This window comes from Protopterus annectens, chromosome 12.part0, assembly GCF_019279795.1.
Source record: "Protopterus annectens isolate FY-2018-M chromosome 12.part0, PAN1.0, whole genome shotgun sequence".
NCBI classification, from domain to species: domain Eukaryota; kingdom Metazoa; phylum Chordata; order Ceratodontiformes; family Protopteridae; genus Protopterus; species Protopterus annectens.
In genome coordinates, this window is record NC_056746.1 from 1,384,310,772 (window position 1) to 1,384,382,860 (window position 72,089).

Here is a 72,089-nt window from a genome sequence, read left to right on the forward strand (position 1 = left end):
ACCCCTCAACCAAGGCTATGTGGCACAAAATTAAAAAAATGAACGAATATAATAAAACATTTCCATAGCAAAGCATGTGACAGTACATGCTTAAGCTATAGCATAGCATATATAAGCCTATACAAATGAAAAGGAAATTTGAATGGCAAATTGCATAGAATGAGAAAGGAACTGTAAGAGAATACTTCACGTTTACAATATGTAGAGTTGTCCTTTGGAAAAATCAACAATGTAATCTTTGCAGTTAAGTCGAAGGTCTAATAAGTTTCAACTATATTAGCAGAATGGCAACAAAATAATTGCAAACTGTTCAACAGTGTTGTGTATGGCACACAAGGATTTTTCTAATAAATACGTTTTTCAAACCACATGTGAGGTTGTAGAGGTTAGATTGACTAACGTCTTTTTGATGAAGGTAAAGTTACGTTTTACTAATGTTGAGCCATAGGATAAAAACTGTATATTTACCACAATGCATAGTTATGCAATAGTTAGCATTATTGCATGACCCCTGTTTGATTCCTGGCTAAGATGACTTCTGTGTCGAATCTGCATGTCCAGTTCCCGGGTTCTCTGGTTTCCGGTTTCCTTCCCATGAAAAGACATGCTAGTATATGGGTTGGTGATCCTCTGTATTACCCATGGATGCATGTGGGTGTGTGTGTGGGGGTCTTTTTCTCTCTCTGGTGTATGTTAGTGTGTGTGTGTGTGTGTGTGTGTGTGTGTGTGTGTGTGTGTGTGTGTGTGTGTGTGTGTGTGTGTATGCTCACTGCTCCTGAGATACTGACATTCTGATGTGTGTTTGTGTGTGTCTGTATGCACACAGTCTGTCTAGTGCTCAATGCTCCTGAGACACTGACATTCTGGCGTGTGTGTGTGTGTGTGTGTGTGTGTGTGTGTGTGTGTGCGTGTGTGTGCGTGTGTGTGTGTGTGTGTGTGTGTGTGTGTGTGTGTGTGTGTGTGCGCGTGTGCGTGTGTGTGTATGCTCACTGCTCCTGAGATACTGACATTCTGATGTGTGTGTGTCTGTATACACACAGTCTGTCTAGCGCTCAATGCTCCTGAGACACTGACATTCTGGCGTGTGTGTGTGTGTGTGTGTGTGTGTGTGTGTGTGTGTGTGTGTGTGTGTGTGTGTGTGTGTGTGTGTGTGTGTGTGTATGTATGTGTGTCTGTATACACACAGTCTGTCTAGCGCTCAATGCTCCTGAGACACTGACATTCTGGCGTGTATGTGTGTGTGTGTGTGTGTGTGTGTGTGTGTGTGTGTGTGTGTGTGTGTGTGTGTGTGTGTGTGTGTGTGTGTGTGTGTGTGTGGGCGCGTGAGTGTGTGTGCGTGAGTGTATATATATATATATATATATATATATATATATATATATATATATATATATATATATATACAATCTGTCTATGTCATGCATCCTGCACTCTCCATTTACTGTAAGAACCCTGCCCTGCATTACCTCACTGTCTGCAGTGTGGCCCTTTCAGTAGTGCAGTCCACCACACCAAAAACCTAACACACATTGTGCTGTGCCCCTCTGAGTTCTGTCTGCAGTGTATTCAGCAAGAAACATTGGATGAGTGAAGCTGTTTATCAACTGTACACCCACTGTTTCTATGACCAAGATGCTCTCTCCACTGAATCTAGCTTGCAGTGAATACAGCATCTGTGACTCTGGCTGGTCATAGCTTTGTTTGACTAGATTAAAACTGCATATAACTGTATCAAGCTATATAATGTCTTGTAGTGTTTATAATTACATTATCTTGAAGTGAGTCTTACATTGACAAAGCAGCAAAACAAGTTGTTCTGCATTTCAGTCCTAAATAGAGGCACTGCTTTCCTAAAGTCCACTCTGATCTTGTCCAGTTCTTATTATTTCCAGTAATCTACTAATTGCTACGTTCCACTAATCTACTAATTACTATGCAAAGTTAAGATACAATTATTTTAGTGGTTGTGATCCATGTTAATTAACAAAATATCCTTAAAAATAATTCTAAAAGCTAGAGAACGTTAATATTACCAAAGACTAGCCAGAGCAGTGGTACAGAGAGAGATAAAGCCCAGGTTCGATTAACAGTTTAGGTGTCTGAAGCCGTGGTAGTAGAGGATAGGTATACTCATCCTGTGGGGTGGAGTTTGTGAGCATGAGCACAGAAAGTGGGTGCAGCTTCCTGACAGAGGCTGGGAAGCTAACCTTGGAGTGTTCTCTTTCAGGTGGGTGGGGTGGATTGCCAACTTATCTCCTTGCAGAGGTAAGAAGCATGTAGTGTTGTTTACCCATTACACACACAAACACAATTTTGTGTGCATACCAGGGACAATGATTAGGGTTAAACAGTAAAACCTCCCCAGGGCAAGCAATGTTATACGTGGTCCCAGGATGTCTTAGGTTCCACATCAGCACCAAACCAGTCGGAATGACTCTAGGAGAGTTTAGGATGGGCAAAGACACGGGAATGGACTGGTGGTTGACTGCATTGGTAGAAAAACAGAGATAAAAAAAATTAGCATAGGCAGACAGTTATTAAAGAGTATCAATGTTATAAACTGTTAACAAGCTGTAAGCAGGAGTGAGGCTATGAGCTGCTAACAAGCTGCTTCCTGTACTTCAAAGGCTGGATTCCCTCCTCTACTAAGTGACTCTGAGCAAGACATTTAACCAGACTCTGGAATAACTGAAAACTGGGCTAGATTCATTACTGGTCTTCTGAACTATATACCTCATAACGACTGATGAACCTAAACATTTCTAAAACTGCATGCTCATAGAACTGGGAATGTTGTCATGCATCAATGTATACTCTTATTATGAACTTAAGTCTCCCAACAATACAATTCTGAGATATACGTGTGGCTTCCCCAAGCTTAGAATAATATGAAAAATCAGCATAAAAAACAGATGCTCTGAAAATGCTGACTCTGTGCAAGGCATTTAACCAAACAGTGCTTAAGGGGTGTCCCTAAAAAGATTCATGCCTAATGGGTTTAAATGATGACTAAATGAATAATGTAAAAAATAATGCTAACATGAAAAGATCTGAAGAAATATGTCAGCAAAGAAAGCACAGATAAACCCATATATGCAGCCAAAAATGGACTATGAGAGTCAGTTTAAGGAGGGGAATACATAAAAAACAGATATTTTATGAGAGGGAGTCAAAGAGATGAGCAATTCATTTCCATTGAGGAACAACACACAGTAGCGTTATATAAGGTTTTAGAATTTGAATGCATGCCAATCCCATCTGCTGTGGGTAACCACTCACAAAAATGGTAAGTTTCTCTGTTTCCTAGATATGATGATATAGATATCCTTGATTTTATGTCTGGGAATGTTATATGCCATGTAATATAAATCTCAGCCATATGTCATAAAGATTCCAGTGAAGAGATTTACTCGGCACTGTGACACAATGTTGCTACATTTACTTTCATATGAAACAATATATTACTTCCACCCTCAGATGAAAAAGAACATCCCTGTTTCATTTCATACTGCTAACCTCACCAACAGTCTTCTGCCAGAATAGCAAACACACGTATACCCAATGACTGAAGCCATAAAACCACTACAAAATCAGCACAGCATTTATCACGTTTGCAAACACATTTATAAACTGAACAGGCAAAACAAACTACTGAAAAACAAAATAGAGAAGAAACCACACAGTAGCACAGAACGAAATGATAAAGCGCTTTTCGTTTATTCCAATAAACAAACTTCTTCAGATCAAGAAAAACAAAAAGTCACAGCTTAAATACTCTCTGGGCTAATACTTACAAAGTCAATTAACTACTTAAAGTAAAAGCTGACTTACAAGACACGCCCTGTTTGCAAACACAACTAGATTAAAAACTGCTTTTAAAGTAAAAGCTAAAAATCCAAATAGTCAGACTAAAAGTACAACTAGCGTTGTCTATAAAAATGTGTAAATCTAGCCTACTACTAAGCTAGTGAGGCAAAGAAATAATAATTACAAGTGCATAAAAACTCCGCTGGTGTTTGTAAAACTGAGTTAATACAAATACCTATGTTAGTGCACTAAACTGTGTATGTTGAAGCACATCAAGTGTGCTGAACATAATTGGTAATAAGTAAAGTATCAAAATAAAACTACAAATTCTCAGCAAAAAATACACATAAGGTCACTGAACCAAGGTGCTCAAGAGCATTAGAATAACTGTGTCGTGCTCGTGTGGAAGGTAACCTGACACAGCCTACCTATTAAGGCTCCTAAGTTTAAGAACACTACTTAAAGAACAGTTCTCGTTCAGACCTGGTGAACTGTATGCGTTGAGTCTAATTTGCCAAAACAGCTCTCGCTCTTCTAACTTAAGTGGGAGAGGAGCACCCCTGAAGTCCTGTGTGATCTGGTCAATAATCAAAAATGTAAACATATGGTTGGGATAAACTGAAATGCGTTTTGCTAGTGCATTATCAAGTTTCTGCTTCCTGATCGCATAAGTATGTTCATAAATGCGGTCACGTAGGCGTCGTTCTGTTTTGCCCACGTAGAAAGCTGTACAGGTTTGGCACATCGCTAAGTAGATCACCATTCTTGAATTACAGTTAGCTCTTAGGTTCAACTTGTATTCGTAATCGTGAACTTTAAATCTATTGGATTCCAAGATGTATTGACAAAAATTACACATTTAAACATGCCAGCTGTCATTGGTTTTTTAATATTATGTCGTTCAAGGAGGGCTTTGAGGTTTTTTGCCTTTCTATAAACAACCAATGGGTAATTACCAAGTTTTTGGTGTACTGTGTTGTCCTTTTTGAGTAAGTCCCAATTTTTACATAGTGCCTGAACACAGTCACTACTATTGAGACTGTATGTTGTTATGAATGTGACACCAAAACATTCAGAAGGATGCCTACTTGTGTGGACATTTACTAAGTCTGTGTTCGAGGATTCAGTGTCATTCATAAGAACCAATTCTCTATTCAAGATTGGTTTATAAAAATGACACTGATGCTTAGACGACACTTCTTCTATAATAGTGTCTAACATTTCATGTGGGTAACCCCGGTGTAAAAACATATTCCTTAGGTCTCCACATTCATTGGCAAAATCACTATCCAATGTGATAATGCAGGCTGCCCTCACTCGCTGACCTTTGACGATCGCCCGCTTCTGATGAAAAGGATGACAACTTGTGTAGTGCAGGAATGAGTTGGAGTACGTTACTTTCCTATATATATTCAGGAATGAGTTGGAGTACGTTACTTTCCTATATATATTCAGGAATGAGTTGGAGTACGTTACTTTCCTATATATATTCAGGAATGAGTTGGAGTGCGTTACTTTCCTATATATATTCAGGAATGAGTTGGAGCACGTTACTTTCCTATATATATTCAGGAATGAGTTGGAGTGCGTTACTTTCCTATATATATTCAGGAATGAGTTGGAGTACGTTACTTTCCTATATATATTCAGGAATGAGTTGGAGATGCGTTACTTTCCTATGTATATTCAGGAATGAGTTGGAGCGTTACTTTCCTATATATATTCAGGAATGAGTTGGAGCACGTTACTTTCCTATATATATTCAGGAATGAGTTGAGATGCGTTACTTTCCTATATATATTCAGGAATGAGTTGGAGTCGTTACTTTCCTATATATATTCAGGAATGAGTTGAGATGCGTTACTTTCCTATATATATTCAGGAATGAGTTGGAGTACGTTACTTTCCTATATATATTCAGGAATGAGTTGGAGTCGTTACTTTCCTATATATATTCAGGAATGAGTTGGAGTACGTTACTTTCCTATATATATTCAGGAATGAGTTGGAGTACGTTACTTTCCTATATATATTCAGGAATGAGTTGGAGTACGTTACTTTCCTATATATATTCAGGAATGAGTTGAGACGTTACTTTCCTATATATATTCAGGAATGAGTTGGAGCACGTTACTTTCCTATATATATTCAGGAATGAGTTGAGACGTTACTTTCCTATATATATTCAGGAATGAGTTGGAGTACGTTACTTTCCTATATATATTCAGGAATGAGTTGGAGTACGTTACTTTCCTATGTATATTAGCTGTATATTTGTGAAAGCTAGTGTCTTTAGAAAGTAAAATATCCAAGCACGGGATGGCTTCAGTATGGAAACTAGCAGTGAATTTCAAAAACTGCGTAGTTGAATTAAAGTAGTCCACTAACGCTTCACTCGTGGGCAAGTCACCATCCAGGAGGATAAAAATATCGTCCAAGTAATGGGTGTAAAAAATCACCTGGTCTTTAAATGGGCAGTTAGTGGACACGTGATCGTGTTCCCATTGTGCCATGACTAGATTGGCAACACTGGCCCCACAAGGGGAGCCCATGGCTACTCCAGTTTTTTGCAAATAAAAGTTGTTGTCAAATGTGAAAAAATTGTTAGACAAGACTAGGTCCAACAATTCGTGGACCAGAACCAACTCATTCCCACTACTACCATTAGATCTAAGCACTTGTTCTACCCAGTCCACTGCTATGTCTTGGGGAATGCAGGTGTACAAATCTTTAACATCAATAGTAAGAAAATTGTACCTTGCGTTGAAATCTAACTTGTTAATTTTACCAAGGAATGACCAAGAATCTTTGCAGATCTGTGGAAAGTTGACCAAGTATTTCTGTAAAATGTTGTCAATGATTTTAGCACATGGATAGGTAGGAGAACCACGGCCATCTACAAGTGGTCTCATGGGTGGGTTGTGGACATCCTTGTGGATTTTAGGGATACCAAACAAGCACGGGAAATGAGGGTAAGTTGTTGATAAGTAATTGTATGTGTGTTGTGTTACCCTACCCTCGATGAACATGTCCTCAATGTGGTCTTTGATTGTGGTGTACGCTTTATTTATTTCAGAACGCGAGCTGGTAGAATATGAAGGACTGTCCAACAGGCTAAACATCCTATCTTGATAGTCAACTTCATCAAACACAACAAGACCCCCTCCCTTGTCCGGTTTACAAAATCTAATATTCTGAAATTTAATCCAGTCAAGGCATTCCATTTCTTTTTTATTATTAAAATAAGCACTCGATGTTGAATGGTGTGGTGTTTTGTTGAAGTTTTGATGAATGTCTAATTCGCAAACCAGTTCAAAAATTTGTAAAAGGGGATGGAGTGGGGGGTTGTAGGTACTAGGAATCCTAAAATTATTGTCGTCAAGGGGGTAAGAGCCTCCAAACAGCAAGTTCAAGTTAAGCTTCCTAACGATAATTTTAGGTCTATAATTGATTTGACCAGATCTGCTTTCTGAGCTGGTACGTAAGTGTACCCTTTGGACAATAACTCGACTAGTTCAGGTGTAATATTTGCAGTAGAAAAGTTGTATACATTAAAATCACCTTGTTTGTTCATGAGCATAACAGGAGTGTTAGCAGTACTTTCATTACAAACAGCAGACATGTTATGTGTATTTGTCTCAGTTGTTAAACAAGGGTCACATTGCCCATCAGTAAACCCTGGTGTAGTAACAATGTCAACTTCAAGGCAGTCTCTCAATGGACTGTTGGCGATGGCTTGATGGATCGCTACTGTCTCTGCTTCTACTTGTTCCTCTGGTGGGAAAAAGCCGCCTGTTGTTTTGGCTTTGCCCCTAAAAAATTAGCGTCGTTGGACCTAAGATTGTAATGTCCAGTTTTTTTATTGTTGTTGTTACAAGAGTGATCTAATAGGTCATAATCTGAGTCAGATGGAGCATTAGAACAGCCAACGGATGGACCCAGAGGACGACCTGCCTGAGCAGAGTTCACATTTGTAGATGGTTCCCCATTATTGGGTTGAACGGGTTTGACATTCCTTTTTGGGGGCTGCCAAACTTGTGCTGATGGAGGTTTAGGATAAGCTGTCTCATCCTTGTAAGCCTTCAAGTCTCTGTCAATTTTCCTAGTTTTATTGTTTTTCAGTTTACCAAGGTACTGCTCAATACTAGAAAAAAATCCTGTTATATTCATATTTATAGCGAACAAACTCTGAGTCCAATTTAATAGTTTCATCGAGTTCTGACACTTGTCTGCTCAGAGCTTCAACCAGTATTGCATAATGTTTGATCATTAAGTTAAGTAACTCAAAGCCTTGCCGATCAAAAAGTACAAGAAGGTCCTTATGGAACTGTGAATTGACTACCAGACCAGTTGGGTATTGATGGTGGCGAAGGCCTTTGGGAACTATCTTGAGTTTTAAACATTCTTGAAAGTACGATATCTCTAATTGAGTCTTTTTTAATTTCACTAAAATGTTGTCAAGATTAGTAAAAATGTTGACCTGCTCACCTTGGTACACTCCAGTCGTTGAAGGTAATTGATCTAATGCTGTAGAAAAGGTGAAGTTGTCAGTCAACCAGTTGTTAATGTCCGGGATTCGGGTAACCCTGTGTAAACTACGCGAATCACAGACTCCAAACGAAAGTTAGAAGATGTATCACGCTGCTGGTTAAGAACTATAGGTAGTTCCAAGTCTGGAATACTCCTCTGCCCACAGTCAATGTTGAACTGGTCTGTAGACTGTAAATTATCAGACCCAATGACTCCACTCGCTAATAGTCGTGCCTCATCACTGAAAGGCCGCAGGTTACTAGACACTGCAGCCAAAGGTTGAAGCACTTCTCCATTCGGAGCTAATGGTACCGCTGTACCAGTTAAAGTAGATGTATTTAGAGGGGGAGTCTTAGTAGTATTAATTTGCCGTTCAAGATTCTCCATACGGCCAAAAAGCGAGTCTAGTCGTGCCATCAAAGTGGTCAGGACTTGGTTGTTGTTACTGGATTCGGTAACACCTCCAGCTGGTTGGTCATTGCTGATAGCAGCATTCCTAAAAGCTTCAGGAATATCATCCAAAGATGTGCTTAAACTGTGGGAAACTTTCTCCGACACCATAAAACAAACTTGTAAACTGAACAGGCAAAACAGACTACTGAAAAACAAAATAGAGAAGAAACCACACAGTAGCACAGAACGAAATGATAAAGCGCTTTTCGTTTATTCCAAACACAAACACCAGCGGAGTTTTTATGCACTTGTAATTATTATTTCTTTGCCTCACTAGCTTAGTACTAGGCTAGATTTACACATTTTCGTAGACAACGCTACTTGTACTTTTAGTCTGACTATTTGGATTTTTAGCTTTTACTTTAAAAGCAGTTTTTAATCTAGTTGTGTTTGCAAACAGGGCATGTCTTGTAAGTCAGCTTTCACTTTAAGTAGTTAATTGACTTTGTAAGTATTAGCCCAGAGAGTATTTAAGCTGTGACTTTTTGTTTTTCTTGATCTGAAGAAGTTTGTTTATTGGAATAAACGAAAAGCGCTTTATCATTTCGTTCTGTGCTACTGTGTGGTTTCTTCTCTATTTTGTTTTTCTGCAAACACATTTAAACAGTCACTGTAACATAGTCATTTTTCTTGACTAACAGCAGCAACAACACTGCATTTGCATCCCTTCATTAAAACACAGTGCCACGGCGGATGGCATTGCCACCTCACAGCAAGAAATTCCCTGGTTTGATTCTTGACTGGATTGCCTTCTGTGCAGAGTCTGCATGTCCTCTCGGTGTTCAAGTAGGTTTCCTCTGGGGGCGCTGGTTTCCTGCCATATTCTATAGACATGCAGTAGGTGGATTGGATACTCTAAACTGGCCATAGGTATGATTGTACGTGCAAGTGTGTGGTGTGAAAGAACTATCATGGCAGGGCTAGCCACCTGGTGGTGTAAACCTTAGCTCTAGATGATTGTAACTGATGAAGTGACACCCTGGCCCCATGTGGAAAAAAGGGGCTGTTGGGGGGTGGATGGATTAAAACTATTATTTGTTATCACAGAACCCAGCTAAGCCTGCATTCAGATATACTACTGACAGACTAATGTACTAGAAGAAATGACAGACTAATGTACACCCTTCTCAGACTTGAGTACCTTCGTAAATCTTGTGAAGTGTGGAATGACTATTCCTTTTGACCAGTTTGCATATAATATAGCCTTACCTCTTAACACACATTGTTTTTTTTTTTGTTTATAGATAATAAGATGTGAATTTAGTTAGGAGAAACATTTCTGTTATCAGAAGTTGCAAACTACTATCCCTGCCATGGTATTTTTGTCTTGGACAGATTAAATCTATAAACTGCATTTCAAGGCACAATGGACAAACGACAGCTGCAACCTGTGGCAAAAATTTATTTCATTAAGTAGATATACATGTAGAATTGCACCAGCTGATGTCAGTGTGCTCCATAACTCTTTGTTCACAGTGCAAAGCTGGTGAAAGGAGGCAAACGTTATTGAGGTAAGGTGCTTCCTGTTAAAGAGATGTACCCCTGTCCAGCATCAGACTAGCTCAGTTAACAGGAACTTAAGGCTAAAGATATTAACATAAAGTCAAAGTAAACTTTATTGTCATTTAGAGCTACACACATGTAACCTAAATGAAATTTTGTTCATCAGCTCAATTCTTGAGATTACAAAGGAAAGTGAAACAACACATACAAGTAGAGGAATAAAAAAAGCTACGGTGGTGCAGCGGTAGCATTGTCACCTCACAGAAAAAGGTTCTCCCGTTTGATTCTCGGCTGGAGCGCCTTCTGTGTGGAGTCTGCATGTCTTCCCCGCGGTCGAGTAGAGTTCTAAAGACATGCGTGAATGGGCATGCCATCATTGAAGGTTGGGCGTCGAGCTGGCACCTCGGCACCGTAAAAATCTACTGCCAATCATTAGCAGATCGGAGTTCCACTGTGATGACCCCTAACCAGGAAAAGGCAAAAGAAAAAACAAGAAAAACAACAACAACAAATACAATACTACTCCCAATACACACAAGAAAGAGCAGAGACATTTACCAATGCTCATATATGAAAAGAATACCCTCCCCTGAGTTAAATTAACTACTCTATTTAAAGTAATATAAAACACTACAGATTGAAATGCATAAGTTATTTGTCTAATATTGCACTTGAGTGAGTTAAATAATACTGACTATGGATATAATAAATAAATATTGCACTTGTTTGGAAAATATGTAAGTATATATTGCACAAATATAAATACAAATTTACTTATTATGTGTTCAGATCCCTGAGACTAGTGCCTGAGTTCAGAAGTCTAATCACTGTAGGGTAGAAACTGTTATTGAATCTTGTAGTCCTGCAGTGGATGCTGCGATATTTCCAGCCCGATGCCAGATGCTTAAACAGTCCGTATGCGGGATGTGTGCTGTCCTGTATTATTTTGGTGGCATTTCGGATGCTTCTTGCAGAATAAAGATGTTGTATCGATAGAAGACTAGAACCTGTTACCTTCTCTGCAGCCCTCACCACTCTGTAGTGCCTTCCTTTCTGTAACTGTGTAGCTTACAAACCGCACTGTGAAGTTGCAGGTGAGGATACTCTCTATAGTACCTCTATGGAAGGTGAAGAGAATATGAGGAGGAAGCTTAGCTTTTTTCAGCCTTCTTAAAAAGTGCTTTCTTGACCAGTTGGCTGGTGTCTCCCAACCATAAGAGATCCTTTGATATATGTACACCCACAAATTTCATACTCTTAACCCTCTCCAACTCTCACCATTGATCCTGAGCACTGGGTGGTTTATAATAAAATAAAATAAAATTTAAAATAAGATTCTTAACTAAGACAAATATATTTATAAAAGGAAACATTGTCAGTTAAACTGCTTTAGCTAGAAAGAATGTTGTAAGGACAAATCTACTTTTTGTTATGGTTACTTCCAACAGTATACATTATTTTTATAGCTGATAAAGAGGCAATTGGAAGTGAGTAGTTGTTCAAAAGGCATGAAATATCTACCTATCTAGTTAGCTATCTACCCAACTACCTACCTATCTGTCTATCTAGCTGTCTTTTTCTCCATCTTTCTAGTTAACTAGTCATCTAGCTATAACTTTGTAAATGTTTGTTAACTGTATTGTATCAAATGATCACCAAAGTTGTCCCTTTTCAGGATAGACATGACGTGTAAAGACAAATTGCAGACAATTGTAGTTCAGCAAGGCTTGTCAACACATATATGCAGATACAACAAGCAACAAAATATTGTATGTACAGTACTGTATAGGGCATCAGAACAGCTTGACTGGCTTAAGTGAATTACACAGGACCCAAGGCAGCCATATTACACAATCTGTCTGTCTGTCTATCCATCTGCTTGTCTATCTACTTCTTTTTCTTTGTTAACTGGGGTAGATAATTGATCCAAATGTATTTTCCGTCTCAGCCCAAGAGAGTAAAAGAAGTACAATAAACATAAAAGCAGTGAAAAATGATAAATGCAAAGCAACATTCAACAGCAGTACTGATATATGTCATTAGAAGAGCAACATGATATACAAAAATGAATAACGATATACAAAAATTAATAACGATATACAAAAATTAATAATGCATATAAAGTTCACTGTATATTTAAACCTTGTACAACTATTTTCTATTAACAAGGAAAAGATTTTGGGGGGTGGTAGAAGGGGAAATAAGAGGAGGGAGGGTGAAACAGGGGGTAATGGGGTTAAATGGGGTACTTGGGAGGATGGAAGAGGGGTTGATGTTGGTGCAAGGGAAGATGGTGACATTTTATGGTGGGAGTGTTTCTTCCTAGTCCGTATTTCAATTTTGCAACACAGAGAAACTCTAAAGATGTATTCTGTTGAAAAGTACACTGTGCAAAGATTGTAATTTTAAACATATGCTGTAGTAAGTAAAAACTCTAAAAGGACTCTGTAAAGCAAATGCATCTGATTTAGTGGAAAAACTTCCTACTGTATTTGTAGCACTCTTCTAAAAGTGTCTGTTTCAAATTAAGTTGCATTTGCTTGCTAATAAATTGATTGTTTTGTGAGTTCATTAAAATAAAGACACCATTCATTTAGTAAATATTTCTACCACACTGGACAGATTGCCTAATTTCAAATGTATCAGTGAATGGAATATACTCGGCACCACAACATTTTAGTTGTTCAGTTGTATGCATTTGAATATGATTTTAGTATTATTGCTAAAACTAATTCAATTAAATCATTTCTGACAGCTGATTACATAATGACTGTGTTACGTGCTGATGACAACAGCTTTGACGATACATTCTGCTATCTGAAGAAATAGCAGTTGAGTTTACTACATGGTATTTAAAAGATCATATACACGACATAAACACATATAGCCATATGAACCAACAGAAGTTAACGATATACATTACTGACCACATTTTATTCAAGGAGAATATATTCACAGAAGGTAACACAGTAGTGAAATGCTGATTCATAGATCTTCGCTGTCCAGATTAGCTCCCAGCTGAGTACCTTCTGTGCAGAATCTCCAATCCTTACTGTAGCTGCTTATTTGACTGCATCCTGCAATGGACTGGTGCCTCATCACAACTGGTTCTCTGCCAAACACCCCTAACTTCCTGAGATGGGCTGCAGCTGCTCCAAACCCATTTATGGCATAAAGTGGGTATCAGAGAATGAATGAATGAATGCATAAATGACTGTATTTAGAGCAAGACAGAACTTTGCGTACAGAATTATGGAGAAGAAAACCATGAAACAGAAGTGGTCTAAGTACTAAGTTTTGAAAGATGGAAAAGGGCAAGACCCTACAAATTAGTAAGAATGCCATCTGTCCATGATTTTTCTGATAATCATAATGATCACTTTCTCTCCTTCTGCCTCTCTCTGTCTCTTTTGCTCTGTGTGTGTGTCTCTCATATAGGTTCATAGATTCATAAGTAAGTACCAGGCAATTAGTCTGCAGACAATTACAAGCATAGCCAATAATCCATATTCAAAAATTCCCTCCAACCTCAAGGAGGGCAATACATGATAGACCAAGGGAGAACTTGAGACCACTCATTTAACGAGGCCATGGTGCATGTGATAAGTACTGTGATCTGTAGTGCTACTGGATATTTGAGAAAACATTTGCACTGTTAAGGAACAGTAGGTCAACAAGAGTTGAGTCATATGAAAAAAATGTCATAAAGTATTTTTATTTTCAGAAAGCATCACAACATGTTTGTTATTTTGTTTTTCTCTCACTATAAACTGTACCTTAGAGATCTAGGGTAATTAGAGGTCGTCTACTGTATATATTACTTCTGTCTGTTTAATCATGTAGTGGTTACATTTTTATACTGTGAAGGGCATTCCTCAAACCTGAGTTACCCATCAGCCATAGATTGTCAGAGTAGGGTCTGACAATATCAACAACTTGTTTATAATTACAGAAAGATATATGTGTTGTAACAGATCCAAACATACACCCACATTTTGGAGTGTAATAAATTGGCAAACTTAAAAAAAATTTCCTACAGAATACTGTGTCGGAAATACTGGGAAAGCAAATGGATGTAGCTAAGGAAATGATTTTTCTTTTTTTTTAACTGGAATACAGGATCTAATTGTCTAGACATACTAAGGCCTTATTAAGTTTAATCCTGATGGCTGCCAAAAAATCAATTACTAGAAAATGGAAACCAGAGTCTAAACCAACTGTACTTGAAGTACTGAATATTGTAACAGAGATAAAAGAACTGGAAATGGGATATTTAGAAAATGTCAGGAGCAAATTACAAAGAAAACAATGAAAAATTTAAGAATAATACAAACAGAAAAATGTTTTGAAGGAGGAATGAAGTTTAAAGCAGGAATTGACCAATGTATGTAATGCTGGATTGTTTATATTGTACAAAAGAATATATATGACGTATAATGTTTGTAATTGTAAACAAGTTAATACTGTCAATAAAGATGTTTAAAAAAGCATACACCCACAAGAAGAAAACATAAAGCTACTAAGATTCTGTATTCACAGAGCTGTACAGTAGGAAAACTATTTTTTCTATCAAGAAAACAAAAACTCAGCAAGACCACCATGACTTCCAGTATGATAAAGTTCCAGTTTAATAGATAAGACAAGCGCTTTCACGTAGACACCCTAGGCTTCATCAGATCCTTACACAACTCATTAAAACACATCATTATATATAGTCTCAGTACAACATTTAATCATTTCATTAGAGACTGGCTAATTAAATAATCACAAGTAATAAAACAATCAATTAAAACAATCAGTCACTAGATAAAAACAAGCTACTTAAAGCGACGTGCATCCAATACTGGCTTGATACAAATACTACTATTCAAGCCAGGGTAAATGTGTGCTTGCAACATAAAAATCCATTTTAGCTCCACACATTCTATAAAATTATTATTATTGCCACCCCTCTTGTTGGGTACAACAATTTGCAAAACCCTAAAACTAAAACTATGCGATGAGAACTCCACAATGTGCTTTGCTAGAGCATTGCCTAAATTCCCATGCCTGATGTCATACAAATGGTGGCACACTCTGTCTCTAAGGTGCTTTGTGGTCTTATCTACATAGAAACAGTTACATCCATCACAAGTAGCCAAGTAGATAAGATTAGTAGTATTGCAAGTATCTCAAAACCAGGGTTCAATCTCAAATTGCAACACAGGATGGATAAACTTCTGGGTATACATCATACTGTTACACATCTTGCATTTTTTACATGGATAAGTGCCAGGTTCACCCTCCATAGTCAAGTTGCAGGTTCTATTCCCACATAGCAACTGCTTCAAATTCTGATTATTCTTATATGTAAACTTGGGCACTTGTCCAACTAACTTCATCGTATCCCTATCTGCCATCAGGAAATGCCAATTCTTCTTCACAATCTCCTGCACTTTCCTATTATCTGTAGTATATTTGATTATTAACTGAATCCCATATTTCCCATCACCTTGTGTGTTGCCCTTCCTTGGAACAAAGCCCCTAGTTTGGGATCTAGCAGCTCCATTAATGACCTCATCCTTTCCCAGGGAGAAGTCTGGCTCCTTATAACCCCTATCTAAGAACAAATATTTCAGACAATCTACTTCACATTCTAAACTACCCCTATCAGTACAGATCCTTTTTATTCTATTCAGTTGACCTTTCATGATATTAGGAAAAACATGCCTTGGATGCATGCTGCTATACTCAAGCAAACTGTTACACCAGCATTCTTTACGAAAAAGGCATGTAGTTATTTTATCCTTCTTATCCTTATGTAGTCTCACATCTAAAAAAATCCACCATTTCAAATGACTAAGAGGCTAGAAACCTCAAAAAGCTGGTAGTTGTTCCTATGTAGGTGATGAATTCCTCAAATAGGGGTATCCCCCCATCCCACAACATAAAAACATCATCCACAAAATGCCTATAGAACTTAATATGACTAAAAAAGTCATTATTAAACAGATATTGTAACTCCCAGTAGTGTACCACCAAATTCACATAGGAATTGGCACATGGGGTACCCATAGCGACACCCCATTGCTGTAGATACATATGTCCCTCATACATAAATACATTGTTAGAGAGAATAAGACCAGCAAAGCACAGAGTAGAATAACCTCATTGCTACTGAATGAACCATGTTCACTCAGCAATGCCCTTATGGCTTCTATGCCATAGGCATTGGGTATTGATGTAAACAAACTCTGTACATCCATTGTTACCATTAAAGTATTCAGCATGTCATTATCCCCTCCATACTGTTTCAAGTCATCAAGGAACTGTATACTATCCTTCAGGATGGTTGGAATACCTCTCACTAGAGGGTCCAACTTACCTTCCACATAGATCACAAGGTATCCCGTGCACCATCCCCCTCCATCTACCATGGGTCTCATTGGGGGTTCCTGCAATGATTTGTGAATCTTACGTAGACCTTTAATGCATGGTATCAATGGATGTTCTACTATTAAAAAAGAGTATTGACTTTCATCCAACTGCGTACACATCAGCAAGTCATTAAAGTACATCATTCACATTCTTCAGAATTTTACAATATTCTAACTCACTCAACTTAGTATATACATTCTCATCACTCAACATGCTATACATTGCCATACCATAATCACTTTTATCAAGGAGAACCACTGCTCCTCCTTTATCAGCAGGTCTAATAGTTAAACTAGTATTATTCCGAAGTGAATAAAGTGCTTTCCTCTGGGTGAAGGTTAGATTATAAAATCCACCCCCATGTTTATTAAACAGCGTGTCATATATATCCTTTTCACATGCTATAATGAACGCTTCTACATGGGCCGGTATCATTGGAGTAAAAGAGCTCTTTCTTTTGTAAGCCTTCCCACCCTCATGACATTCTCGCACACCATCTTTAAAAAACAATTTCAATGCAACGTTTCGTCCAAACAACCTCAAATCAGTCAATAACTCACTTACATTCACATTAGAAGAAGGAACAAATGTCAAGCCCTTATTCAAAAGGCAAAGTTCTGCTTCATTGAGCTCATAGTCCGATAGATTCACCATCATGCCATTCAATACTTCTTTCTTCTGTTCGGAACAACGTTTTCCTCAGAGTCCTTCCTTTTCTGTCTTCACCTGCTCGCAGACCTCGATTTGTAACAAGGTTATCATTGTTTCACTGGTAGGGGTAAAAAATAGTCAAGGGTGCCTGGGTTAAGCAATTTCGGTCTCGCTCTCAAAGACCCTGTAGACAACGCTTGTTGGTTAGGCAGGGGGGGGTCGAGTCAACCTCTATGCACACTGCAGGTGTGCGGGCCAATGTAGATCCTCCTCCTCCTATAATCTTGGGACGCCAACCTGATCGAACCATTATGACGCATCAGAAATAGAAGATTCAATATTTAAGGTGGTCAGTACCTGTTCAGAATGCATAGGTACCTACGTAGAGTCCCTTTGTCAAGTGAACACATTTTCTGAAGCAAAATCATTAAAATCTCTTTGCAGCTTACGTTGCTTCGTTTGCTGCAGTTTTTTATCATATAGTGAAATGTTCATATATAGATTGTTCAATGCATTATCATATTGTTCCCCCTTAAATCTATCCAACATAATGTTGTGTGTTCGTTGTATTTCCTCCACCAACTTTGTTTCAATGGGGTGGAAATAGTCAATAATCAACTTCATATACTGGTAGCTTAGATCAAGATTAAGCTGTTGCCACTGTTTGTGCAGCAATGGATGTGTATCACCATATGAAGGCATACACAACACCCTCATGCCTCTCGGGATCACTTGAAAATGTAGGCAGGCTTCAAGGTGTTTCCTCTGCCAAGCATAACGCTTAAGCTTATACATATTATTCTTTAAGTCACGTAACATCACAGAAAACTGTGATAATTCTAAGTTCTGTTCGATATATTACCTTCAATTCTTCCATCAAAAATCATGGAAAGCAAGGGATTCTCATTCTGTGACAATACTCTTTCTCATGTCAACCGCTCCCGATCTCCAGGCAAAGCAGAATTCCCTTCTAGTGGAGCAGTATCAGCCATGTGGAGGTGGAGGTGTAGTTGTAACGCAACCAAAATAGCAAACAAAAACACCACGACCACCCAAAGATATTGTTGAATAAAATACAAATAAAGAAAACAAAAACTCAGCAAGACCACCATGGCTTCCAGTATGATAAAAGTTCCAGTTAAATGATAGGACAAGCGCTTTCACGTAGACACCCTAGGCTTCATCAGATCCTTACACAACTCATTAAAACACATCATTATATATAGTCTCAATACAACATTTAATCATTTCATTAAAGACTGACTAATTAAATAATCACAAGTAATAAAACAATCAATTAAAACAATCAGTCACTAGATAAAAACAAGTTACTTAAAGTGACGTGTGTCCAATACTGGCTTGATACAAATATTACTGTTCAAGCCAGGGTAAATGTGCGCTTGCAACTTAAAAATCCATTTTAGCTCCACACATTCTATAAAATTATCATTATTGCCCCCCGTCTTGTTGGGTACAACAATTTTTTCTATCACTGTGACTTTTACCTAGCTGGCTTGAGGAAAGTTTGTCATGTGTATAAGTTATTCTTGCTTTTTTAAGGTCTAAAGTCTAGAATTTTTAATGTTTTGTGATAGAGACTATTGCTTGGCTTTCAGTATCCCCCAGCAAATATGAAATATCCCATGCAAACACAACACATAATTAAATAAGGGATACAGGAGCTATTGTTGAATGCACTGGAAACTGAAATGACAGCACAATCTGCAAATGGCTCATACAAAAAAATCGTATCTTACACAGAGGAAAAATTAAATAAAATGAAATGACATTAACTGGCATGCGAGGGAAGGTATGCTGATAGGCTGGGGTTTCAAATGCCAAATATTAAATAGAACATCTTTTTGTAGCTGCATGTAATTGCATGATCATTTCTGTGGCCATGTCTTTAGTAACCATCTAGTTGCAAGTACTAGAAATAAAACACAAAACAACGATCTTGAATCTGGTGTTCTCAAGTGAGAAGGGAGAAATGTTAGGCGTGGAAGTGGACAATCATATATGTGCATACAGCATACCACAAAGACTAAGTCCCTTTGACTGATGACCTTAATGAGTTCATTTCCAGGTTTGATGATGAAGACTCCTGCATAAAAAAAAACTGATGCATCTTTCATTTGCTGACAAATAAAAGGGTGCAGATCAAGTCACATATAACAAAGAGGCGACAAGACTTTATCACTAGGTAATGGAGTTGTTTTAGAAGCATTTTGTTAAAAAAGAATAAATAATAAAATAATGAAGAACTCACTAAGAGTGTATCATCCCTTTCAAAGAGAACTCAGAACTATGGTGCATTAATCCATGCAAAGCCAGTAAGGACCTGCACCTAATATGTTGCTAAAGTCCTTGAGATTAACTAAGGAAGTAATTCGCAGTGCTGCATACAATTTCTTTTCAGCAGTAGTGATTACATTTTTTAGAGGTGTTGCCAGTCTTATGCTTCCAAAATTCAGAGTTAAGTCTAGATGATTCATTAAGGGTCTAACCAGCGTTTCTCTGCTATTTAAGTTTTACTTAGGTTACTTAAGTGACTTTTTTAACACAATTCTCTAATACGTTTCTTTTTTCTTAGTGGAGTGTGTCTGTCCATAGCAGTCAAGAAAGTATAAAAGCCATAGCTGAGGGCCATAACCAGGGAAGCAATGGTTCCTGGCAGATGGCCCATTCATTTTTGGGGAAATGCTCAGTAAACAAAGACAAAGAACCTGCTTAGATTTTCTGTAAGAACCTGTCTAGGCAGCTGTTTAGTTCTGCAGTTCATTGCAGAAGCAGAAGATAGAGACATGACCACTGAAACAGAAGATAAATATACTGACCCATGGCAAAGTGTAGACAGGAAGGACATCCATACATACCACAGATGACCTAGGTGTTGGAAGGCTGGCATAAATTGAAGGACCGAGAAGCTGAAGGCCTGTTTTCCTTATTTGGAAAAGACTTAAGGTTAGCCCTAGCTAGTAGATTTATATAGTTATACTGCTGTCTACAGGTGCACTAAGTATGGAAGGATATGAGTAGGAGATGGCTTAAATATAACTTCTGCACTGATACACTGGACATCGGCACTGAGGATGGATGTCAGCAATGGGGACAGAGATGAAATATTAAAAGAGAGAAAAATCCAGCCCTTGCTAATCGATGATGGTTTAGCTATTTTGTAGTCTTTTACCCCTGGAACTGACCATCACAAAGTAAATGTTACCGGCAGAGGGAGAGGCCCCTGCACATTTCAAACGTGGATTTTGTGGTACTAGTGACATCCTTGAGAAATGAATGGGTCAGAAGGTGAGTGGGTTAAACACAGCGTCAAGTTACTGAGGAAAACAGAGAGAATGAAATGTGCAATGATAAAAAAACAGAAAATGAACCCCCCTCCCAACCTAGGAACCCAGTGAATGCACTCCATTAAATTAGTAAAGTTGTAGTTCATATGTTTGGTCATTTCAGAGACTAGGTCTATCCTAGAAGGTTCAAAAATCAAATAACATGAAACTTTATTCTTCGACAATGAATTGGCCAACTCTGCAACTACTACAAAAATAAGTTAACTGCTACCAGCATCAACTTTCAGTGAAGGATTTTCAACAAATCCTTTTGGGAGAACAAATTTAAAACAAGCATAACATAAACACAAGTATTTCATCAGGGTCAGGGGTAAAGTTCCCAGTACCCCCAACCATGAAAGAGGCCATACTACCTGCCTAATACTTGTTATTACTCCCTCCCACTGGAGTGCATTGCACTATTGTGATGAAAACAGATCAGTACTTCATCCCAAATCCGACCGCTATCTTGAACAAAAAATCAGTGAATTTCTTCAGAAATACAAGCAAATGTCCATAATTTAATCACCACTAAGGGGTGAAACAAATCTAAAATCATGTTTAAACTTAAATTCACTACCTTCTGCCCACTAGTACAGACTAATTAAAAAGTAAAACAGATACACTGTTAGTCCATTTTTGCCACTATGTATTATCCAGTGCAGTAGTTTTGTAATTTACAACTTCAAAATTAACACTGGTGCTCAGTGTGGCTAAACAAAGCATTGTGAATGCATTTTGAGTTTCAGAAGTGTTCACTTTTTTAAACTGATCCTTGCTGCCTCTATCCCATAGCTTCTGCTACTCATCTCTAGCCCCATCCTTTCCTATTACAACTATCGCTAGACTTTGCGAAGGAAAACTTAACTTATTCAGCCAAGACAGTTCTGCACATTTGCTACAGGTTATTCCTCTCTTTAATGTTGTCATATCATTGGCATTGAACACTGGTGATTTTCCATCCCAGAGTGTGTGAATGTGTAGGTCCTACATCTATTTTTGTGCCTTAACATCATTTTAACACTGATGTTAAAGTTTAACTTTTGTAATTGACCCTAGGCAGGGTCTGAACAGCAGCAAAGTATAGTCCCCTCCCCTTGTGCGACCTAATCTGCAGTAGTGATTCTAGCTCTGCCCTGCTCATTTATACAGTTTACTACTTCACAAAACTATATACGATGTTAAAGTAACTTAGGCAAAACCAGGGCAAACATAAGACTTACTGCTTAAATTATTTAATCACATTGCTCCACTGAATTAATTTCAATGTCATCTTATAACCAGTAAAGAATTCTGAAACAAACCTTACTGATTGTTTCTCCAGTGTGCGTGACATCTGTTCTATCGGCTCCATTTGCCCTCATTCTGCTCAGCCTCACTCCGCTCCCCTACCCTACCAATTCCCACCCAACCCCAGTATCTCTACATTTATACTCATCCACAACCACACCCATGCCTACCAACGACCAATCCCATCACTCCACAACAATTAATAATCAACTCCCCCCAAAAACATAAATATCATAGGTGGTTACATCCCACCAGGAAACAATATTCCCATACTAGGAAGCATACTACAGTGGACCTCCAATTCCCTCCCACAGGGAACGATCCTGATGGGTGACTTCAACATTCATTGGCTCTCCTGTTCCTCTCCAAACTCAACATCCCATGTTAACCTTCACGGGTTCACCCAACTCATCACATCTCCCACTAGGATTGATAAAATTTCCAAATTACAATCCATCCTAGACTGGACCTTAATTAACAATCCTACCCTGCTGTCCCATTCAAGCTGTCTCCCTGACTGCCTGTGTGACCATCAGCCAACCTTTCTCCTAAGAACCAAAACTCCTCAAAGCTGCCAAACCCTCTGTCATCTAATCAGAGATAAAAAGCTTCAACCCTAACAGGTTCATTTCTGGCCTAAAAAGCTGCAACTGGAAACCTCTCAGACAGCTACCTTTAGAAGACACTGTTAACTCCTTTAACACCACCTTCTTAGACATAGTTAACTGCTATGCACCACCTAGAACTATTAGAGTAAAATCAAACTATGTACCCTTGCTAAGTAAAGAAATCAAATCTCTATTCAAAGCTAGAGATAGGGCCTGGGAACAGTTTCACAAAAACAAAACCCATCTAACAAGACAAACATTCCTAGAACTTCATAATAAAACAAAAAACTAGTAAAACTGGATAAAATCAATTACTATATGAAGTAACCCTGCAAGTACGGCAGCTGCAAGGTCTCAATCCAAATGTACCAAATTCAAAAAAGCATAAGACCAGCAAGCAGTGGCAGTAAATCAAACTTTTTATTAAGTGCAAAAGCACATAAGGAGTAAAAAAATCAGACTGGTTTCGGCTATCCTGTTACTTAGCTTTCATCAGTGTGAATGCATTAAACACATTGTTTCTTATATATAATTAAAAATCAAGCATGTGACCAATTAAAGGTGCTCATTTAGTCGAGGTTTAAATACGCCCCCTAACTTAATGATCCATTTTTTCTCCTTGGTGTTTTATATTTGATGCCAGCCAGATTTATGGGATCAGGACCCCCCTATTCTATCAATCACTGTAAAACTAAATACAGCATTTTTATGCAGTATGGTGTGTTTATATAATGCACTAGTTTGTTTATGGTGTTTAATGTCACAAGTGTTCAGACATTCTAAATTTCAAAGGCCTCGATGTTTGCCCTATGTAAAAGGCTGAACAACTGCAGCTAGCAAGGTATATTACCCAATCTGTATGACAGTTTGCAAAAAATGTGATGTCAAACACCTGAGCAGTATTTTGGCTACTAAACCTTTTGGTTTTAAGAACCCTAGGGCAATGGACACAATGTCCACATGGGAAACAACCAGTTAAGGGGTCCCCTGAAAGTATAACTTGAGTACACTGTTTGTCCTTCTCATGCTGATGTTTATAATGATTGAAGTGTGCTGCCAATTTTTGTCCCTTCCTAAATGAAAATTGACATTTGTTTCCCAAAATCTCATTTAGTCTATTGTCAGCCAACAGTATATTCCAGTGATGTTGGACACTGTCCATCAATACCCCTGTGTTACAATCATAAGTAGTCACAAACCTTAAGGGGAATCCCTCACCTTTGTGTTTTTCTATATATTGAAGGAGGTCCTCCCTTTCCACATTTTCCACACAGTTTCTAACTTGAAAAACTTGTCCCATTTTGTACCCCCTGTCCCTGAATCTTGATAAAAGGTCATCTCTGAAATGCCCATACATGCTCTCATCAGAACAAATGTGTTTCATCCTCATACATTGGGATTTGGGTATGTTCTTGCAGATATGGGGGGATGAAAGCTGCTGGCATGGAGAAGGGAATTATGTTCTGGGAATTTACGGTGGACTTCAGTGATCAAGGTATGATCCGGAGCCGTAATCACTAAAACATCCAAAAAGGTAATCCTGTCTTTGTGATAATTAACTGTAAATTCTATTCCCCATTTATTCTCATTTAAATAACTAATGAACTCCAACAGGTATTCAGCATCCGATCTCCAGACCAACCAGCAATCATCTACGTATCTCTTCCAAATGTCCATCTCTCCCAAAAATCGATTGTGGGAGCAATCATAAATGATCTGTTCCTCAATATATGCCATGAACAAATCAGCATATACTGGGGCAAATGATGCTCCCATGGCTGTACCCTGTATCTGCAAGAAACATTTGCCCTGATAAAAAAAGACATTCTTAGTAAGTACATGTTCCGTGAGGCCAATAAGGAATTAAAGGAACTGGAATGGCAGCTATTATTAAATGCTTTTTCCCCCCCTGGTCTTAATGAAACCTGTAATATTTCCGTCATTTTAAAATACAAAAGTTACCTCAGAAATTAGTATTAGGTGTTAGATCTAAACTACCTCTTTTTACGTTTGCCATTTAGACGAACAAAAAGTTTCTCTTGAACTACTTGTATAGTGTCCATTAGGGACATAAAAGGTTCTTAAGCATTTCATGTTCATTGCTTGTACGTGTAATTTATTGGATCCTTTGATATATATTCATATATAGTTATTTTTTGAATATATATCTAGTATATAATGGATAAGGTTTTATAATGTTAGTTTTTAGTTAGCTTACAGGTTTTAACCTACTTAAACTTTTGGAGTTCTAGAGGTTAAAATTTATGTTTTAATCCTTTCTGCACCTTACGGTTAGAGAAATGTTTTTTTATGTGGTATCAGGAACCTGTAAAGCGTTTCGCTGTCAGAAATGTCCTCAAAAATATATATACATTTTTTTTGGAGGGAGGTTGATTAATGGTTTAATGATGTTAAAGTATGTGTTTTATTTTAATTAGTTTAATTATTTTACTCTCGTAAATTGAAAACTAATTGGTTTCAGCTTGGCTGTTGCTAAGGATATGACATCATGACATACGTTTTAAAAGTGATTTGGTGCTCTTTTGTGTTTGTCTGAAGAAGCTTCGACTTTGGTCAGGAGCGAAAACGTTTTTATTAAAATACGTTTACGAATTATTTTTGTTCCTGAGTGCTTGGATTTGCCTTGCTTTGCTCTGTTTTGCTACCAATAAGGAATGTATTGAACCCGGGTGGGTAAAGTTCTGTTTTGTATAACCAGTATTCTAAGGCCTCAAGCCCTACCCAATGCGGAATATTGGTATACAAGGCTGTAACGTCCAATGTACACAATAACAAGTCCGGTTCAAGTTGCATTTCAGAAATGACCTGAAGGAATTCAGTGGTATTTCTGATTTTAGCTCTTACACATTTAAGTAATGGTTTTAGATATTTAGTGAGAAATAGGGACAGGAGTTCGGTGAGAGAACCCCTCCTCGAAACAATGGGTCTACCTGGGGGACTGCGGGGATTTTTGTGTATTTTGGGCAGAAAATAAATATATTGTTGGCTAGGGTCCATTAATGTAAAATGTAACTTAGTGGTGTTATTGATAATACCCTCTTCTAAAGCTAAAGACAAAAATGGATCGATCTGTTTTTTAAAGAAGGAGGTAGGGTTGATGCTTAAATGAGTATAATATCGGACATCTGAGAGCTGTCTATTAGCGTCACTGTCATACTGTGTCCAGTCCTGCACCACTACAGCCCCTCCTTTATCAGCTTCTAAAATCACCAGCTTATGGTTGTTGACTAACTTTATGATGTTATTCATGTCAATCTTTGAGATATTGTTAGCCTTAGGTCTGTAATCCCTTGAATGAAAATGCAAATCTTTGAGAATAGAACTTTGAAACATGAGCACATTATGGTTCATAGGAGGCATGAATGAAGATCTATGATATCTGAATTCATCAGTAGTCTCTGAGGGTAGCCTGTCCTGGAAAAGTAGTTTTAGGTTTACATTCCTACAAAATGTTACTACATCATTAGCAAAATTTTCTTCAGGCACAAAGAATCCAGAAATAAATGATAGACCTTTATTTAAAATGTCCATGTCCAAAGTAGAAAGGGTATAAGATGAGATATTGGTAACATTATCATTTATTTCCTGACAAACATTTGCAACAGAGCCTCCATGTTATTTACTTCTTCTGTGTTTCCTGCCCCCCTCCTCCTAGGTGTAAATCCGAAGGGACATTGGAGTTCCTTCTTTTCCCTGCTGGGGAGCCTGTGACACCTGAAGCCTCAAATTCAAGTCCCGAGGAGGATTCCTCCCCTGAGGTCTCTACGCTGGATGTAGATGTCTTTTCAAAATGGATCTAGGGCGTTTCCTTTTTGAAGGGTTCCTCTTAAATTGTGCAAAATGGACGTTTGTCTTTCCCTATATTAAAGGGGTCCCCCTGTCATAATCTGCTAGGTCTCTGAGAAATTGTGTTTTCTTCCTGTCTCTTAATTGGGACTCCAAAGTCATAAGTTCTTGACTTAGATTTTTCAAACTAGAAGTATAAATGGGTTGTCCCTCATATCTTCTAACAGTATCACACAATTGGGAAATGGACTCTATTTCACTATCAGTTACTTTATTGTGATGATCAGCCAATATTTCCACAAACTTTAATGAAGCTTGCTGTTGGGCTTCACCCCATTCCTTTAAAAGAATCTCAGCAGGATTGCTAACTAGAAGCTGTGTGTGTATACGTAGGCCTCTTGGTGTAATCCCTTTGGTGATGTATGCCCTGAAGAGTTTATAATGTCATACATTATTGCGCAATACCCGCATGTGCTTAGTAAGTTTAGAAAAAATATTTTTACAGCTATCTTCCTTAATGGAAGGATCAATATCACTTCCCACCATATTGGCCATGCCAAGCCCAAAGATGGCCAAATCCTCTCAGGCGGAGGCTAACCCCCATAATAAACTGTTTAGTTCCATTGGTAAGTGTATACAAAATGCCTATATTGACCAATATAAATAGGTCCAAGAGAAGAAAGTCTGACGTCCAAAATCTTAGTATTCAAATATGTTCAAAAGTTCAGAAACATCAATCCACCTCCGGGGCCATAATAAACCATAGTAAACAGAAATAGGACAATGCCCGCCACTATATTGCTTTATAAGGACAATATCAGCCCCTGTAATATATGATTATCAATTTTACAGTGCTGCGTCCATAGTAAAAGTCAATCTGTTAAGATGTAAAATACTTGACTCAAGGCAGTCTCATTAGTGAATGAACAATATCAACCCCTGTTAAACATACAGTGTTGAGTTCATTAAGTAGAGACCCCTGGAATATTAATATAAGTGCTGCATCCAATTTCATTTAAGAGACACCAAAAGGCGTTATGCTGACATAAAAATGTGCCTCATTTGATTCAGGCATCAGAAAATCTTCCCTCATATCTATAGTCAAAAAAATATATAACCTTATCGTTGATAACACAGCAGGCCAAAAATAGTAGGGAGCCCCACATTGATATATGCACTGATAATAGGGAGCCCCACACTGATATATGCACTGATAATAGGGAGCCCCACACTGATATATGCACTGATAATAGGGAGCCCCACACTGATATATGCACTGATAATAGGGAGAGGGAGCCCCACACTGATATATGCACTGATAATAGGGAGCCCCACACTGATATATGCGCTGATAATAGGGAGCCCCACACTGATATATGCACTGATAACAGGGAGAGGGAGCCCCACACTGATATATGCACTGATAATAGGGAGCCCCACACTGATATATGCACTGATAATAGGGAGCCCCACACTGATATATGCACTGATAATAGGAAGCCCCACACTGATGTATGCACTGATAATAGGGAGCCCCACACTGATGTATGCACTGATAATAGGGAGCCCCACACTGATATATGCACTGATAATAGGGAGCCCCACACTGATATATGCACTGATAATAGGGAGCCCCACACTGATATATGCACTGATAATAGGGAGCCCCACACTGATATATGCACTGATAATAGGGAGCCCCACACTGATGTATGCACTGATAATAGGGAGCCCCACACTGATGTATGCACTGATAATAATAAAAAGTGAAAATATACCTGCTAAGCACATGTGCAATAGGCCCAGTATAAGTATGGCTCTGGTTAACTAAACCCTCATAACAAAGGACCCCTGTAATAAACACCTTATGAATGCTATCACAACATCATAGCATTTCAAGGCCAGCTAGTAATCAAAATCACAATCACTAAATAAAACAGGTGTAACTGTTCAAATGTTCAATAGATACATATTAAATAATGTCAGTTTGGATAAGTAACCCTTAAATTATATGATGGTTAAGGTTATAAATCATTCATTTAGCATACAATATGTCCAAAAATAAGTTGTGCAGTCCCATTAGGTATGTGGCACCATAGGAGATAAATAGGTTCATAGGTCCATAGGTAGGTACTAGGCTATCTGCCCTTGGGCATTTATAAGCCTAGCCAGAATGTGTTGGCTTTCACCTCCCTTTTAGACTAGATTCCTGAGCCTCTGTCCAGCAGGGCCATAGAAGTGATCCCAGGAGTAAATTTACGATTTCCCATCCACTCATCAAGATTTCTCTTGAAGAGGGTCAGCATGGGGCTCTGCCTAACATGGACTGGGATTCTATTCCAGAGTGAGGGAAGCCTTTGGGATATGAATCTATCCCTCCAGCATGGCCTATTTATTGTTGTGCTAAGGTTTAAATCCCTAGAGCATGTAGCTCTAATGGATTTGGTTTTCTTGAGGTGGAGCATGTCCAACAATTCCGGGTTAGACATGGCCTTGTACGTCAGGCAGAGATCACCTTGGAGTAGACGGTAAGCAACTGAGTAGAGCTGAAGTTTCTTTAGTCGAGATGCATAGGGCATCTGTTTGAGGCCCACGATCCTCTTGGTGAGGTATTTTTGAGGTCTCTCCAGCTGTTGCAGGTGTCGAGTAAGGTACATCCCAAATGGGGCACTGTACTCAATTATGGGCCTGATGACCGATGAGTAGAGGAGCACAATGACCTCTCTTGATCTAGATATGAACCCTTTTGTGATTAGTTGAGCTATATAGAAGGTTTTTCTAACCACTTTGGCAATGTGATTGTCAAAGGAGAGGTTACTATCTACTTGGGTCCCCAGATACCTAATTACTTCTTCCGTACTTAGTGGATTACATCCTATGTGGTAGTTTGTGGGCACTTTGTTTTTCCCCAAAGGGGATGACTATGCACCTTTTGGCATTTAGCTTGAGGCCATGGTTCTGACACCAGGTATCTGTCTCCGTAAGGCCCTTCTGGAGGATGCTTGTGTCAGCTGGCAAGTTGATTATGGCTCCCAGTTTGCAATCATCTGTGAACTTGGTAAGCCACAGTCCTCCCGTGTTTGCCTGTACCTCAGAGAAGTATATACGAAACAAGAGGGGTCCCAGGACTGAGCCCTGTGGGATGCCACTTGTAACCAGTTTAGAGTCAGACATGGCACCCGTGACTCTGACCATGTGAGTCCTATACCAGAGCCAGTTTGCAACCCATCTTGTGACATATGGGTTAATATTTAAGCTGGTAAGCTTATTTATGATGCCAGGATGGGGTATTGTGTCGAAGGCCTTTGTGAGGTCCAGGTAGGCTGTGTGGACTACCTTTCCCTCATCTACAGCTTTGGTTACTATTTCAAAGAAGTCAACTAGGTTTAAGAGGCAAGATCTGCCTTTAACAAAGCCGAATTGGGTAGGGTCCAGTGTTTGGAGGTTCCCAATGTCTTTGTTTATGAGATCCATGATGATGCACTCCATAGCCTTGCAGACCAGGCTAGTCAGGCTTATAGGGCGATAGTTCCCAGGATCCGTTGTGGCGCCACCTTTGTGGAGCAGTCTCACTGTTGCTGTATGCCATTCTTTGGGTACATAACCTGTGGAAAGGCTGAGTTGGAACAGTGAATTTATGTGAGGGTTTAGTTCATTTTGGAGCTCGTGTAAGACACAGCCCGGGATACCATCCGGTCCCATTGATGCTGTGTTTTTTACTTTGGAGAGGGCTGCTTTCACCTGTGTGTCTGTGATGTCTGGGGGACTGCATTCTTCTGGGATAGACACTGGCCCTTTTGGGGGTAAAGGGGGGTAAAGTTTGCACTGAACCTGTCCGCCAGGATGTTGGCAATGTCAGTGGGTTCAGTGTATTTTGTGCCATTTTGCACCAGCTCAGAGCAGATCTGAGAGTTGCCACCCAGATTCTTGATGTAGCTAAAGAACGCCTTGTGATTATCTTTAGAGTCTTTGGCGATTTTTCTTTCAAAGCTAGCCTTTGATTTTATGAGGGATCGAAGTTTCTTGTTAGTACTGATCAGGGATGCCTTCTCTTTTTGTGATTTTGCCTTATCATGTAATAGTTTCCTCCTGTTGTATAGCTTATTTATGGCCGGGGTCCACCAGACTGGTCTCCTGTTTTTGGAGGAGTGAGTCTTGGTTTTACTTAGGATGGCACAATCAATGCATTCCTGTAGGTGCTCATAGAGTGCATTTGTACAGGATTCTGCGGTTTGGGTAGCATTTTCCATTAGCCCGGGGGCTTTGAAACTTTCCACCTCGGTCTTGAGAAGTGTGAAGTTTGCTTTTGAGAAATTTTTCACAGTGGTTTCTTTGGCTGGGAGTGGGGTCGGGATGTGGATGTCCATTGTGATTAGTTTATGGTCTGATCTTACCAACGATAGGTTTACCTCTGGTGTGGAACATTGAGCCCCCATGTTGGTGATGACCAAGTCCAATATGTTGTCCCCTCTTGTGGGAGTGGTGACCAGTTGTTTCATGGTATGTGAGTTTATAAACTCCAGGAACCGTTGGGCGAAAGAGTTGGGACTTGAGTAGTTTCCCCAGTCAATGTTTGGGTAGTTGAAATCCTCCAATATCATGGTGTTTGGTGAGACCTTCATATTCTCCAATGTTCTCAGGAATGCCGAGTGGGGTCCTGAGACAAGGTGGGTGATCTGTAGCAGGCTACAAACTGAAAAGCAGTTTTACCTACTGTTAGATGCACATGGATGGTTTCCACTGCCTCGTGCAGTGCCACTAACCTGGAGGTGTTTGTATCCTTGATGAAAATGTATACTCCCACACCTTTAGTATTTCGGTCGGAGTTCTGAGGCCGAAAAGAATGGTATGAGTTGAATCCTGGTAGTGCTGGGGTGCTCTCTGGGGCCTTGAACCAGGTTTCTGTTACTGCACAGATATCGATTTTCTCCATACTAAGGAGTGCCTCAAGTGTGTGCATCTTGAGGTTTAGACTTCTGGCGTTGAGTAGCATTACCCTTAGTTTTTCGTTTCTGGTATTGTCTATGGAGGTGGGTTTGTCTTTTGAGCCTTGCCTAAAAAAGGCACTATGGGGGTGACAAGAGCCTTAGCCAGTATTCGAAAGCCTAAGGGTGACAGGTGCAAGCCATCCCTGGCGAAGCAACATGGCTTGTCGAGCATGTCATCCCAGGCTGACAGACACTGGATCCCCTTTGAATGACACCAATAGCTTAGCCAATTGTTAAAAATGATCATTTTGTCTTTATACTGTGGCATCATTCTTGGTGAGGGCAAGATGCTACTCAGGGTCAGGGTCATACTGGCCTGGGCTACATGATCAGAGTGCTCCTCTATGTCTCTTTTCATGTAGTCCAGGGAGGTACATCTCAAGTCATTCACACCAACATGGACAATGACAGAGTCATATTTGTACCTGCTGTGGAGTGACTTGAGTGCTTGTGTTATGTAGTGGATCCTGGCACCTGACAGGCAGCTTACAGTGACCTTCTCCTTGTTCAGACTGGTGAGTGGGACATCAGTGTGCCTGACAATAGAGTCTCCAATTACTAGTGTATTAGGTGTGTTATTTAGCCTTAGTGGCTGCGACTGCATAGTGCACTGACTTTGTGAAGTATGTGATACGTGAAAGTTGTTGTGGGGTAGCGGTTGCTTGGATATCTACTTTGGAGGGCTCTGTTGCTTTGGCAGATTTTTATTTAGAGCCTCCGAGTATGTTTTTGTGAGTTTATGTGTCTTGTTTGCTGGTGCGATTGGTCTATGTGAGTCTGGTTGTGTGGTGCAAGTGGTTTCCTTCTCCTCCTGATTGACTGTGCCAGTCTTGAGTTGAGAGAGCTCAGCCTCCAGTTTGGCTGTATAGTTGCATCTCTCACATATATTTGAGTTTGTTGGAAGGAGGAGAGGGTTGTCTGTGTACATAAGGCAATTGTAACATTGCCTCAAGATTCCCAGATTCACCAGCTGGACTGGAGAATATACCTGAAACTGCACTTTGGACATGCCTGGATGGTTTAAAGAACTGATTTATTGATTGTCTGGAATGGACGAATAGGGAGACTTGTACTTCTGGATAGTATAAGGGGGTGTAGTGCTAAAGTTTGTTAGTGCTTACTGAGAAATTTGAGCAAGTGCTGGGCTGTAGAATGAAGGTTGAGTGTTTATTTTGACTAGTTCTATTCTAAGGGAAAAATTGAAGAGCAGACTTTGTGGAGCCGGGAATAGTTTAAAACTGCTTAAACAGCGCTGCGCGACATTGCACAACATTGTGCAATGCACAAAATCACACAAAACCACGCAAATGCAGGTTTTAAGGCAGGGAATTTGAAAGAGATAGGAATTAGCCCAAAACGGCCAATAAGCTACTAGTTTCTGGGCTGAGACCACTCCTCCAGGGACAGATAGGCTGCTCAAAGCTCCCCACTCTCACTGGTGAACAGAAAAGATTCCTCCTATCCAAGTAAGGATATGGGCAACACAGGAACTTATACCACAGCCCAGAATTTAACTAAACCTGAAATCTGAACTACTCTAGTTCAGAAAAGGTGGGAAACAAGGATTTTTTTTTTTTTTCTTTTTTCAACAGAACAACAGTAACTTAACAGAAAAACATTGTAAATGCTTTAAACAGGCTAGCACACTTGAGTGTGTAGCCTACAACAGTTAAACAACACAAAAATTATTTAAAGAAGTGCAGGAACAGTAAAAATGCAAAAACAAGCTTTTTTCAGATATTAGAATAGCTAGAAACTCGCTTTTCAGCGAGAATATGCAGTCGCAAGTAGAAAGGCAGAGAAAAATACTTAATCTGTTTAAAGTCTCTCTTTTCATCTCTCTGCTGCTTGTAACACTCTGCAGGACCACGAGGAGCTGTGCTGAGTCTGAAACAAGTGCAAAACCGCACAAATGCAGGTTTTAAGGCAGGGAACTTGAAAGAAATAGGAATTAGCCCAAAACAGCCAATAAGCTACTAGTTGCTGGGCTGAGACCACTCCTCCAGGGACAGATAGGCTGCTCAAAGCTCCCCACTCTCACTGGTGAACAGAGAAGCTTCCTCCTATCCAAGTAAGGATATGGGCAACTCTGGAACTTATACCACAGCCTAGAATTCAGCAAAACCTGAAATCTGGACTACTCTAGTTCAGAAAAGGCAGGAAACAAGGATATTTTTTTTCAAAAAAACAACAGTAACAAAACAGAAAAACACTGTAAATGGTTTAAACAGCCTAGTGCACTTGAGTGTGTAGCCTACAACAGTTAAACAACACAAAAAAGATTTAAAGAAGTGCAGGAACAGTAAAAATGCAAAAACAAGCTTTTTCAGATATTAGAATAGCTAGAAACTCGCTTTTCAGTGAGAATATGCAGTCGCAAGTAGAAAGGCAGAGAAAAAAATACTTAATCTGTTTAAAGTCTTTCTTTTCGTCTCTCTGCTGCTTGTAACACTCTGCAGGACCACGAGGAGCTGTGCTGAGTCTGAAACAAGCTCAAAACCACGCAAATGCGGGTTTTAAGGCAGAGAACTTGAAAGAGATAGGAATTAGCCCAAAACGGCCAATAAGCTACTAGTTGCTGGGCTGAGACCACTCCTCCAGGGACAGATAGGCTGCTCAAAGCTCCCCACTCTCACTGGTGAACAAAGAAGCTTCCTCTTATCCAAGTAAGGATATGGGAAACACAGGAACTTTTACCACAGCCCAGAATTCAGCAAAACCTGAAATCTGGACTACACTAGTTCAGAAAAGGCGGGAAACAAAGATATTTTTTTTTTCTTTTTTCAACAGAACAACAGTAACTTAACAGAAAAACACTGTAAATGCTTTAAACAGGCTAGCGCACTTGAGTGTGTAGCCTACAACAGTTAAACAACACAAAAACAATTTAAAGAAGTGCAGGAACAGTAAAAATGCAAAAACAAGCTTTTTTCAGATATTAGAATAGCTAGAAACTCGCTTTTCGGTGAGAATATGCAGTCGCAAATAGAAAGTGCAGAGAAAAAAATAATCTGTTTAAAGTCTTTCTTTTCGTCTCTCTGTTGCTTGTAACAATCTGCAGGACCACAAGGTGTTGTGCTGAGTCTGAAACAAGTGCAAAACCACGCAAATGCGTGTTTTAAGGCAGGGAACTTGAAAGAGAGAATAATTAGCCCAAAACAGCCAATAAGCTACTAGTTACTGGGCTGAGACCACTCCTCCAGGGACAGATAGGCTGCTCAAAGCTCCCCACTCTCACTGGTGAACAGAGAAGCTTTCTCATATCCAGGTAAGGATATGGGCAACACAGGAACTTATAACCACAGCCCAGAATTCAGCAAAACCTGAAATCTGGACTACTCTAGTTCAGAAAAGGCAGGAAACAAGGATATTTTTTTTCTTTTTTCAACAGAACAACAGTAACTTAACAGAAAAACACTGTAAATGCTTTAAACAGGCTAGCACACTTGAGTGTGTAGCCTACAACAGTTAAACAACACAAAAACGATTTAAAGAAGTGCAGGAACAGTAAAAATGCAAAAACAAGCTTTTTTCAGATATTAGAATAGCTAGAAACTCACTTTTCGGTGAGAATATGCAGTCACAAGTAGAAAGGCAGAGGAAAAACCACTTAATCTGTTTAAATAATTGTCCATCCATATCTTAAAAAAGCACAGTACTACTGTCTAAACCTTCATAACAATGAACCCCTATAGTGAGCATCCTACAAACATACTCAAATCATCTTATAATTACAAGGCTTACTTATGCCCAAAATCATAGTCGCTAGTTAGAACCAGTCTAGCTATTCGAATGTTCCATGAAAACATATTTAAACATATAGTTTAAATAAATAAATCAAAAATGTTACAGTTGTGATAGTTGTAAAACATTCATTTAGCATACAGTGTGCCCAAAATTGAGTTTTAAAGTTAAACCTGTATCGTTCTCCCAACACAATCACGTGTATAGGTTACTAAATATGTCCATCGCGAAGTCATAATGTCCCTTGTTGAAAAAATCAGACCAAAGAAATCATATAGTCCCAGTAAACCTGGTCAAAATTTTACAATATTTCTAATGCGTATCCCACAACATACAATCCAAAAGTGAGGCAGTGAATAATGCGTCCACTGTTCAAATACCTTTTTCGGAAAAAAAATGGAGTCTCACCATCAATAATGTAGAACCCATTAATACATCAAACATGAATGAGCGGTAAACTACCTAAATATGTGTCAACGACAGTTTGGTCAAAATAAATATTAATTTAGAAAAAGCATTTGTCCCAATGAATTATAACATTCATCCAACAACATATAAAAATAGCTAAGTATGTTCTTCCTAGGGTTGTAATGTCAACCAAAATAAAAATCCAACTGAAGGAACCTGTTGATTCCAAATAATGCATGTGTCGATGAGTCCAATGCTTTCCCTAAGCCAGATGATCAGAATGCCAACACCAACAGAGTGTATAGCCCAGTTATAAGTAATGTCCGTGACACCAAATCCAAAGTCCTTGAGACAATGATAACTGCTTCTCCTTACAATTCCCTTTTGGCAAAAAATGGTGTCCCACATTAAAAAAGTATGAAGACCGTTGTTCCTTGCTGTGCAAATAAATGCACAGTAGCCTGCCCGAGTAAAGGATTAGATCAATTTGGCCAAATCATGATAATTTAAAGGAATATTAATCACATACAAAAGTCATGAAAATGAAAAATACTGCTTCACATAATATAACAAAGTCATGACTGAAAACCAATCACATCTATATGCATATATAGTCAAAAAAACAGTAGCCATCCAAAATAACGAACAAAGCTAGAAGATATGAGTTGATTGCAATTCAAATGATTCCCAATATATGAAATAGTTCCAACGAACATCGCATATATAACAGCATTTAGTGCATTATATAATCACACACCATACTGCATGTTGAAGCGTGTTGCAATTGCGAGGGCCCAAATGCAAAGACATCTCCCAGAAACATGTAACAATATTTCCAACCTTATACAGTCCCGTTTGTTAACTTCAAAGGAACAAGAAAAAATGGTTTCATCTTCTTGATGGATGGGTCACAAAAATGCAGGGTTGAAACCAATAACAAAAGGTAATCCAAGCCCAGAAATGCTACAGGCCAACAGTAGAGAGAAGAAGGAACTCCAATATGAAATAACCCCCACAAGTACGGCAGCTGCAAGGTCTCAATCCAAATGTACCAAATTCAAAAAAGCATAAGACCAGCAAACAGTGGCAGTAAATCAAACTTTTATTAAGTACAAAAGCACATAAGGAGTAAAAAGTCAGACTGATTTCAGCTATCCTGTTACTTAGCCTTCATCAGTGTGAATGCATTAAACACATTGTTCCTTATATATAATTAAAAATCAAACATATGACCAATTAAAGGTGCTCATTTAGTCCAGGTTTAAATAAGCCCCCTAACTTAATGATCCATTTTTCCTCCTTGGTGTTTAATATTTGATGCCAGACAGATTTATGGGATCTGGACCCCCCTATTCTATCAATCAATGTAAACTTGCATTTCACAAATGACCTGAAGGAATTTAGTGGTATCTCTGATTCTAGCTCTTACACATTTAAGTAATGGTTTTAGATATTTAGTGAGAAATAGGGACAGGGGTTCGGTGAGAAAACCCCTCCCCGAAACAATGGGTCTACCTGGCGGTCTGCAGGGATTTTTGTGTATTTTGAGCATAAAATAAATATATTGTTGGCTGGGGTCCTTTAATGTCAAATGTAACTTGGTGGTATTATTGATAATACCCTCTTCTAAAGCTAAATACAAAAACTGATCAATCTGTCATTATAAACATCAGCATGAGAAGGACAAACAGTGTACTCAAGTTGCACTTTCAGAGGACCCCTTAATCGGTTGTTTCCCATGTGGACATTGTGTCTATTGCCCTAGGGTTCTTAAAACCAAAAGGTTTAGTAGCCAAAATACTGCTCAGGTGTTTGACATCACATTTTTTGCAAACTGTCATACAGATTGGGTAATAAATTTTCCTAGCTGCAGTTGTTCAGCCTTTTACATAGAGCAAAAACTGAGGCCTTTGAAATTTAGAATGTCTGAACACTTAAGTGACATTAAACACCATAAACAAACTAGTGCATTATACAAACACACCATACTGCATAAAAATGCTGTATTTAGTTTTACAGTGATTGATAGAATAGGGGGGTCCAGATTCCATAAATCTGGCTGGCATCAAATATTAAACACCAAGGAGAAAAAATGGATCATTAAGTTAGGGGGCATATTTAAACCTTGACTAAATGAGCACCTTTAATTGGTCACATGTTTGATTTTTAATTATATATAAGGAGCAATGAGTTTAATGCATTCACACTGATGAAGGCTAAGTAACAGGATAGCTGAAACCAGTCTGATTTTTTACTCCTTATGTGCTTTTGCACTTAATAAAAAGTTTGATTTACTGCCACTGTTTGCTGGTCTTATGCTTTTTTTTAAATCAATTACTACCAAAATATTCATAAAAAAACGAAAAGCTCTGGGCTACAGTTAACAATATATTACAGCCAGGTAAATCAACTATTCTCACTCCATCAACACCCAACAATACCGATAATTTAGCAACCCAGTTTAAAAAATACTTTATAGAAACAATCCAAGCCTTGCAAATTCTCAGAGCACCTCAAACCACACTGCTCCTATCACAGACCAATTATGTACCCACACATAAAATTCCTCCAGCCAGTTTACATTTCATCCAGTGCCTGTTGACACCATTGAAAAGCTGAAATCAACTACCCTAGCTGCAGACAACTTCCCTGCAAACTTCCTGCAAATCACAGCAGAAGGAATAGCCTACCCAGTAGCCATACTCATTAATAGATCTAGCTCTGAAAGCCTGATTCTTGTTATTTGGAAAATCCCTCACATTCTACCCTTATATAAAGGAGGTAACTCCACTGAATTAACAAATGATCACCCCATTGCCATCCTATACACCCTATCTAAAATTCTAGAAAGGGTTGTTCATATCCAGTTTACGGATTACCTTCACACACATAAACTACTATAAAACAACACAGTTTTCACCCCTCTCATAGCGCCACCACAGCCTTAATGTCCTTTACTAACACAGTGAACCAACATGGAAACAACAGAGAGTTTGTATCTGCCACATTCTTAGACCTATCCAAGGTCTTTGATATGGTGACTCACACTAAATTAATCAATGTTCTCAACTCCCTAAACCTCAGTACCTTCTCTATCGCCTGGTTCCAAAGTTACCTAGCAGGACGTCAGCTGGCAACAACACCTCTCCCCCTTCTCACAGTTGCCTTAGGGGTCCCACAAGGTTCCATCTTTGGGCCCCTTCTATTCTCTATCTTCACCAACAAGTTGCACACCTCCACACGTAATGCCTCTGTGGTTCAATATGCTGAGGACTCAACTCCGATATGCTCAGCCTCCTCTCTAGAATACCTCCTCAACAAAACCCAAGAATCCTTTCAATCTGTTGAAACCTGGCTCACAAGCTCTCAGCTCATTCTAAATCCCCAAACAAAACAAAACTTCTTCTCTTCTATCCAGATAAAGCCCCCTCCTCTTCCCCATCCTTCAGCATCTTATCCAAAAATAAAACTATCATCACCCCAACAACCTAAACAAAACTGCTAAGTGTTAAAATTGACAACAACTTGAAATTTGATTTTCATATTGCTCAAACGATTTAAAAAGACCACAAGGAAGTTGGCCTCCTTTATAGGAACAAACAATTTCTAACAGATAACAGAAAAATACTATTGCAAAATCACAAAAGACATAAAACCAAAAAATCACTGGCAGGAACCACTTAGTAAAACTAAAAATAAAAAAAAAATAAAATTATTAAATTCTCTTCTCTAGCACCTCAGCTCAAAAAGTAGCCTTCAAGGAGTACTGAAAAATAAAACCATACACCCTACTTAAATACATAAACCAATTAAACAATTAACCAATAAAATACAAAATAACAGCTAGATAAGCATTTTCCAATTACAATCTAAATTAAGACCTGAGGGACATAGAGTATTACATTTCAAAATAAAAAAACATTTCATTATACAAAACTTTTACCTTAAAGGCATTTTCAGAACAAAAATTAACAGAAACCTTTTTCCAAAATTGTGACTTTTAAACTACATGTTTCAGAGCGATGAAACTTTGCAAAATGTTATGCAACAGGACTCTGTAACTTAACCTGCCAAATATTTCTTACATGCTCTTGCAATCCTAACTTGAATTTCCTTTTACTTTCACCTATGTATATCAAACCAGATGGACATTGTAAAGCATATACAATTCCTTCTGTGTTGCAATTATAAGAATCTGAAGTATAAAAAGGTATCCCATTTAGATAGTCAAATGTCCTAACTATAAACTGACATACACAACAATAACAAAATAAAAACAAAAACACTATTCCTCCCATACGCCTCTTGTCAAGTCTCTTATACCCCTCCCCAATACTTACCAAATTCCGTAAAACTGACCTTGCCAAACTCAAATCTTGTTACAATAAAATTGCCAAATTTGCCACAGATACCTCATACAGGTCACATGACTGCACATCTGTCAAACAGCTAAAATGGCTTGAAATTCCTCAACTGCTACACTTTAATCAACTAACCTTCTCCCACAAAATGCTCCATCAATTAGAAACAAACCCTGCTCCCCAAAGCCTCATACAACCATACACCAACTCTAGATCCGCTCTAGTAATAACCCCCCCTCGATATCACCAAAGCTAACAATGCAGCTGGTGAATCACTTGTTTCAAACGATATCACAAAACTATGGAATAAACTACCAACCACACTACACTTGCTTCTAAATGCTCTTCATTACAATTTAAAAAACTCCTAAAAACACGTCTCACAAATATCTGGCTCTGTCCCTGCAACTCTCCTGGATAGCCCATTTGTCCTGCCTCTGTAACTAGAAATTCCTTCTGAATTTTTTTTTTTTTTTTTTTTGTAGCTATATCACTCTTCAATTGTAATGAATAACCCAGGCCTCCAGTGAAAAGGGACCTGTGTCCAGTCGGGCTTTCCCGGTAAACAGATGTAAAATAAATAAATATAGATGTGCAGTATATGTTAAAGCTGTGTTCTCTAAATTGTATCAGTGCAGAAACAGAGTGAAACACCAACAGATGTAAATTAGATAATGGCATTATTTTATAGCATCAATACTTAAAAAAAAAAAAAATAAGTAAGTAGCTAAAGCCGTTGGATAATAAGTACAGTACACAATGGCAAGGGGACTATAGTTTAGTCTCATAGGCTGTGCTGTCATGAACAAACAAGGCCTTTTGGAAAATGTGAATCACTTACAATCCCACCTTTGTGTACTGTCAAAAATTAATTAACCTACAACTAGACTGCTGCATTTTAGAGAAGAGTGAACCCTTCAACCTACAGCAAGTTCCCCTCAAAATAATTATTTTTAATAGGGGTGTAGGGGTGCAGTCCACTCTGCATGGAGGGAAACCCCCCATGAAAACCATGTGCCTTATATTACTGATCAAATCTTGTTTCAAATAGTTTGATTTGTTCAAAATGTTATTCCACTGTTAGATAAATGATGCCATGTCTCAGACCTCAGTATCGTAATGAAGGGCTTAAGCAATGACTCCGAGATTGCTAGCAACTTGGGCTTGTGTAAGCAAACCAAGTACTGAGGACTGTCCAGGTTGTGACTTATGCTAATGGCATAGATATGGATGAATCCTGGGCCTTTGATTTTGCCCCGGTGGAAATCATCATGATTGGCTTTTTGAAAGAAAAAGGTGGGGGAGCAGATCTTTGGTCAAGTTAAATATCCGCACAGAGTAGCTAATACAAGACTTTTCAGTTGAAAGACACTAAAGTTGTCTGGTTTAGGTTTATGTGTTGAATCCCTTAGTCTGAGGCTGACTAACACCATCTTTTTGTTTCTTCACAAGCATAGAACACGTTAAAACTGTGCTTTATAAAAAAAAAAAAAAAAAAAAAAAAAAAAAAGATCCCTTTTAACAGAAGCATGGGTGATTCCACTACATAACAGAGAAGGAAGATGTGACTGCAGTGTCATATGTCTGGAGAGGTAACTTAGGTACACTTTGGTAACAAAGAGGGACTTGTGGACATAAGTAGGCCTTTGCAGTTAAGTACACAAAGGAAACAAAAAGCCAACCATCACTGTATCATCATTTGTATGGAATTTAATTAAGTCCATACATCAGTTAGATAGAGAATCAAAGGGAAGTATGTTAAACATCAGGTAAACAGCAGCAGAACAATTCAGATGTGGGGCTCACAGGAGATATCCAGAAGAAGGCTGTGCCCTGAACATCATTATTTTGACTGCTAAAATCAACCAATAAGCAGCAGTACATAAACATCACTAGTTTTACACACACACATATATATATATATATATATATATATATATATATATATATATATATGTGTGTGTGTGTGTGTGTGTGTGTGTGTGTGTGTGTGTGTGTGTATGTATTTATCGATTAGGTAAGCTAGGTCACACTTCTGACACCTTGAATTTTGGTGTTCTGTGTATTAAAACATCATTGTTGTACAAACTGTGCTGTTTTATTACATGATAATCAATTATTTGTTAAATAAAACACATACAAACTTATATGAAAACTGTAATAGTGGCATGTAATATTTCCCTTTCCTTACAATATTTAAATTCTCTGGGGGTTCAGTATTGTATTATTTTTTTAATCTTTCAGTACTAGTTACGTAACTCATTACTGAGGTTTAAGTTTGTAGCTGATTTCGTTAACGTTAGACTAACCCTTTCTAAGCAACATATTCTAACCCATGTGGCCTCAGTTAGAAGACGGTGGTTTGAGGACCATGTTATGAAAAGGCATTCCATTTGAAACCATTTATTTGAATTCAGACTGTATAGCCAGGTCATATGAGACTGCCTGGCTATTGGGGAGGTGATGTGCTGCCCCAGCCAAGGGAGTTCGAACTACTATTCCACTTGGGGGGGGGGCATATATAGCTTTATTACTAAATTTGTTATAATTAAAATATGGCTACTGGGTTGACAAATATAAGCACAGGTTGTGGTACTGGTTTTGGTCTGTTTCAGACTTTGTGTTTTTTGGGAAGGACTCTTTTGCTGAATTAAAAAAAGTGTTCTTTTTATAATCACCCAATTAAACTACACAGGTGCAATATCATTTCTGGGCTGAACCTTGGTGGCTAGCAATGAGGACAGGACAAACAAAGAAGACTGTTTTGGGTTTGACACAGGCTGTTTTTGGAGCCAAACCCAAGGGATTTTCCCATTAAAACAATGAAACAAAACATGACAGTAAATAAGGAGTCCATTTTAGCAAATTTTCTCATTATCCTACTTAAAGGATAAGCTGTCATTTCTAACTTTTATATTTCTATTCCTCACTAACGTAGTTGTATGCTTGGTCCCATTGATGCTAACTCCAGCATGCCCTCTGGAAAGCTGTTCCATGCATACATAACCCTCTATATGAAAATGCTTCCTCACATCACCACTGAGGTATTTTCCTTCAAAGTATGCCAATTCCTTGTCATCAAAGATTTCCTTTTAGGTTACCTGACAGCACGTATCCCATATTCCTCCTCTACAGAAGAAATAAAATATGAGATTCCTTTGATTTATTTTCAAATGGCATCTTATGCTTACACCTTCCCTCATTTTGGTTACTATTCTCAGCACAATATCTACACCGTGACTTACAAAATATGAATACTAGAATCGCATTCTTGAAACAGAGTCACACAAACTGTATTTACCAAGATTGCCTGTGCAGGATTAAAAAGTCCTTTCTATTGATGAATCCTTTCCCACTGTGTATTAGAATCATTGCACACATAAACAAGCACTTTTCCTTACTCTTTGCTTACATTACTGTAAGTTGAATCATGCTGACCGTTGCCTCCGACTTTGTTAAATCTTGCTTCATTGTATCCAAAACATCTTGCTCAAAAACTCCAGTGCGACCCAAGATGTTAAGGCTATAAGATGCTAATGAGCTTCCCAGTGTTCTCCAAGTTCTCCGGTTGCACATTATATATTGCTGAGCACTTAATGTAACCAGATGAGTGCTCTCAAGCTGCTCACGTATTATAAAAAAATAACAAAATACTCCACTCTAGAGCTTTATGTGATTTGCAGACAATCATAATTTTTCTTTCTAGTTTTTCTGCAGTGCAACTCACGTTAAAGACTGTCACAGATGTGAGCCTTGAATACCAACCCAAGTATCACCTACACACTTTCTCACTGCATAATACAATTTACAGTTATGTTCTGCATTCTACTATTTAGGCAACTTTTTTAACCTACAATCATGCAACTCCTTCCAAGATTATTTCACATGTACAGTAATCTTTTGTATCACACCATGCCTAACAATTGGCTAGAATATGTCTAGGCCACATCAGCGTCCAAGCTTTCGTCCTCCCCCACTGCTCCTTTTTCCTCACTTAATACTTTATTTTGTTTGGTTTTGTTTACTATGTACTACTTGTTTTTTTTCTTTTTTGATAGCTCAAATTTTGCTTGCAGTCTCATATTTTCAGTGTACTGTGTACTGCTTTTGCAACTGCTGATTTTCTTTTTTGTGCAGTACATACGCTTGACTTAAATTAATTTGGAAATTGTTATTATATAACTTTTTCTCTCCAAGTTATCAATGGAAATTCAATGATTCATTAATACTATATATAAACTCAGGGACTATCATGATATTTAAAAGTCTTTAATGAGCTTGGCCAAGTTGGATAGCCATGTGTTATCACCATATAAATCAATCAGTTAATTCACATGTCCACTCTGCCCTGTTATTTTGGGAACCTGGTGAAAGAGCGCTGTTTGTTTGCCAGAAACTTACAGTTGTGAATCCATGCTGCTTTGGGCCTTATGCCTTTAAGCATGTTGACAGCAAGCTATCTTTCTACCACCGTGCCTTGATTGTGGTTAGGACAGATTTCTAAAGAACATATCTAATTTCTAGCAACATGTCTTCTAGGACCAAAGAAGCTGCAATTCTAGAATATTCATCACTCAGAGTCATTAGATCTTTCACTGAACATAATGCCCCACTCAACATGTACATGTCCTAATGTGTCTATATTACAAGATCGAATGCTTAGGTGATCGTACACCTAAACATCGAACTTTTAATATCGAAAGCAAAAAACAGCAAACCGCCGATTTAACACAGGAAAAGATTTCCCCTTGGCCATTCACCAGATATTGCCATTTTGTCCACTGTAGAACGATCTCAGAGTTGGTATATTTAGTTAGTGGGGGGTGTGGGGGCACAGCCCCCAATGTCAGGAGGGTGGAGGGCGAAGCCCCCCACTTAGTTTGGGTGTAAAGTTATTTTTTTTTCTGTGGCCAACCAACGTGTTTTCCTGTGCCATTCGTCGTTTTTGGGTTCGATATTACAAGTTCGATGTTTAGGTGTTAGATCATTTAACCATTCAATCTTGTAATATAGACATGTCCTAACACCTTGTTCAGCATGAAAATCCACAGACATTTCTGTTTAAGAAAACTAAATTCCTAAGTGTCCCTGTGCTACCCAGACAGAATAAAAGCCCTCTCTTCATATTCTGTTTCCTACGTGCAATTGCATGATGATTTATGCCTGGCTTTTCATGATATGAATGACCCATCCCTGTTTGATCATCTTCACCTCCATATAAATGGTGGTAACACAAATATCTCTATCGTCAAATGAATAGCACCTGATGGCAAGATACATGCCTAATCCAGTGCATTCTCTGCTTTTGGAACAGACTCCCCCTGCATATCAGACAGAGTAATTTATTTTTTATTTTATTTATCCTTTTTAACCAAATTAGTCCCACTAGGCTAGTGGTTTCAGGGGACACTTGAGGTGGTATTCATACTAGTAGGAGTAATCTGACCAGGGCATCAGGGAATTTCCTCTATTCTTTTCAATAGATGCCATGGGATCTTTTACATCTACCTGGGCTGCAACAAACTCAAGCAGATGAAGCCAAAGTTTAACATGTCAGGAATGCAGCCCCCTCCCCCTTCTGCTGAACTGCAATGTTAGTAACCACTCAACATGGTGTGGGAATAAATCCCACAGCCTTATGCACCAAAAAACAAGTGTGCTATCTGTTGCACCACTGACACTGCAATACTCTGGTTCATAGATTCGTACATTCATAGGTTCATAAAAGGTTGCTAGGCTAATGGCCCTCGAGCCCTTATAAGCCTAGCCATATTTATCCCAAGTTGCCACAGTTGTCTGTGGTTAGGTGTCACCCATCCATTGATCTAGGTTACATTTGAAAAGGGTCAGGGAGGGGCTCTGTTTCATGTGAATTGGAAAATTGTTCCAGAGAAGTGGCAGTTTCTGGCAGATGTATCTATCTCTCCAGCATGATCTGTTCATGTCAAAGGCTAGGTTAAGATTCCTGGAGCAAGTGACCCTCGTGCAGTTTGATTTACAAATGTGTAGCATTTCCATCAGGGCTGTGTCATAGACTGTCTTGTAAGCCAGGCACAGGTCACTACTCAGTAAACCTGTAGGAGACAGAATACAGTGACAGGGCTTTCAGTCTTTCTGTGTAAGACTTGTTTGTGTACCTTGTAATTTCTTGGTGAGAAACCTCTGTGGTCTTTCCAATTGTTGCAGGTGTCTGATGAGGTACATGCAAAAGGGAGCATTGTACTCAATTACTGGTCTGATGAGGGTCAAGTATAATGGAAGTATAACATCCTTAGATCTAGATGTGATGTCTTTACTTGTAAGATGTGCCACATAGAAGGATTTCCTAACTACTGTGGATACTTGGTGGTCAAAATTCAGATTCCTATAAACCAGAGTACCCAGATCATGTACCACAGGGTCTACACTTACAGGGGTGCTATCTATAATGTAATTAGCAGGGATGTCAGCTGTCCCAAAGGGAATAATAATGCATTTTTGCATTTAGCTTTAATCCGTGGCTTTGGCACCAATCATTTGTTTGCGTTAACCAAGTCTGCAGTATATTAACATCATTGGGGGACACACTGATTGCTCCCAATTTGCAATCATCAGTAAACTTGGTCAGCCACAAACCATACAGGTTGCTTTTAAATCTCAACTTAATAGGTGGATGAGTAATCACTAAATTCATTGCAGGATTTCATAGAAATAATTGTGTTGATCAGTACAGCTTATAGCTCATATTTTTTCTGAATTACTTGACTGAGATTCTGAAAGACTACTTAGGACAGACACGGATGAACTACCCATGAACCTATGACCCATCTTTCCATTAGAGCTGAACCTATTCTTTTTCCTACACAAAGATTAAAGTAACTGGTCTGTAGTTCCCAGTTTTTATCCCCCTCTCATTCCACTAACATGAAAGCACGTCCATTGACACCCTGTTTGGAAATGATTTCCACACTTCTGAATTTGTTTCTATAACAAATGTGGGAAGTAATACACACTAGTGTTAGGAATCACAGGTATCGGTATAAGAACAAAGTGACAAGCTGGTGGGGAAGGTGTTGAAGAAGGTAAATGGTTTGATTATTTGTTTTGTCAGAAGATTTTTTTTACAAGGAACCTGAAGTCATTCTTACCTTACAGAGGGTATTGTTAGACCACACTAGTCCACTGTGGTTTATGTCTGGAAGTCATACAGAATAAGGGAAGGTATCCCGAAAACAAAACTGCAAAGAAGATTTACTAGAATTTCAAGCAAAATAGAAGGTCTGAGTTATGATAGAAAGTTTGGTATTTGTGGGTACACGTGTGCAGATTTTGTATGCATATATGCACATAGGTTCATAGGTTCATAGGTAGGTACTAATCTATTGGCTCTAGGGCCTATATAAGCCTAGCCAAATGGTCCCCTGGCTTTTGCCACCCAAGAAAATTATTTTCCTGTGCCCCTGTCAAGCAGAGCCAGAGAAGTGATCCCCGGGGTGAATTTCCTATCGCCCATCTAATCATCAAGATTTTTCTTGAAGAGTGCTAATGAGGAGCTTTGTTTGATATAGATAGGTAGTTTGTTCCAGAGTATAGGAAGTCTCTGAAACAGGAATCTATCCCTCCAGCATGTTCTGTTTATTTTGGTGGCAAGGTTTAGGTCCCTAGAGCGTGTAGCTTGGAGGGATTGGTATTTCTTTACGTGGAGCATGTACAACAGCTCTGGTTTTGACATAGCTTTGTATGTTAGGCAGAGAGCGCCTCTGAGTAGGCGATATGCAACAGAGTAAAGCTGGAGTTTTTTGAGGCGGTCTGCGTAGGGCATCTGTTTGAGGCCGGTAATCCTCTTTGTGAGGTATTTCTGTGGCCTTTCCAGTTTTTGTAGATGTCTTGTGAGGTACATACCAAAAGGGGTGTTGTACTCTATAATGGGTCTAATGAGTGATGAATAGAGGGGAACAATGACCTCTTTTTTCCTGGATGAGAAACCTTTTGTGATGAGGTGTGCCACGTAGAAGGATTTCCTGACTACTGTGGTGATGCGATTATCAAAGGAGAGACTACTGTCCACCTGTGTCCCAAGGTCTCTTATCACACTTTTGGTGTTAAGTAGACTACCGCCTACGTGGTAGTTCATGGGTACAGAGTTTTTACCAAAAGGCATGACAATGCACTTTTTGGCATAGAGCTTGAGGCCATGGCTTTGACACCAGGCATCTGTCTCAGTGAGGCCCTTTTGTAGGAGGTCCACATCATTAGGAGATTTGATTATGGCTCCTAGTTTGCAGTCATCTGCGAACTTAGTTAGCCAAATACCTTCTGTGTTAGCCTGTACTTCAGAGAAATAGATACCAAACAGGAGAGGACCCAGGACTGAACCCTGTAGTACTCCACTTGTCACTGGTCTGAAGTTGGATTTAGAGTCTGCTACTTTCACATTGTGGGTTCGGTCAGTGAGCCAGTTGGCAACCCATCTTGTGACATAGGGATTTATACCTAGTTTAGTGAGTTTGTCTATAATTCCAGAGTAGGGGATGATGTCAGAAGCCTGTGCGAGATCTAGATAGGCTGTGTGTACCACCTTACCCTCATCTACAGCTTTGGTGACCACTTCAAAGAAGTCTATCAGGTTTAGGTGACATGATCTGCCTTTTACAAACCTGATCTGGGTAGGGTCCAGAGTTTGGAGATTACCAATGTCATTGTTTATAAGTTCCATGATGATACACTCCATAGCCTTGCAAACCAGGCTCGTCAGGCTAATGGGGCAGTAGTTCCCGGGGTCTATGGTGGCTCCTTCTTTGTGGAGTGGGATAACCATTGCTGTGCGCCATTCAGTGGGCACAAAGCCTGAGGTGAGGCTATGATTGAAAATGGTACTTAGGTGGGGTGCCAGTTCATTCTGTAGTTGATGTAGAACACAGCCTGGGATGTTGTCAGGTCTCATGGATGCTGTGTTCTTGGCTTTGGAGAGTGTGTTTTTTACCTGTGCAGCCGTGATTACAGGTACTTTTCATTCTTCCGGTATAGAGATGGGCCCTTTAATTTGTTAGCCAGGGTAATGTATTGATCCCCAAGGGAGCTCCTTCAAAAGTTGTCTTGGTTCAAAGTATAGGGAAACGCAGTCATGAGCAGTTTTCAATGCATAGTACAAAATTATTTGAAAAGTCAGCATGTAATAAATACAAGGCATTTACTGGATATTGAATTCTATATAGGTTCAGTAGAATAGTTCAATTCAAATGCATATGTACATATGTTACTATGACCTGAAACAGTTAGTCCTATTGCATTAACACCTTCAAGTTTAAATGTTTTGAGGACCTTTCCCATTTGAATGGAGAGAAACTGCCACTTCTGAATGAAAGGTGGATAGATGTCTTGCATCAGAAAACCCCTGTTATGAAGTACCAGCTGAGGTAAGTGAAACTGATGCCAGCTGTACAGGAAAGGGATCTAGGAGTGTTTATCACACTTGGACTGAACCAGCAGGAGCCGATTGGGAGGGCGGTGGTCTTAGGATAGCCTTTTCATCTCCGGCAATGGCAAAAGTAATGCTTTCCACTCTGCTGATCCCCGGATAGGTCATACTTCATTATGTGCAGTTCTAGAGGCCACACAAGTGGGGGGATACCAGACTTCTGGAAGGAGTCAGGAGAAAAGCCACTAGCAATGTGCATGGGGAAAAGAACATGACCAGAGAATGGGGTGAAATGAACTCTTCTCACTAGAATCCCAGTGAAACAGGAGGGATGGGAGGTGCATGAGAGCATGTCAGAAAAATGGGAAGGTGACATCCTGCAAAGCAAAACAAAGCAAGGATAAAGGGAGGAGGAGAGGGCACAGGCAGCATATTTTAAAAGCTAATTATTTCCTTAATCTTTGAAAGCACTTTTACCTGGAGAAGGTTGTGAACCCATGGAATGGACTGCCAGAATGGTGGCAGAGTGGGATATCACTGAGGTACTAAAGATGGCATGAGACAGCTGGAAAAAAGATGAAAGGTTTGTTAGAGATGGTTGAAAGGTAGAATGTCGAAACCACTTAAAAGCCAAACTAAATAAGCCTGTTGTCACCTTCTTCCATCAAACAAATATAATGCCACACTAAAACTTTAACATAGACTTTCAGAAGGAAGAAAAAAGAGAATCCATAAAACACTAAAAGGAAAAGTGAATATAACTCATTTAAGAATGATTAATAATGGTAGTAAGGAACATCAGGAAGACTGAACCTGCATGTTTTATGACTGCTGTGTGGAAATTCTTCACTGAGAGAGTGGTGTGACAGTGGCGTGCCTTACAGAAAGTCATTGAGTGTTCTATAATTGAAGCATTTAAAAAGCACAGAATAGCTATAATACACCAGAGGGGAAAACACAAGGAAATAAGGCAGCAGCTCAGTTACAACTTACAGGCAAATCAAAGCAATGACTTAGTTATCTCCTGTCAATGACTGTGTGATCATTTATGCACGTAGATATGTAACTACGAACTGAATCCCATATGGTAGTACTACTTTATGTTACTAGTCAGACTCCCTACCTTTATCTAGAATATTTGTTCACCTTATCTGAGATGGTATCATTCTCCCATTTTTGTAAGAACTTGAGTAAAATTTTCAGCTCAGTAATTATGTTTTCCCTTATTACTTTCTCACTCTTTCCTCTCCAGTGTTAACTCTCAGTATACCCCCCTGTGTAGTTTCTTCACTCTAAATATACAGTTAAAATATCTACACTTTGTGCCTCTTCTAGATTTATGACTTTTCCTGTGTATTCTTCTTTTGCTGATATAGCTATTAGTTTCACATCTTCTGCATTTCCTTACAGTTATTACACATGATCATCTCTGTGATCGCTTATGACAGCTACATTGTTCTCATATTTTTTTTTCTTTTTACTTTATTGATTTGTTTTAGGCAAGTATACTTGTCCTGTAATGAGAGTTTGATTTTTGCTTCGAGTTTCTCCATCCCTCCTTGCATCTTGTGACAGTATATCCACAAGATACCATCTCATGTTCCCAAAGCTGTCTCCCCTAAAATGTAACACTGTTTTATGGCTTCCCAATGAAACAGCATTTATTGTGAGCCATGTGATATCATCTCTCGTTACCAAACAACTACCCATTACTTAATTTAAAGTTCTATTATCAGTTCTATTAATAAACACCAGGTCTAGAACCAGTACTTCACAGGTGTTTATAGTTGTTATATATTCTTTAATGTTAAAGATGATCACAGCACACAAACTATCTTTACGATGGGCTGTCATTGAAGTGATTCACATACTTCTATTGTTCTTCCTAAATGTTATAATCTCACAATAGATAACTATTATTGTTACATTTGTGTTGTTACCTTTGTGTTGTTGTACTGTATGCCAAGCACTATACATGTTACCAGTATCGTATCCTCTTCCTTTTTGGTTTTGTCACCATTAATTTGAATTCTACCTCATTTTGTTATTCAATGATCTGTTTCTGACTAACTGACCAAGTGACTGACTGACTGACTGCATTAGATTCTGTGTCTGATTTATATATTAAAATATGCAACATACTACAGAAAACACACCTACCCACTGCCAGATGTTTGCCCCTGTGACTGCATGACCAGAAGATGGAGCCAAATGGCACTGAATCAGGAAGTAACTGAACAGATGCACAGAATGCAGTAAATACAAAGTTAATGTAGTGCCACTAAAATTATTAAAGCAAAAAAAAAATACATATTTGAGAATCAGAAAGCCCACTTTACATCACTAGAGCATGATTACAGCATTTCCAAAGATTGCACTCTAGCGTACCCCATCTTATTCTGAGTTGTTGTTTTTGAAGTGTTATGTTAGGACAACATCCTAGAATCAGACAATTTTGAAAACTCCAACAGGCCTGTTTTGTATTGACATAAATTCTGATAACCTGTCATTCATACGCCATTAAGAGTTTATCCATGTAATTTTCAGGCATTACACAGGCGTGGTCACCCTACCAGGTCTGGAAATGTGTGTTTTCACTTGTTTGCTGTAGGCCTCACAATTATACAGCTCTGCTGTTGCATTTATATGTTTAGACTTAGGGAAGCCTTTTCATCTTTGGCAGTTTAAGATGAGAGATAGTGCCTCCAGTGATGTTGAACTGGCATGTTAACCATGTAGAATTGTTTGCGGAGGGTGTAGCTATTAAAAAGGTTCTCTTGCTCATTCTGCAGATACAGAGGCATAACACTGGTTTGCAGCATCACTTATCCTAACTTCAAAATAATCGTGGAGTACAATGCTCCCTTTGCTATGTACTTGACAAGGCATATGCAGCAACTAGAGCTACCTCAAAGGTTCCCTACAAAAAGAATACAAGGTGCAACAAACCTGCCTTATGCAGAGCACCTTAAAGCCTTTTCCCTCTACTTAGTCTCATATAGATTGCTGAGGGGTGATCTATGCTTGGCCTATAATGCATCCGCAATCCCCACACTTATGAATCCCTTAAATATTCACAAGTCAAACAGTACCAAAAATGCAAGGTCTATGGACCTAAATTTTGTCTGTGACAAACAGAACATGCTGGAGAGACTGATGCTTGTCCCAGAGACTACCCCTTCTATGGCACAGGCTTCTCACCCATGTGAAGCTGACTTCATCTATTACCCAGTTTAAGCACAACCTAGAGAAGTGGAAGAGGAATAGGATATTTACACCAGGCCTGGCACCCATGTCCCTTAGGGACAGAGGTAGCTTATAAATGCCTGGCCCTCAATGTCCTATATGGATGCAGGACATCATTATTTTTTCTTGAAAATTTGGTAAGCCTTAGAAAGGCCCCTTGGGTCATTAGCCTAGTAAAGGTCTATGAATCTATGAATCTAGTATACATTTGGTAGAAGTTGGAGGTGAAGTCCTGGCTTAGGTTTCTAATAAATAGATGCTGTAGCAGATGCTGTAAGGTATGTCCATAGGATTGTGTATGCTCCTATATATGCCAGTACAACTTCTGAATAAGATTAATACACATAAATATGGTCACAATGACATTTTTTTATTCATTGGTTAACCAGGAAGGCCCGCTAAGCACAGGACTTCTCGTCAGACATATCATATGTGTACCGACTAGCTAAGTAACACAGGACTTCTCTTCAAACATATCACATGAGTACCGACTTGCTAACTAACACAGGACTTCTCTTCAGACATATCGCATGAGTACTGACTGGCTAAGTAACATGGGACTTTTCTTCAGACATATTACATGAGTACTGACTCACTAACACAGGACTTCTCTTCAGACATATCACATGAGTACTGACTCGCTAACTAACACAGGACTTCTCTTCAGACATATCACATGAGTACTGACTAGCTAAGTAACACAGGACTTCTCTTCAGACCTATTACATGAGTACTGACTCGCTAAGTAACACAGGATTCTCTTCAGACATATCACATGAGTACTGACTCGCTAACTAACACAGGACTTCTCTTCAGACCTATTATATGAGTACTGACTAGATAAGTAACACAGGGCTTCTCTTCAGACCAGACATATCACATGAGTACTGACTCGCTAACTAACACAGGACTTCTCTTCAGACATATCGCATGAGTACTGACTCGCTAACTAACACAGGACTTCCCTTCAGACATATCGCATGAGTACTGACTCGCTAACTAACACAGGACTTCCCTTCAGACATATCGCATGAGTACTGACTCGCTAACTAACACAGGACTTCTCTTCAGACATATCACATGAGTACTGACTAGCTAAGTAACACAGGACTTCTCTTCAGACCTATTACATGAGTACTGACTAGCTAAGTAACATAGGACTTCTCTTCAGACATATCGCATGAGTACTGACTAGCTAAGCAACACAGGACTTCTCTTCAGACCTATTACATGAGTACTGACTAGCTAAGTAACGTAGGACTTCTCTTCAGATATATCACATGAGTACTGACTAGCTAACTAACACAGGACTTCTCTTCAGACATATCACATGAGTACTGACTAGCTAAGTAACACAGGACTTCTCTTCAGACATATCACATGAGTACTGACTAGCTAAGTAACACAGGACTTCTCTTCAGACCTATTACATGAGTACTGACTAGCTAAGTAACATAGGACTTCCCTTCAGACATATCGCATGAGCACTGACTCGCTAACTAACACAGGACTTCTCTTCAGACATATCACATGAGTACTGACTCGCTAACTAACACAGGACTTCTCTTCAGACCTATTATATGAGTACTGACTAGATAAGTAACACAGGACTTCTCTTCAGACATATCACATGAGTACTGATTCGCTAACTAACACAGGACTTCTCTTCAGACATATCGCATGAGTATTGACTCGCTAACTAACACAGGACATCTCTTCAGACCTATTATATGAGTACTGACTCGCTAACTAACACAGGACTTCTCTTCAGACATATCGCATGAGTACTGACTCGCTAAGTAACACAGGACTTCTCTTCAGACATATCGCATGAGTACTGACTCACTAACACAGGACTTCTCTTCAGACATATCGCATGAGTACTGACTCGCTAAGTAACACAGGACTTCTCTTCAGACATATCACATGAGTACTGACTCGCTAACTAAGACAGGACTTCTCTTCAGACATATCGCATGAGTACTGACTCGCTAACTAACACAGGACTTCTCTTCAGACATATCGCATGAGTACTGACTCGCTAACTAACACAGGACTTCTCTTCAGACATATCGCATGAGTACTGACTCGCTAACTAACACAGGACTTCTCTTCAGACATATCGCATGAGTACTGACTCGCTAACTAACACAGGAGTTCTCTTCAGACATATCACATGAGTACTGACTCGCTAACTAACACAGGACTTCTCTTCAGACATATCACATGAGTACTGACTAGCTAACTAACACAGGACTTCTCTTCAGACATATCACATGAGTACTGACTAGTTAACTAACACAGGACTTCTCTTCAGACATATCACATGAGTACTGACTCGCTAACTAACACAGGACTTCTCTTCAGACATATCACATGAGTACTGACTAGCTAAGTAACATGGGACTTCTCTTCAGACCTATTACATGAGTACTGACTCGCTAACTAACACAGGACTTCTCTTCAGACCAGACATATCACATGAGTACTGACTCGCTAACTAACACAGGACTTCTCTTCAGACATATCGCATGAGTACTGACTCGCTAAGAAAGTGGCCCAGTTTGCAAGTGGGAGACTGAAAGAATCAAGCGTGGGATTGTAGCATGGAGCTTACTAACCACTCAGAGCTTTAACTCTTTACACTAAATGGCCAGATAAAAGTTTCTGCCATTAATTACCACATTTCTGATCTGAAATACAAATGATGAAAGACTATATTGGGTAGCACCTATGCTTGACATGTCATGTTTATGATGTAGAGGTACAGGTGACAGTCTCTCCTGTGTACAAACCAGAACATGTTATATAAAGAAAACCATATTCTGTCTGAGGTATGCATATATCTCAACTGTCCTCGAGTTTGTAGAATGTGCTTGACTTTGGCTCATAAAAGTTTTGATTTTCTGTAATATTGCAATGGATCATAGTCAGTCAGTAATAATAATTGACATTAGTTTCATACTTTCCATAAGGAAATGCATGTTGATGCAAATCCTGTTATTCTATTAAATTTAAAATGTGTCCCTGATTCTGGGCTTTTAATTCCCCATTATTGCTGGCTTTGTTTAGAACACTTCAATAAAGAAGTCGGGGGGGGTATGAAGATATGTGTCATGTGACCTTCTGCTGCTTTCCTGTACTGAGGCACAGACTAACAATTTATATGTCCAACTTATTCCTTTTTAAGGCAGGACTGAGAAGAACGGAAGAATTACTGTGGGAACTCACTAAATAAATAGATGAAAAGAAACCTACATAAATAACTTAAGGATTCATACTATCCTATATGTTTCATTTAAAAAAATGTACTATTTTGAAAATGTCTGACCTAGACTGCTTAGATATATGCTGAGTGGGGTACAATTTCTTGAGCCAGTAAAAGAAAATCTGCCCTCCTGCCACACCTTATCAGCGTGTGTATATATATATATATATATATATATATATATATATATATATATATATATATATATAGTTGCGCGTGTCTATGTATGTACGTATGTATATATATATATATATATATATATATATATATATATATATATAGTTGCGTGTCTATGTATGTATATATATATATATATATATATATATATATATATATATATATATATATATATATTTATATATATAGTTGTGCGTCTATGTATGTACATATATATATATATATATATATATATATATATATATATATATATATATATATATATATATATATATATAGTTGCGTGCTATGTATGTATATATATATATATATATATATATATATATATATATATATATAGTTGTGCGTTATGTATGTATCGTATATATATATATATATATATATATATATATATAGTTGTGCGTGCCTATGTATGTACATATATATATATATATATATATATATATATATATATATATATATATATATATATATAGTTGTGCGTGCCTATGTATGTACGTATATATATATATATATATATATATATTCAGCTTGTTCTCCTTTCCTTTTACAAAGCATTTTCAAACTTACAACTGATGATTCATAACACTAACTTGACATTCCAGTGATAGCTGCAGCTTGTAAGGGGTTTCTAGACAAACATGAGCACACGGAGATGGCATCACTTTTTGTGTGCTTGCCAAATTTATCCTGGAGAAAAGAGGAGGATGACATAAGTCTGTATCCTGTTTGTTCTCTTTGATTCTTAAGAGTGGAAGGAATTGGGCCCCTCCTTCAGCAGGAAAACTGTCAAATGCTTTCAGGTTTTTGAACCTCTGGGTCAGCTTGTCAGAATTGCTGCAATCAAAATTTTAACTGCTGGTCCTGGTTTAAACCTTTAATAAATGTAAGGTTCTAACCCCCCTCCCCCATTAACTACTTAGGTCAAATATTTATAAGACAGGAAGAGACTAAAGAATAAAGAAAACATACTGACAGGAAAAATGTGAAGTTCAAAAACAGCCAACTAGATGACACAGTAAAACATTTTTACAAAAAAATGTAAAATCGTACATAACATTTAAAATAGCAATGTCAATTTTTACAGAAGTGTGTTTGCACATGGCTCACCAGAGTACTATAACAAACAAATTGTCATAGTACATATACAGGGAACACCTTGTAATGTAAATGTTTAACTTGCATAATGGCACAGTAGTCGGAGATGATGACTTCTAGTTCCAGTTTCAGAATTGAACCTGTGACCTCCAATTACTACATGTAGAGTTCCCATGTTATATCCATGGCAGCATGTAATTCCCTGAAATTTCATGATACCTAAAGTTAACAAGCTGCTCTAAACTGTCCATTCTTACAGTATTTCCCTTTGTGGCCTTATAAACTTACCTTCATGCCTGCTTAGCAAATGAATAAGCATAAATAAATACAGTATGTCAAATGAGCAAAAAATATGCATCAGAAAAAGTAGGACTTTTCTGTCTTTACAATGAGTTTTATTCACTTGCATTCTTCTCCTTGGAATTGCAGACTCAAAAAAATTCTTATGTCAGTCTATGCTGTCAAGTTTTGTAGAGCATGAAATAAAGCAGAAGTTAGTAATTAGATGAGTATGCAGTACTCCAGCAGAATTGCATTGTTCAGAAGAACTTTTTCTTGCCTGCCACTACGGCAATTGGCATCATTAAATAACGCTGACCTATATACACTAGGTGGAAGGTAAGAGAATAAATGAAAGCTCAGAGATTGCACTTTAAAGGGTGAAAAGCATTCGATGGAGTCCAGCTACAGACTGAAAACTAGAAGAGGCATATCTTGAAGGTTATACGTCAGGAACGCACACATATACCCAAAAACACCAGATCACCAAAGCATGATGTAAAACAAGGCTCACGCCTGAATGTTGGCATTGCTGGTTCCCATGAACACAGCTAAAGTATGACATCGTCAAGTTATACATGTGGAATTATTTACAGGAAGTCAAAAAGAATCTTCACACATAATAAACCTTCCACAGCTCGAAACAAGTTTAATCTGTGACAAATTCTAGGGAATAATAAGTTCTAGACAGTGAGATAAGTATTTAAAAAGCTTTTATTTCATGAACCTCAGTACATGATTATTATAGTGTATTATGATCACAACCAAGCACCACAGAGTGAGTACAGCTGTGTGTGTGCCTCACATTCGCATGCGTAAGGCGCTTGCCGTTATTTATGCGATGTCGCAGTGATTTAGTAATAGCTAGTATCATCATTTATGATATACTTTATCATTTAAAAAGAAATACCACCTCACACAATCTGGGCAATTCAAAAAATCATCCAAAGTGTATTGTAGTCTTTGTCTTTCTTCATCAGGACCTATTTACTAGACTGAAACTTTCTATAGCTTATAGGCCAGAAATTATTATTTTGGTGTAGTCTGTTTATTTGATAAGAACCCAATTGTCTAAATGAAGTTCATTTGCCGCCCATCTGCCTGAATTAATACTTTACTAAAATCCTAAGTAACTGAGATAACCCAATGTGCAATAGAAGGAACACACTGCATTCTGGCTCACTTAAAAAGTCATGTAGTATCTAGTGTACTGCTTTTCCAGGGGGCCATCCCTACTATACTCTCCTCCCAGAGCCCCCACATCTCCTGCTTATATATAACAACTCCACGATCCCAAAGAATTATAGAAAAGGGAATTATACATGTTCTCTTTCCCCAAGGTTTTGCTCTCCTGGGGTTTCTGCGTGAAGACAGTGTTATGTGGAAGTACCCCCCCCCCCACAGCAAAAAATGCTGTTTTACAGTTACTGTATTGACTTACTTCTCATGCTACAATTGTCAGTATTAATTCAATCATATGGTATTTCATTAAACTGTGACCTCAGTGAACTGGGTTTCAAGAAAACATATTTCTGGCATTTGGACTTTTGTCAACTGAAGTAGCCCCCCTATTCCTTCTGTTCTGACAATGGCAGACATACCAACTATAGGAACAACACTATGCAAGTGATTAAAGGGACCATAAGAGTCCTAACCATATACACCACTTAAAATTTCTTGCTAGTCTTTATGAGTACTTAATAGTATCCATGTTCAAAATCAAGGTGGTACATAAATGATAACCACGGTGTAAACTTATGTCTACTGCTAAACCATTTCCTTTCCTGCTAGTATATTCTCATTCTTAGATATCTAACAAAAACATCATTACTTACAGATCAGAAATGAGTAGGACAGTAATGTTAGTTGGATTGCATAAGGAGAATCTGTGTACTTTGAAATGATTCTGTTCTTTGAAAGCTCATTTATAGTGCAGTAACATCCATGTGCAAATTTACTAGCTAAAATCAGAAACGGCACCTCCCATAATGAAAGGAGCTCTCTAATTAAAGTATACAGGAAACTAAGAGGACTAATTGATTCCAACAAGGCCAATTACCAGGTCAAGGTAGCCTCACAGGCTAAAGACAACCACAAGGTTTTCTTTCTATAGCTATGTCCAAAACCTCAGTGTGCTGAACTGGTGGTCAGTGGTGCTATCTTCACTGAGCAGAGCAAAATAGTAAACTTGATGGCTGATAAATTCAGCTCAAATGTCAACCCCCTGCACTCCAACCTACCTCCTTCCATGAAATACCTACTAGCATAACCACCCAGCTATTAACAGGGAGCAGCTCCTACAGGTGCTCACTAAGGCCAAAACCATAGTCTCAGTGGACCTCAAAAATATCTCAGGATGCCTCCTAAATACTGTAACTGGAAACATGACCTATCAAGACCACTTGAGTCACATTTCAACTATAGCCTCAAAACACACTCTGTACATCAAGAATGGAGGACTGCAATGGTTATTCAACGTAACAAGAGTGGACCATGAACTGACCCTGGAAACTACAGACTTGTTAATCTGATTAGCCTAATATGCAAAGTCATGGAATGAATTATCATAGAAAAGATCAACAAAGACATAAGCAACCTTCACATACAGGTAGCTTTGTCAAGGGAAGACCATGACTACTAAACCAAGGCAATGGATGAGGGGAAAGTGGTGCATACCACCTACGTGGACATGGCTAATGTGTTCAGTACAATACTCCATTCAGCTATAGTTGACAAACTCACCAAACTGGGCATAAACCCCTACATAACTCACTGGATTGACAGCTGGCTTGCAGAAAGGACACACAAAGTCAAGACTGGTGATACCACCTCCATTAACAGACTACTCACCAGTGATGTAGCTCATGGCTCCATGTTGAGACCGCTCCTATTTGGCATCTACTTCTCAGAGGTAAAGGTAATGTCAAGGACTGTTGGATGATCAAGTTCACAGATTAATGTAAACTGGGAACTATCATAGAATCTACTGAGGGTAAAAAATGTTTAGCCATTATAAACATTTTTTACTCTCAATAAATTCTGTGCAAACTACTATAGATGGTATACAAGTGGTTGGTTCCCATGGCCATTGTTCTTTTTGTAAATTTGTAAATTCATTTGGCCAGCTAAGGAATTTTCAAGTAAGAACACATCTAGGGTTTTTTCTATTAGAATGTTTGGCAATTGTAACAGTCATTGGGCTATATATCTGGCAGTCTGCTCTTCCACAGCCTTTTATGTAGGTCAAACCTCCAGACCATTAAAATTGCAAATTTCAGAACATTTAAGTAGCATTAGAAATAAATATCTGGCTAATGCCTTATATAAACATACCATCTTACACAAGACAGCTGTTTTCAAATTTATTATTATTGACAGAGTGTTGGGACACAGATCAATGAAAAGTAGTTGGTATAATGTTTTAAATAAAAAGGAAAAGTCTTGGATAGTGAAACTGGGGATATTGTTTCCACCTGGTCTTAATGAACATTTGTAATAATTGTTTAATGTGATTTAATTATTCCATTACGTTTGGATATATAAGGTGTGATATGTACTGATGTGTTTTACATTGAAAAAGGCCTGTGGGCCAAAACCGGTCTGTTTTTGTTCATTAAAAAAAGATATTTGCTCCAGATGAGTGCTGGCTGTCAGTGTTTATAAGCTTATAATGTCCCTGATGGTCATTAGCCTAATATATAACTATGAACCGATGTTACCAAGTGATAAAGGTTTATAAAGGTCCTGGTGGTCATTAGCCTAGTATATAACTATGAACCGATGTTACCAAGTGATAAAGGTTTATAAAGGCCCTGGTGGTCATTACCTAATATATACCTATGAACCGATGTTACCAAGTGATAAAGGTTTATAAAGGCCCTGGTGGTCATTACCTAACATATACCTATGAACTGATGTTACCAAGTGATAAAGGTTTATAAAGGCCTCGGTGGCCATTAGCCTAATATATACCACGTTTACATCATGTTATCAAAACTAAAATATCTAAACCACATAATATCGAACATTCAGAACAACGAATTTTTTCCTTGGGAAAAAATTTGCTATTCCGAAACACATACACACAACACAAGCACACCTAAAAAAATCAATGCACACACATACACTTATAATCCTACAACTAACCCTACACTAAACTATGCATACACTACTATCTGTCCACTTACCTTAACCCAAACCCTAACCATAAGGTCCATCACAATTGCACACTCACCTAACCCGCGCCCTAAACCTAACTCACCTAAACCGCCCCTAAACCTAATTCACCTAACCCGCTCCCTAACCCTAACTCACCTAATCCGCGCCCTAATCCTAACAACCACGCAATCGCACACTTACCTGAACCCGACCCGTAAATCTCCACCACAGTGCTGAAAATAGCAAAGCCACAGAAGCGGCCAACTGAATTCTTTCCCTAGGAAAGAATTCGGTGTTCTGCAGCTTCGCTATTTTTACCGTTCCATTAAAACGGGTCGATATTAGAACATTCAAAGTTTATGATGTTCTGATATAGACCATATATACCTATGAACCAATGTTACCAAGTGATAAAGGTTTATAAAGGTCCTGGTGGTCATTAGCCTAATATATACCTATGAACCGATGTTACCAAGTGATAAAGGTTTATAAAGGCCCTGGTGGTCATTACCTAATATATACCTATGATCCGATGTTCCCAAGTGATAAAGGTTTATAAAGGCCCTGGTGGTCATTACCTAATATATACCTATGAACCAATGTTACCAAGTGATAAAGATTTATAAAGGCCCTGGTGGTCATTACCTAATATATACCTATGATCCGATGTTACCAAGTGATAAAGGTTTATGAAGGCCCTGGTGGTCATTACCTAATATATACCTATGAACCAATGTTACCAAGTGATAAAGATTTATAAAGGCCCTGGTGGTCATTAACTAATATATACCTATGAACCTTTGTTACCAAGTGATATAGGTTTATAAAAGCCCTGGTGGTCCTTACTTAATATATACCTAAGAACCGATGTTCCCAAGTGATAAAGGTTTATAAAAGGCCCTGGTGATAATTACCTAATATATACCTATGAACCGATGTTACCAAGTGATAAAGGTTTATATAGGTCATGGTGGTCATTAGCCTAATATATACTTATGAACCGATGTTACCAAGTGATAAAGGTTTATAAAGGTCCTGGTGGTCATTAGCCTAATATATACCTATGAACCGATGTTACCAAGTGATAAAGGTTTATAAAGGCCCTGGTGGTCATTAGCCTAATATATAGCTATGGGCCGATGTTACCAAGTGTTAAAGGTTTATAAAGGCCCTTTGGTCATTACCTAATATATACCTATGAATCAATGTTACCAGGTGATAAAGGTTTATAAAGGCCCTGGTGGTCATTAGCATAATATATACCTATGAACAGATGTTACCAGGTGATAAAGGTTTATAAAGGCCCTGATGGCCATTACCTAATATATACCTATGAACTGATGTTACCAAGTGATAAAGGTTTATAAAGGTCCTGGTGGTCATTAGCCTAATATATATCTATGAACCGATGTTGCCATGTGATAAAGGTTTATAAAGGCCCCGGTGGTCATTAGCCTAATATATACCTATGAACCGATGTTACCAAGTGATAAAGGTTTATAAAGGTCCTGGTGGTCATTAGCCTAATATATACTATGGACCGATGTTACCAAGTGATAAAGGTTTATAAAGGCCCTGGCGGTCATTAGCCTAATATATACCTATAAACCGATGTTACCAACTGATAAAGGTTTATAAAGGCCCTGGTGGTCATTAGGCTAGTATACACCTATGAACCCATGAACCTATGAACATACTAAATCAGGTAAACATGTGATACAAACCAGCTAAGAGAAAAAAAGACAACAATGCAGGGTAAAGGGGGAACAAGAATTAACTGCAGTTTTGGACCCTGAGTGGTTTAACTAGCTGGTGGAGACTGTAACAGAAAGGACAGAATTCTGGAAGTGGTCCAAACCAAGGATTAGGGGAAGGTGAGTGATGTCCAGGTGAAACTGCCATTAACCAATGGTAATCATCCCACTGTCTACTTTAAAGTGTGGGGAAAGTTTAGGAACACAAAAGACAAAGATGATGTCAAGATGAACTGAAAGATAGGGTCAGAAATTAATTCTGGGGTTTGTCGATATACTGAAGGAGTACAGAATCTATGGAAATGGGTGAAGGATGCAGTACTTAGGGATGCACATAATGGTTTGATGAAGAGAAAAAAGGGAAAAAAGATTAAATGGCCAATTTGGTTATACAGAAAAGTGAGGCTAATGATTAGGGCAAAATATACAGCCCACAAGAGTTGGAAAGGAGCTACTGAAAAGGTGAAGGAGGAACAGTACAAGGAAGTAAGCAGACAGGTAACAAAGGGCACGACAGCAGCAAAGGCACAGCCTAGAAGGGAACTGAAAAAAGTAGTCAATAAGTGGAACAAAGCCTTATTTAAATATATAGCAGAAATAAATAATTGGGATTCAGACTTACTAGGATGAATAAAGATGGAAGACAAAAACATCTGAGACAGCAACCAGAAGAGATTATGACCAGAAGGAGCTATCAGATAAGCCTGATTCAGTTTAGTACTGGGGTACAGAAGAAGTTGAAGAGGGAGGTACCAGAACTTATGGTGTACCTTGAAATTTGACCTAGTCTGTATCAGCAGGCTGCTTGGAAAACACTGAAGAGGGTGAGGATAGGATCAAGGCTATGGACATGGATCAAGACTATGTACAGATGAAGACTATGGACTTGGATCAGGACAAGGGACATGATCAAGACTATGGACTTGGATCAAGACTATGGACATGGATCAAGACTATGGATATGGCTATGGACATGGATTAAGGCTATAGACATGGATCAACACTATGGACATGGCTATGGACATGGATCAAGGCTATGGACATGGATCAAGACTATGGACTTGGATCAAGACTATGGGCATGGATCAAGACTATGGACATGGCTATGGACATGTATCAAGGCTATGGACATGGATCAAGACTATGGACATGGCTATGGACATGGATCAAGGCTATAGACATGGATCAACACTATGGACATGGCTATGGACATGGATCAAGGCTATGGACATGGATCAAGACTATGGACATGGCTATGGACATGGATTAAGGCTATAGACATGGATCAAGACTATGGACATGGATCAAGGCTATGGACATGGATCAAGACTATGGACATGGCTATGGACATGGATTAAGGCTATAGACGTGGATCAACACTATGGACATGGCTATGGACATGGATCAAGGCTATGGACATGGATCAAGACTATGGACATGGATCAAGACTATGGACATGGCTATGGACATGGATTAAGGCTATAGACATGGATCAAGACTATGGACATGGATCAAGGCTATGGATATGGACATGGCTATGGACATGGATTAAGGCTATAGACATGGATCAACACTATGGACATGGCTATGGACATGAATCAAGGCTATGGACATGGATCAAGACTATGGACATGGATCAAGGCTATGGACATGGCTATGGACATGGATCAAGGCTATGGACATGGATCAAGACTATGGACTTGGATCAAGACTATGGGCATGGATCAAGACTATGGACTTGGATCAAGACTATGGGCATGGATCAAGACTATGGACATGGATCAAGGCTATGGACATGGATATGGACATGGATTAAGGCTATAAACATGGATCAAGACTATGGGCATGGATCAAGACTATGGACTTGGATCAAGACTATGGGCATGGATCAAGACTATGGACTTGGATCAAGACTATGGGCATGGATCAAGACTATGGACATATGGACATGGATCAAGGCAATAGACATGGATCAAGCTATGTACATGGATCAAGACTATGGACATGGATTACTACATGGTTACATGAGAGGAGAAACAAAGACAGGAGGTTGTGATCAGAGAGACAAAGTCATGTTTTTTTTCTGTAGTGAAAGAACAACAGGTATGCAAGAGTTCAAGTCTGAGGTGCAGAATTTCCTAAATTGCCACTGATAGCATCTGATAATGAGACTAGTAGGATATAATCCTCCAAGGAAGGTTGGACAGTGGTAGATTTTATTCTGTCCTATGGCCTATGTGTGCAGTTGATATGGCCATAACATTGCCTGAATTGAATCAGCTGTGCTATAGGGAATGGCTGAAAAAGATAAGTATGGGTTCATAGTTATTAACCATGTACTCCAGGAGACAATTAAGGAGTCTAGACTAAATTGCCAATTGCTCCAAAGCACTGTCTGGTTAAGTGACTTGCTCAAGTTCACACAGTAGGTAAACGAATGTGGAAAGGTTTGAACCCAGCACCTTTGGCACAGGAAGCAGCTCATTAACAAGTCAGAGTTTTAGTCCTCTGTGCTAATTCCCAGACAGAGTAACAGTTTTTAACTAAACTCAGAAATCTATTACAATCTGCTCTTACAGAGACCACTATATCACAGTAATATGTAACAATGACTGCATAATAGATGCTGAAGATCAGAGTCTTCTGATCATCATTCCAAACAATGCAGTCTACATGACCTGACAAATGCCAACCCCTTCACAGTTTATAGAGGCTGTAAAGAAGGTACTAAAAATATTACTAAACTGTAATATCTTTAGACTGCATTAACATAATACAGTCCTATTAATGAATCGATTCATTCTTTAGGGAAATGAAAAAGCAAAACAATGACGATACAGATGTTGAAGCAGCTTTTGATAAGCAACCCACAAGTCATACACAAATCAGAATATTACTGCATGTGACATACTGTTTTGAGGGGGATGTTTACTTGCTTACTGGGCATTTTTGACCTTCCTTTGTATTCTAAGTCATCAAGTATGGTAACCCCTTCTAACATCACTCAGTACTGGTCTGACATACTTGAATGGCTGATAAAGCCAAATTGTTGCAGCTTACACCTGCAGACTCAACACAGCCAGGTTATGGACAAAGTGGGCCTTATGCAGGTTAATGAACCAGGCCCTGACCAGCCATACCAATATCCCATTACTTGGATGTAGGTGTGCACACTATTTTTTTTTTTACTTTTGCTATTATCAGAGAGATTTACATTTCATTTAAAACTTTTATTTCAAATTTTATAGCAAAAACACTGACGGACATTTTCTAATAAAAACAGAGCAATGCTTTTTCCTTGAATCTCACTTTTAGTGAAAATGTGTCTGGAAACCCATTAAACTACAAGAGACATATTGGGATTCATAATCCAAAATCTTAAGGTGAAGCACTAATTAGCAACTATGGGAAGGATGCAGAAATTCTTATTTTTTATTTATATTTATTTTCTGCAGTATTGATTTCCACTGGCTTTTTTCAGTCTCAGCCCAGGAGCGGTGTTTGGTTAAGTGACTTGCTCAGAGTCACACAGTTAGGCAATAGAAGTTGAGGGAATCAAACCTTGAACCACTGGAAGCATCTAATTAACAGCCCCTTAATCCTCTAAGCCAACTGCCAGACAAATTCAAAAGTCAAATGTATATTATACCATGATCCCCCCAAAACGTGCACGCTGATTGGCCAGCGTGCCCGTTGTAAATCGAGATATACTAATGGAAAAAGGTCCGGTTGCCCGGACTTTTTTCCATTAGTATAATTTGGTTTTTTAAAACACTGTCTCGCTATGTTAAAAGGGTTTAACATAGCGAGACAGCTTTAAAATAAGCAACGGAGATCTCCGTTGCTTATTTTAAAACTGTCTCGCTATGTTAAACCCATTTAACATAGCGAGACAATGTTTAAAACAACGGAGAAAGCAAGATCTCCGTTGCTTTTATGTCTCGCTATGTTAAATGAGTTTAACATAGCGAGACAGTTTTAAAATAAGCAACGGACATCTCCGTTGCTTATTTTTAAAACTGTCTCGCTATGTTAAACTCATTTAACATAGCGAGACACTAAAAAAAGCAACGGAGATCTTGCTTTCTCCGTTGCTTTGCCCACAACTCTGATGTACTGTGCAGGCGCGGTACATCAGAACTGCCGGATGCCAGACATCTGCGGAAGGGCAGTAAACAGGCATTATACTATGCCATTATTTAAGAAAAGTAACAGTTTCTTTTCTTAAATAATGTCATGGTATAATAGCAATAACCCACTTCTGGGTGTGGGTAATGCTAAATTTACCCACGGTTGGTTTTGTTTGGTCCCTCGGGCTTCGCCCTCGGGACCAAACCACACCAACCGTGGGTAAATTTAGCATTACCCACACCCAGGCGTGGGTTATTGCTATAATGTATTTGTTAACAGCCTAAGACAGCCTACTGGACACAAGTGGCCCTTTTCAGGAGCAGCCCAGGAGTACTGCCTGATAAGTTACTTGGTCAGTCACACAAAAGACAAATGAAGGCCAAGGGAATCAAACCCTGTACTACAGGAAGCAACTCATTAACAGCTCATAGCCTTACTCATCTGCACTAAGTGCTAAACAAACTGGTGCAGTCCAAATACAGGAACTAAGTCGTTACACACAAACACACACACACACACACACACACACACACACACACACACACACACACACACACGTGCACGCACGCGCACACACACGCACACACACACACACATACACACACAGGTGTGACCATCAGTTATAGCCCCCTGTATGACCATGTGCACATCAGATATTACAGATCAAATGAATTAAAAAATGCATAATGACCTAGTAGTATATTTCAGCTCGCTGCCATGAGAACCACACAGTGTAACCCACTGCACCCCAATGCCCACCCAACCTCCTCTTAGCTGAAGAATTAAAGACAAACACCCAAAATCAGAAACAGATTTTAAATAATGGTTTTATACTTAGAACATTGCTAGAACATCAGATTTTGCATTAGTAAGCATTTTCTGAAGGGTATGAAGTCTGAAACTCATACATGTCATTATTTAGTGGCTGCAGTCTACAACACTTTACTAGAAAGCTACAAATTTTAAGAGGAACAGTTGAGAATTATACCCTCTGCATGCATGCACGCACACACAGATACACACACTCACACACACACACACACACACACACACACACACACACACACACACACACACACACACACACAAACACCAATTACCGACTCTTGTATGACTGCATACCTCAGATACTGCTTGAGGTCAGGTGAATGAATAAATTCATAAACAATGACACAGAAATGTACCTCAGACCAGTACTGTGAAATCCATATGCTGCAACTCCCCTCTGCCCTCTCAACTTCTTAGATCATGAATTAAGGACAAAGACTCAAAAACCAGGAACAGATTTTAAATATTCTCTTACATAGTTAGAAAGTCACTAGAATACCAAGGCTTGCATTTGAAAGCATTTTCTGGAGAATACACAGTCTGAAATACAAATGCCTGTCATTATTTAATGACTGCAAACCACAACAATTTCCCAGAAAGCTACACATATTACAAGGAACAGACCAAAATACCTCTCAACTACTTGGCTCAAGAATTCTGTATAAAGCTAGAAAATGGGGGATGAGCCAAGGCCCCAGAAGGGACACATTTTTAAACATTATGTATTTGTTAACCAGGTAAACCCACCAAAGTGTCCCTTTTCAAGGTGACCCAGGAGTATTCAGTGGCTAGCTCGCAGTCTTACAATAGGCAAATGGAGGAAGAAGAATTCAAAATCTTTACATCTGACTACAGGAAGCAGTTTGTTAACAACTCAGAGCCGTAAGTGCCAGACAACACTAATTCTTTTAAAAAAGGTAACAGAGCACAACGTTTCGGTATGCATTTACTGGCTAATATAAACTATGAAATTCTAATGACTGGCATTACTGACTGATTCTAATTCTCAGTGTTTTACCAGAATAAAAAAAGTGTTTTTTTTGTTTGTTTATTTGCTTCACTTAATGGTTCACCACATAAGCGCACTACACAAAATTTCTCATGCCTGAGTGACTTAGACGTACTGCTTGCTGAAGTACCTTACTGAGAGTCACTCAGTAGACAAACAAAAGTGAAAGGAATCAAACCCTGTACCCTAGGCACAGGGAGCAGCTCATTAATAGCTCAGAGCTTTAATCCTCTGCAGTAACTGCCAGACCTGCTAATAGGGCAAAAGGCATGAATGCAATACAAAATACGAGACATTCTGCAACAGGGCATGAATGCAATACAAAATAAGAGACATTCTGCAAAGTCAGATACCGGTAAGAGCCAGAATGCTGTAATTCACTTAAAAAGGTAACAGAACAACAACTTTTGCAACCACATGTCTTTTGTCGACAACAAAAACTATGAAACTCTAAAAACTGTCATTCTACCCACTGCCATTTGTCTACCATGTGACTTTACCAGAAAATGCACCCTGTTTTGCCCATTTACCAGTATTCTGAGCAAAAAGCACTACGAAACTGACACGACAGATATTAATGGCAACTTACTACTTCACTGACTGTGATCCTGTGTGATTTACTTGAAAAAGTTTTTCCTCAAATCCAAAGCTTCCTGAAGTCTTGATTCAATACTGGAAAAAAGTAAGGCATAAGAGTGAGGTTTGATTCCGAGGTGCAGTAAAAGAGAAAAGGGTTCACACACACACACACACACACACACACACACACACACACACACACACACACACATACACACATACACACGCACATGCACACACACACAAACACACACACGCACACACACGCACACACACACATGCACGTGCACATGCACACACACATGCGCACATGTGCACATGCACACACACACACACACACACACACACACACACACACACACACACACACACTCACTCACTTACACTTACCTCCTGGCTTTTGAAGAATGCTTGTCCCTTCTAAAAAGACTGCACTTTCCCCCGGCTCTATTTCTGCTACTCATTTGAATTGCTTCAGTGAAAGTAGAGCAGCCTAGTGGCCATCACCATTAAAGAGAAGGACTTGTGTCTGTCTATATAAATATATATATATATTTGCCAGGCACTACTTATGTCAGCATCTGTTTGGCTGACACAATTTGGTCAACTAAACAGATAGTTGTCACCTGTCGACATAAGTAGCAAATCAGAAAATTCTTGAGTTTGGGAGATTTGCCCTTTACTTGACAATTATACAATCTCAAGATTAGAATATATATATAATTAGCAACACAGCCCTACCCTATATAGGGGGTGTACAGAGGGCTTTCTCCTTTGCAGAAAATGTTTTCTTTTTAATTTTGTTTTAAGGTTCTTGCTTGCACCAAGACTGATGCTTGGCGCATGCTTAGTAGTGTGTCAACATGAATAATGTCAATCATTTAGTGTCAACATTATTCACGTTGATATTACTACCATTCAATAAAGGTAAGTAAATCCATATATATATATATATATATATATATATATATATATATATATATATATATATATATATATATATATATATATATATATACATACACATATTTATTACATGCCGCAGTCAAATGCCACCACTTCTCAATAACTAACAGATATGAATGTGTTCAAGTTGCAGGAGGGCCTCAAGTTCTAGCGTCTTTCTGTTTAGCCTCCTAACGTTGACTAGTGCTACCATGATATTGTCCAAATTTGGGTCTAACTTTCCTGTGCAGAAATGTGAAGTATGGAGACTCTGGCTAAAAATGGTCTATGGGGGCAGCATAGGAAGTCCTGGCATGAGAGGTGTAAACCATCCCTGGTGAAAGAGGAATTCTTACCGACTATCTCATCCCTGGCCAACACATATGGATCCCCTTAGAATGATGTCAACTATGTAGCCAATTACTGAAGCAAAGTTTTGGCATCTTGTTATCTTACTTGATGAAGGCAAGATACCAATCAAGACCAATGTCTTTCCTGACTCTAACACGCGCGTAGTAAGTTCCATCATGTCTCTCTGCATGTCCCTCCGAGTGTTGTGCCTCACCAATCAAGACCAATGTCTTTCCTGACTCTAACACACATGTAGTAAGTTCCATCATGTCTCTCTGCATGTCCCTCCGAGTGTTGTGCCTCACCAATCAAGACCAATGTCTTTCCTGACTCTAACACACGCGTAGTAAGTTCCATCATGTCTCTCTGCATGTCCCTCCGAGTGTTGTGCCTCACCAATCAAGACCAATGTCTTTCCTGACTCTAACACACGCGTAGTAAGTTCCATCATGTCTCTCTGCATGTCCCTCTGAGTGTTGTGCCTCACCAATCAAGACCAATGTCTTTCCTGACTCTAACACACGCGTAGTAAGTTCCATCATGTCTCTCTGCATGTCCCTCCGGGTGTTGTGCCTCACGTCATTCATGCCACATGGGCCTCCACTAGGTCATAATCATACTTGCCTGGTTTAAGGAACCTTTAGGCCCTTGTGACATCACACATCCTGGCACTGGGCACTCAGCTTACAGTCACCTTATTTTTTTTCCAGCCTGGCTAGTGCAAAGTTTGTATACTTACCTATAGAGTCACCTGTAACTGAAATATTTCCCTGTAGGAGAGCAGACTTAGTGGGTATTATGCTCTTAGGTCTGCTTTCCTAACAGCTCTTAAGTGATCGGTGTGGAGTCACAGTTTGTGGGAATGAAAAAGGAGTAGATGTTGCCTGGTGTGCTGAAGGCTGACATTTTAAAGTATATTCTGGGAGGCTTTGACAATTTTTTCCTTACGCCCTCAACA